This window comes from Paramormyrops kingsleyae, chromosome 4, assembly GCF_048594095.1.
Source record: "Paramormyrops kingsleyae isolate MSU_618 chromosome 4, PKINGS_0.4, whole genome shotgun sequence".
Classification (NCBI taxonomy): Eukaryota; Metazoa; Chordata; class Actinopteri; order Osteoglossiformes; family Mormyridae; genus Paramormyrops; species Paramormyrops kingsleyae.
The window spans coordinates 45,132,179-45,190,326 of NC_132800.1; the positions used below are offsets into that span (position 1 = coordinate 45,132,179).

Consider the following 58,148-nt stretch of genomic DNA (forward strand, 5'->3'; position numbering starts at 1 on the left):
CTGGGTTAGAAGGCTCGTCCACCGAGCTGCGTCACCAGGTAATGTAAACAATTGGTAGCGGAGCCCCCCCTCACGGCCGATGAGAGTCTCGCGATGTTTCAGGCGAGTTTGAGGTTCAGAGCGTGTAGCAAGATCGCACAGAGGCAGGAATTTCGTGTGAGTACTCAATGACGGAGGCTGAAGTTGTGTAAAAGACATGCATTTATTCCTAGCTAACACTACAACTAACATAAGACAGACATTATACCTAACACAAACAACAAACACGAAATAACGGAATAAAACAAACGATGTAATTATGAAAATGCAATGACCGGATTTAAATGAGTAACCTTAAATGGGAAATACTGTTCTGCAAAGCAAGCACAGTTTGTGGAAACACGACCCTAAAGTCTTATAGCAGGTTAACAGAACAGCTTAAGTTGTTAGAATGAAAGGAAGTTGGTTTACTTGGTTGAAGAGTGGGGGGGGGGTTCTTGGCAGTTGATGGCAGAGCTGCTGAGCTGATGGCACTCAGGAAGGTGCGGCGTTTGGAGCAGTGGAGTGGAGCCCCTTTGGATTCTCTCTCCTGGTGAAGCTTTGTCTTGGGTGCTGTTCTCTGTTCAGCTGGGCCTTCACCGGAGGGTTCTTGTGGGCTTCTCTTCTCCCCGGCTGATGTTCTCCTTCGGGCTGGCGGTTATTCTCTGCACCCCTTTGTTCTGAGGTGCAAGATTTTTATGGTCTAAAGTTCATGAATAGGGATGACCAGGAATTTGACTCCTGGCCCAATGGCTGGCCATCCATTTGGCGGGCTTTTGGAAGGGGGTCTGTATCAGTCCTTTTGGGATTTATGCCCCGACTGATTCTCCCTTTACTGATGATTTTCATTAAGCTGTTATAACTTTTGATACTCCTCCTTGGATTGCCACCTTATCGTGGTGGAGGGATTTGCGTGCCTCCGAGAACCTGGGGGCTAGGTTGTCGGGGGAAATAGCCCCTGGTAGGGTCTCCCAAGGCAAAAAGGTCCCAGGGGAGGGGCCAGACAAAGAGCAGTCCGAAAGAACCCCATGAAAAAGTTAAAAACCAAAGTCCCGTTTCCCTCGCCCGGACTAGGGTCACCGGGGCCCCACCCTGGAGCCAGGCCTGGGGGAGGGGCCCGTTGGCGAGCGCCTGGTGGCCGGGCCTTGGCCCGTGGGGCCCGGCCGGGCACAGCCCGAAAGAGGCACGCGGGACTGTCCCCAGGTGGGCTCACCACCCGCAAGGGGAATGTCAGGGGTTCGGTGCATTGTGGATCGGGTGGCGGCCAAGGGAGGCCCTGGTGGTCCGATCCCCGGCTGACAAAACTGGCTTTCGGGACATGGAATGTCACCTCTCTGGTGGGGAAGGAGCCTGAGCTTGTGCGTGAGGTTGAGAGGTATCGACTAGATATAGTCTGGCTCACCTCAAGACATAGCTTGGGTTCTGGAACCAATCTCCTGGAGAGGGGCTGGACGCTCTTTTACTCTGGAGTTGCGGCGGGTGAGCGACGCCGGGCTGGGTGCCAGACTCGGTGAACAGCTCGGTGCATTAACAACGGAGATTACCCCGGTGAACGAAAGGGCTGTTTCCCTGCGCCTTCGGGTCGGGGATAGGTTTCTGACTGTCATCTGCGCTTATGCGCCGAATGTCAGTTCGGAGTACCCGGCCTTCTTGGATTCCCTTAGCGGTATGCTATTTGGCGTGCCGCGGGGGGATTCCATCGTTTTGCTGGGGGACTTCAACGCTCATGTGGGCAATGACAGTGTGACCTGGAAGGGGGTGATTGGGAGGAACGGCCTCCCTGATATGAATCCGAGTGGTGTTCTGTTATTGGACTTCTGTGCAATGCATGGTTTGTCCATAACGAACACAATGTTCGAGCATAAGGGTGTCCATAAGTGGACATGGTACGAACATGCCCGGGGCTACAGGTCGATGAACGATTTCATAATCGTATCATCTGATCTGCGGCCCTCCGTCTTGGACACTCGGGTAAAGAGAGGGGCAGAGCTGTCAACTGATCACCACCTGGTGATGAGTTGGCTCAGGTGGCGGGGGAGGAAGCCGGTCAGACCTGGTAGGCCCAAGCGCATAGTGAGGGTCTGCTGGGAACGTCTGGCAGAGGCTCCTGTTCGCTGGAGCTTTAACTCGTGCCTCCGGCAGAATTCCGACTGCATGCCGGGGGAGGTAGGGGACATTGAGTCTGAATGGACACTGTTCCGGACCTCCATTGTGGAAGCGGCCGTACGGAGCTGTGGCTGCAGGGTGGTCGGTGCCTGTCGTGGCGGTAACCCCTGTACCCGATGGTGGACACCAGGGGTGAGGGGGGCCGTGAAGCTGAAGAAGGAGGCTTACCGGGAATTATTAGCCCGGGGGTCTCCGGAGGCAGCTGACGGGTACCGGCGGGCCAGGCGGAACGTGGCTCGGGCGGTCGCAGAAGCAAAAACCCGGGCGTGGGAGGAGTTCGGTGAGGCCATGGAAAATGACTTTCGGTCAGCCTCAAAAAGGTTCTAGCAAACCATAAAGAGTATCAGGAGGGGGAAGCAGCTCCTGGTTCCTACTATTTATAGTGGGGGGGGGGGGGGGGCTGTTGACCTCACCTGGGGACATCATCCGGAGGTGGAAGGAATACTTTGAGGACCACCTAAACCCTGCCTCAGATACATCTACGCATACTGCCTTTGAGATATCTGAGGGCACAGAGCCCGAGGGTGCTGGGGGGGGCTTGCCCATCACTGAGGCTGAGGTGGCCGGGGTGGTTAAACAACTCCGTGGTGGCCGGGCCCCGGGGGTGGACGAGATCCGCCCGGAGTACCTGAAGGCTCTAGATGTTGTGGGGCTGTCGTGGCTGACACGCCTTCTCAACAGTGCGTGGAGGTCAGGGACAGTGCCGCTGGATTGGCAGACCGGGGTGGTGGTCCCCTTATTTAAGAAAGGGGACCGGAGGGTGTGTTCCAACTACAGGGGGATCACACTTCTCAGCCTCCCTGGGAAAGTCTATTCCGGGGTACTGGAGAGGAGGGTGAGATCGAAAGTCGAATCTCGGATTCAGGAGGAACAATGCGGTTTTCGTCCTGGTCGTGGAACACTGGACCAGTTTTATACCCTTGCAAGGGTACTGGAGGGGGCCTGGGAGTTTGCCTATCCAGTCTACATGTGTTTTGTGGATTTGGAAAAGGCTTACGACCGGGTTCCCCGAGGTGCTCTGTGGGGGGTGCTTCGAGAGTATGGGGTCCGGGGTCCACTGTTGTGGGTGATCCGGTCCCTGTACGAATGGAGCAGAAGCTTGGTCCGCATTGCCAGCAATAAGTCGGACGTGTTCCACATGCGTGTTGGGCTCCGCCAGGGCTGCCCTTTGTCATCGGTCCTGTTTATCATATTTATGGACAGGATTTCTAGGCGCAGCCAAGGCGTCGAGGGTGTCCAGTTTGGTGACCTCAGGATTGCCTCGGCGCTTTTTGCGGACGGTGTCGTCCTGTTGGCTTCATCTGCTGGGGATCTCCAGCAGGCACTGGGGTGGTTTGCAGCCGAGTGCGAAGCGGCAGGGATGAGGATTAGCACCTCCAAGTCCGAGGCCATGGTTCTCAGCTGGAAACGGGTGGTTTGCCCTCTTCGGGTTGGGGAAGACGTACTGCCTCAAGTGGAGGAGTTTAAGTATCTCGGGGTCTTGTTCACGAGTGAGGGTAGGCGAGATCGGGAGCTGGATAGACGGATCGGAGCGGCGTCTGCAGTTCTGCAGGCGCTTAACCGGTCCGTCGTGGCTAAGAAAGAACTGAGCCAAAAAGCCAAGCTCTCGATCTATTGGTCCATCTTTGTCCCTACCCTCACCTATGGTCATGAGCTATGGGTAATGACCGAAAGAACGAGATCGCGAATACAAGCGGCCGAAATGAGGTTTCTCCGCAGGGTATCTGGGCTCTCCCTTAGGGATAGGGTGAGAAGTTCGGATATCCGGGAGGGCCTCAGAGTAGAACCGCTGCTTCTTCACGTCGAAAGGAGCCAGTTGAGGTGGTTTGGACATCTGGTGCGGATGCCTCCTGGGCGGCTACCCGGAGAGGTTTTCCGTGCATGTCCTACAGGGAGGAGGCCCCGAGGCAGGCCCAGGACTCGCTGGAGGGATTATATCTCTCGGCTGGCCTGGGAACGCCTCGGTGTCCCCCCCCGAGGAGCTGGTGGGGTTAGCTGGGGAGAGGGAGGTCTGGGTGCCTGTACTGAAGCTGCTACCACCGCGCCCCAACCCCCGGACAAGCGGCAGATGATGGATGGATGGATGGATGGAACTTTTGATACATCCACTTTTATGGTAATCACTAACCAGATTTGGAATCAGGGGTGATTAACAATCAGTTTGACACCAAACATGCCATACCAGCTTCACAGGTACATACGCCATACCATCTGTATTAATTGATTAAACAAATAATTATTTTATCTATGTGACTGATTCACATCAGTATAGGATACAGGTGTTTTGGGTTGCACCTCAACAGATGTTACAAAGTGAGCAATTGGATGCCCAAAAGCGCGCCAACCTGGCTGCACCCGCTGACTCATTAAGGGCAAGGCTGACAGGTACCTCAGGCGGTCATTACAACTTTTGAGCAGGACCTCGTCTAGGGTGAGTTCTGAGAGCGGCCCTAGCTTGGACTCTCACTAGGGTGGGTGACACCTGAAGGCTATTTTGCCAGCCTTGGTCGAGTCAGGTCTCAGGTAGTGCAGCCAATAAGTTGAGCCCCACCTGGGTTGTCTCAGTTGTGCGTACAGAACACCCCCTTCCAAGTTGACATTGCTGGGGATCGGGGCAGTGGGAGCTGGACTTGGGCCTGCTTGGCTGGGATTGAGCTTGTCGGACGTGCCCTACTCAGAAGGGACACCTGACAGCGTTCAAACCTCTCTAACTGCATGACTAGCTTAACACCGCAACACCTCATATAGGGACAAATAAAGCAGAACCTGCTAGAGTTGTACAACAGAGCCCAACCCAGGGATAATCTGATCTGCCACAGCAAGCTACGTTTGAATGCAGTCCCATTGGTTTGAAGCTGTTATTTCTCATTTCCTGTTCCCAACTTCTCCTGTGGTCTTCTGACACTGTCAGTAGCCACAGATCTGCAATTTCCAGGATAAGGCTTTATCCTCTCCCCCTCACTAGGGCATCTCTCAGACCCTAGAGTAACTCACACTGTTCTAACCTGCAACAACATCTCCCAGGGAACAATTTTTGTTTGTTTATTTTGTCGTGGGTAACTATTCCCGTGGTTCACTACACCCTTCCAGTTACCCAAAGTCAGGCCCCAGTTCTACTTTATTTTATTTTGTTGGTTTAATTTGTTTGCCCAGATTTAGGTGTTAGGCCTCCCACCTTGGCAAGACCCAGCCTGAGTATAACAGATTTCTGCGATCACCCTCCAGTTGACCGAGTCACCATGACCCACAGAGAAAGCCCCCTTGACCAATGGAAGGATTTGGGTACCTGACTGGATGTTGTGACTTCTGACTTCCTGCCCAGTCAGGCCGATCTCACACTGTCCAAAGGAGCTGACCAGCTTGAGGAGGACATCGCCGAACTGATGGCCAACACCACCCACTCAGAAATGTGGGAGTAAGGAGCTAACCAGAATACTCGGCTCCCTCGCACACAAATTCCTAGCCAGGCTGCAGATTAGCAAAGAGGAAACGTCCTGCCTCAAACAAAGGGTGCAATCACTCAAGCAGCAGGAGGAAAACACCCAACAACTACTGGCAGAGGCACAGAGAGATGCCGCCCAGGCCCAGCATCACATTGGGAATCTGGAGCAAGAACTTCAAAAGAGAAGCTCTCCACCCCATGAGGTGGAGGAGACGGAAGAAGGCGAAATGCCTCACACCAGCAAAAAGCTTCAACACGTCCTGGAAGAGCTCAGAGCTGAAGCTGACCAGCAAAAACAGCAAGCCAGAGCAACCAGGGAACACCTTGAAGCCAGACTGGACCAGGCTGACACCCTGCTGGACAGAGCCCACACGGAGCTCAAGAACAAGGATGGTCGGATCCAGGCCCTGGAAAACCATCTGGTCGAGGCACAGAGACGTCTGCACAAGATGAATCACCAGCTGATCAGCTCCCAGGAACAGCTCACCGATGCCAGAATGAAACATCGGGCTGACGCAGAACAGATTGACCGGGTGAGACAGAAATTGAAGCAAGCATATGAAGTTGGAATTCGAGGCACCCTACGAATCAGCGACGGGTCCGACGTCATCTCCAACAGTGTGGTCGCTCCCAAGGCACACGGGGATCTCTCATCGGGACGAGGTAACTCCCTGCGCCTCACCGGACCTTGAGGAACCAAGAACCCAGAAGGTCTCTCTCAGAGAAGACACCACAGATGGGACAGGCCTATCAAAGCGAACATTACACCAGCACCGGGCTACCACAAAGGAGCTTGATAAAGTAGCTCGGAATATCAACACGTTTACCCCGAATCCCAGAGGAGGCCACGACATTCATGCCTACCTCCAAGACATTGACTTCCACCTCCAAATACTGGACAATGTGACCAATGAGGACAGAATCTACCTCATCAGGATCACATCTAGCCTGGAGGTCCGCAGCTTCTTGGATCGACAACCTAGTCGAATCAAAGCCGACGGCATGCTACTGCACGAAGCACTGACTCGGGAGTTTGCTGATCCTGAGTCAGAACAAGGTATCGCCGTCGCCTTCGATGTTAAACAGAGCAGACAAGATGCTCCCCAAGGCTACTACAATCACCTTCGTCGGGCATATTTTGGGTCCAGAAATGAGCCAGACATGGAAGAAGATGCGAACTTCAAGGCTCTCTTCCTTCGGAACCTCCACCCAACCATCAACCTCTACCTGGGGCTCATGGCTTGTCCCCGCACCATGACAAGTCAATAACTGCGAGACCTGGCGATCAAGGCGTACCACAAACAAAGAACAGCAGCTGAGAAGGCAACCAAGGCTCCGGCAGTGCTGAACCATGGCACTACAGATCCCAACCTAGCGATGGAAGGTGGCCACCCTCCTCATCAACCAACAATCCACGACTGAGGTTGGAGAACAGCAAGCCATGGTGAGCATTACCCTGGTCCGCCTTCACAGCAGTCAAAGACCCAGCCGGACCGGTGGGAGACACAGCACTCTCTTAACAAAGGGAAATCAAGACCAATGGAGCCTTGGAACAAACGGGGAGACCAACAGGGAAACCGGTTCCCTAAGCCAAGCTCTCCCCCAAGTTCCTGACGGAATCCACCACGGAACTGGCAAGACAGAAGGAGAGGTCACGATCCCGACTCGAGGTCTGGACGAACCAAGGAAGAAGAAGAGTCTAATCTACTACAGTTACTGTGTGATTTCTTTGCTCAGCATCCACTTCAGGGCCCAGGAGACTTTCGGAAGAAAGATCCAAAATGACTAGGACGGAAGCACAAATCACGCAGGACCCCACAACCCTCACCTGAACCCACACCAGACAATGCCCACAAACTCCCTCAGATGTCAGCCCCAAATGACGCTCAACAGCCATCGGCCTTCCCTACCAGAGATATTGGAACAACTGAAGAAGTCCCACCTGAACCAGAATGAGCGGCTGACTCAAGCCTGGTAAGAGCACCTGATGTCGCCGTCACCAACACACAGCTTGATCAAGGGGATGAGCCCCTACCAGTGCCTGACAGCGCTGTCCTGGTTGTAGGCTGTGACTCAGAAGAGCAGCAACCCAACTGGGGTGATGCCTCACTAATTCCAGGCCAGGCCCCTGTGCCACAGCTTCTGGGTGAACTGATGGAAAGGGGGGTAGCCAAGAAATTCTACCTCTCCATCACCCTGGAAGATGTTCTCACCCTCGAGGCCCTCGTCGACACTGCAGCAGACATCACCCTCATGTCAGCCAGTCTCTTCTACCAGGTGCAGCACCTACCCGCCCAGAAGAACAAAACCCTCCAGCCGAGGAAATGCTCTTTGGACGTGCAGGCATATTCACCAGTGGGCACCAGGATGGATCACATGATCCCCCTCAATTTGTCCATTGGCCCCATGAATGTAATGCACCCTGTATACATTTCCCAACTTGAGTCCATTCCTTTCCTCATTGGGAAAGATTTGCTGAACCGGTTCGAGCCATTGTTAGACTTCCAACGTCTGAAAATTTGGGCTCAAGTTAAAGAACCGCTGCCACTGTGGACACCTGACACAGCCACATGGGAATGTCAAACCCTGGCTGTATCCTCGGACCTCACTACATACCATGGAGAGAACATAGCTGGAGATCAGTGTCTTGACACAAGAGACCAATACCAGCATCATGAGTCCTTCCTTTTCAGGATGGACCCTACCCCGGGATCCTTCTGCCCCAAGATCAGGAAATGCATGTGGCTCCAAAGCATGGAAGTCACAGATGTGGTCATGACCATGGAGGTAGAAGAGTCACCAGTGACAAAAGAGACTATGTCACGTAGAGCTTGCTTGACAACTAACACCTGACAATCCATGCCATAACTGCCCAGCCTGACGCAGTACAGCCACCCAGCTGCCACAACCATTTTCAGGAGGGACCAGCAGCACCCTGCATTTTGGACATGCCGACGCCAATGGAACTGTCGCGACAACACTACTTTGAGGAAAATGTCTGTCAAGACATGATCACCATTTATGTAGATGGGTGCGTATTCAAACATCAGGGGACCCTGAAAGCTAGAACTAGCATTCCGTGGCTCAATGACGACCTCGTCCCACCACAACGGCTCAAACTTGGTTCTAGAGTGTACAGAACTAGCTAGCTAACGTTACAAGCAACTAGCTAACGTTAGCTAGTCTAACACTGAAGCTCCAATTTAAATCTTGTGAAGATAACAGCGAAATATATAAAACACAAATATGGCTATTTGGCAGATTACACGTTTATAGAAATGTTATGAGACCGTACGTGAATGTCTGTTCTTTCGTATGGAAAGAGCTTGTTCTCCTTTCTAAAAACTTAACGTTACGTTACAGAGGACCGCGTTCCCGTTAAGCCCCTCATGCGGTAAATTGATTTGAAGCACTTTTTGTATCAACACAATGCTCGGTCATCATGACTTTCATTACGAATGTCTAACTTTCTTGTAACTAAGCTAAACAAAATGGGCACTTCGGTAATAGGCTTTTTTTTGTAATGCCTTAGTTTCAGTTGTTTCAATCCGTGTACATTCAGTTTCAAACCAGTGTATTGTGTATTATTAAGTCCAACATAGAAAGGACTCACATATAGGAAGGATGGTGTGCATGGGCCTTGTTTTTATGTCCACACATATAAACTACACCGTTTTAACAGATTGGTCACACAATCACAACAAAGATGATCTCATTAGCCATTTTCAAATTGTCTAAATCTTGTGTCTTTCAGAAAAGGGGAGTGCAAAATAATCCTGACTAGGACCACCAAGATTTTATACTTTGAGTCAGGTAAGCATTAAACTGTAAACATTTGTTGTTTTCTAAGCAAATGAAATAATAATAATAATAATAATATTTTTTTCTACTTTTGTCTTGCAGGGGGAGCCATACATTGAAGTCTAGGGAGAACGTAGATTTCTCAAAGGAGAAAATGTAGGCTTTTAAGATGAGGTGGTTATGCAAACTTTGCAGTTTTAGGGCAACAACACGTTTAGCACTTCTAAAGCATTACAGATTGACACATATATTAACTGGCCATGGTCGCTCTTTACCTTGCTTGTATTCAGACTGCCCAAGTGCATTCAAAAGTTTAAATTCACTTCATGCCCATTTGTCCAGAGAGCATTGCCAAACGAATAAGTCAGGGGAAACTGTTGCTTTCTTATGCCTTATCTGTAACGTATCTGCATTTCACACAGAGAAGCAGTATTTTGAACACATTGGATCTCACCTCAAAAGGCACGAAACTGTTCATTGTGTTTTTAAAAATTGTGACTACAGCACCAATATCTATTCAACTTTTGCATCTCATAAAAGTAGAAAACATACTCCTCACTGTCTTCAAGATTTTAAAAGTACATTATTGCAGACATCTTTAACTAACACAGAACAAGTTGAAGGAGATGTAACTTTAATTGTCAGAAGAAAATGAAGATGTTTGTTCAGAAACTGTAGTGGTAGAGGGAGATTCGGTGAAGGCCATTATTGATCATCTTAGTGCCTTGTTGCTTAAACTTGACTGCATCCATAATATCCCTAGTAGGTGCATATATGATATTGTTGAGGAGCTTCAGTTCATTAATTCTTCTGCTTCAGTACCTGTGATCAAAAATATTATCTTGGACACATTCAAAAATCACAACTGCAGTCCGGATCCAAAGTTGGTCACAGATTTGATGAACAATATCTGCCAACTAAGCCCCCTTAGTGTTGCATTCTGTAATGGTGGTCCCCTTGCTTCAGCATATCACAGAAAAGAGTATATAAAAAAACATTTCTCTGTTGTTCAGTCCGTCGAATATATACTTGATTCAAAAGATGGAAAAACCTATCAATATGTACCATTGTTGCAGTTATTGTCACAGATTTTACAAAACGGTGACATTGTCCAAAATATCTTAAATAATGGAGTATGTTCTACCACAGGACAATATTGTACGTTTCGTGATGGTTCCCACTTTAAGGAGAATGCATTTTTTGCTGATGAGGAGTTAAAACTTTCACTTCTACTGTACTGTGATGATTTCGAAATATGCAATCCCCTTGGAACATCTAGAAAGAAACATAAAGTAACTGCTATCTACTGGGTGCTGGCTGACATTCCTCCTTTCTTAAGATCTTCATTGTCTTCTATTTATTTGGCAGTGTTGTGCAAGGCAATCGATGTAAAGAAATATGGCTACTCTCGCGTTCTTGAGCCGTTATTGAATGATTTGAAAAAGTTGGAAGAAAATGGAGTTTTTGTGCCCAGTTTAGGGAAAACGGTAAAGGGAACTGTGTTTTCGGTGATTGCAGACAATCTCGGTGCTCACTCCCTGGCGGGGTTTGTTGAAAGTTTCAGTGGGTCCTATGTTTGTCGATTTTGTGTGGGACAGAGATCACAGTTTGAGGAGGTTGAGGTCAGATCAGGAGTTTTCCCTCCTAGAACAAAGCAGCAACACGAGCTGGACATCCAGGAAGCTTTGACAAGTAGGAGCCATTGTCATGGTGTCAAGATGCATTGCACAGTTACTCAGAGATTAGGTCATTTTCATGCCACAACAGGATACCCTCCTGATGTCTTACATGATTTGCTCGAGGGTATTATACCTCTAGAGTTGGCCTTGAGCATAGACATTTTCATTAAGAAAAAATATTTAAATCTCAATGAGCTTAACCAAATCATCAAACAGTTTCCATACAAATGGAAAGACAAGACCAACAGCCCACAAGGTATCCCGCTAAACTTTGCAGCACGTAAGAGTATTGGCGGTAACGCCCATGAGAATTGGTGCCTTTTGAGGTTGCTTCCATTCATGATTGGAACTAGAGTTCCTGAACAGGAAGAGGCATGGCAGTTAATAATGACATTAAAAGATGTTGTTGAGTTGGCTATGTCTCCCACCCACACTGATGAAAGCATAGGTTACTTAGATAGCCTTATTGCTGAACATAGATCTCGATTCAAAAATGTCTTTTCGGACGAAAAGCTCATTCCAAAACATCACTTTGTGGAACACTACCCACAACTCATCAAAGCTTTCGGCCCTCTTGTGTCCTTATGGACAATGAGATTTGAAGCAAAGCATCACTTTTTTAAGAAGGTTGTGAGGCAGACCTGCTGTTTCCGCAATGTTTTGAAATCTATGGCAAACAAACACCAGTCCATGATTTCATACACACTCTATGGCCCAGATGATCGGAAATGTGCAATTACTGTAACAAAAACGAGCCGCATTCCAATAGACATTGTAAATAAGGACATACAGAAATACATGTATCAAGAATTTCCTGCTGAGAAAGTCGTTCATTTGGCATTGAATGCAGAATATCTTGGCACTCTCTATAGTGCTGGCATGATGTTGGCATATGGCTCCACCATTGGTTTCCCTGACTTTGCTGAAATAGTACAAATGATTGTTGCACAAGACAGCTTAGCCTTTGTAGTGAAACTACAAACTGCATGGTACTTTGAACATTTCCGAGGTTTCATGCTGGAGTCCACTGGTATAGTCAGAGTAGTAAAGCACTCAGAACTCATTGACAGATACCCACTGGCTGCTTATGTGGTGCATGGAAAGCGAATGGTTTCTCTTAAACATCACATCTCATTGTACAACTAGGTACAGTATTATAGTATTTATTTTAAACTTCAGCTTTTATTGCAACTTATTACTTGGCATAGGTTTATTAGAACACACATTTTACACATTTAGGAAGGATAACTGTTAAAAATGGTCATAGAACATATCTATAGTATACCATAATAATTTGTGCTGTTTTTTTTTTTCTTTTCAGTTCTGCGTTTGAAAGGCCTTTAAGATGTCCACCATGATTGTTCTGCGTGTTGTTATTGGAGATACACAAGTTCACAAATTGGTACTACCAGAGGGTGTACCTAGCACTGTAGAGGACCTTTCAGCTGTCATCCAGGAGCAGTATCAACTTACTGGAAGTCACGCTGTTATGTATATGGACAAAGATTTTGATAATCAGTACTTTACTCTGACATCCACGGATGTAATTAAGGACAAAGATACAATTAAACTCATTCCAAATGAAGATCCCACTTTGACTTTGATGCTGACTCCTGTAGCTGAGACTGTAGAAAGTTCATCTTCCTTCTCCCTGGATCAGTCCAGTCAGGATCCTGATGCTGCGTCTGTTAGCTCTGCTGACATAATGATATTACCAAAATCGCCAGAGTGTCGCTCTAAACAATGGCCTGCATATTTTGAGATCCCCACTTTTTCTCACAATGTGGAGATGCTCCTTCAAGCTGGAAATGATACTTACGAACGTGATGGAACCGTCCTGCAAAATCCGGCAATGACCTCCGACATACTTGAGACAATTGCAGATTCCATTTTTTCCTACACAGCTTACCCCACAGGTCTCCAAATACTGTCTGTTGTTGAAGCCCTGGTTAAAAAACATCCATGCTTAAAGGAGCCTGCAACATCTTTGTCTGGATTATATGGATGGCAACAGCGTCTCAAATATAAGATGAATAATTATCGTTCTAAACTCAGAAAGCGTGAAGTGCCTTGTCCAGAGCTAGAAATCAACTCCATGAAAAGGAAGAGACCTGGTGACACAAATCCAGCTAAAAACTGTAAGAAACCAAAAAGAGCGGAAGTCAACTATCTTCCTCCACACCCACAAGGAGAGACAACTGAAAATTTAGAGAAGATACGACTAGAGCTACTTGAAGACATTAAAAAGAAAAACAATTACGGGGTGATTTATCCAAAAATGGCCCAAACCTTCTCTTATCGAAGACTGGAGGTGGTGACTGGTAGTCCAGCTGCTGATGAATTCAAAGAAAGATGGCCAGCTCTCTTTACTGAAGCAGGGGTAGGTTAATTACAATTTCTAAAACAGTTTTAACAGTTGTGTATAATATTTAGTTATTTTGTTTTGTTGTTTTTTGTCTTGACAGATAAAAGAAGAGTTTCGGAGAATAACCACCATTCCCCTTGAGCAGACCTTCATGTTCAATCTGGATAGTTACACTCCAAAACTGCTTTCTGTACTTGAGAAGAAGGGTGGCGCTATTGGTGCAAAACTGAGACCTATTTTGGATAAACACAGACAGGTGTGTTTACTTGGTCACAATTGTTGAGCGCATTAAAGATATTTACCATTAATAAATCCCTGTCTCTTTCCAGAACGAAACAGTTGAGATGAGACGTGGCGATGTGATTCGTGGATTAATGCTCTACCTTGGTGAAAAAGAGGAAGAACTCTTTCTAGACTGTCAGGTAAAACTTGAAATTTCTGTGACTGTCTTTATGATTTATATATATTATAAATTAAAGCTGATATCCCTCGTCTTGCAACAAAACAAGGTCTCTCAGATTTTAAAATGGTTACTCCTGGTCCAAACTTATCACTTTTTTCCTAATGGATTTATAACATCCAAAATCTTCATAGGAGTGGGTTTAAAACAACTTTTGGGAAGGAACACTGTCACGATAACTTCTTTTCCTGTTTACAATCAATTAAAAGGTGTAAAAAAATAAAGTATTTTGAGGAGCAAATGTCTCTTTTTACAATATATTGAAGGAGAGGACTTTTTTTCCCCTGCCAATGGATGTGTAAAAATCAGGTATAGCTCCCTTACTCATACTGTTCCAGACAAAACACATTCACCTTTAGTTACTTATTTTAATTCATTGTAATATTTATTACAATGAAATAATAAATAAAGTCATATCTATCTATCGATCGATCGATCGATCATATAATTTCTTACTTTAAACTTGGTAACTTTTGAGTATTGGATAAGTAATTCTTCCTCCTTCCTACACTATTTATGTAGGTGGACAACTTTGATGATGTTTGGCAGCACAACATGAAGATCCTGCTTGTTGGTGCTTCCTATGCTGAAGATCCTGTGGATGTCTCTATTGTTCTTGATGGCAAGGAGATTGTGAATGGATGTGGAAATCCTGCAAAGGCTTGTATACTGCTAATGGGTCTAATATATTCCCTCAATCTTGCTTATCCTCCAACACTGCGTTACACTTTTGAAGTGTTTCAAAAACTTTTTTTTGATTTAGATGCAATAAAGCTATCCCCCAAAGTACAAACCCTGAAAATGAAGTTGCTGGCCAAAACCTAAGCTGAACAAAATGTCATATGTTAAGTTGTGTTCCATTGCCATTATAGCATTTTATGCTAGTTAGCAGTATTATTATGGTGTAACACCTGCACATTTTTCAGAGTGTTTTATTTTATTTGCCATTCAGCTTTGGAAGTCAATTTTCATGCAGACCCCAGACTGTTTTTTTTTTTTTTTTGTTCTTCTATCAATATGTACCAGTGTTATTTTGGTCAATGTCACTATTTTGTAAAATCTGTGACAATAATTATATCTTACAGAATGAGGTATGTTCTACCTCAGGACAATATGGTATGTTCTGTGATGGTCCCACTTTAAGAAGAATGCCTCTAGGTAGGGCATGGACTTTGTAATAGTATGATAATACTATCATTGTTTCATTATTCTTTATTTCATTATTTCACTATTGTATTAGGATAAATTCACAGACAATTACGTCACCCACGTGATATGGAATTAATCCTTTTTACTATAATATTAAGTTATAATTATGGATTAATTCTGATCGCGTGTGGACTAATCATCCTGAAATTTGGATCAATCGTCCATGATTCACCCCAAATGTCACTACACTGCACGAACAAGTTATTTACCGATCCCCTGTAAAACCTAATTTTGCCGTAAATAACTTGGGCTCATAAAAGAAGCCAGGATGCTTATCTTGGTTTCGGGAGATAGGGTGGGGGGTCGGTATACAGCACCCTATATTGCCTTTAGGGGGGAACAGGGAGGTGTTGCGCAAAGACACCTGGCGCCAGGACGCCCATTGAAGTATGTTATCGCAAGCAGAATCACTCGGACAAAAGGGGGAATTGGAACACCATATATTGCCTGGGGGGAAGGGGTGAGCCTGGCCAGCTTACCCCCTGCCCACACGCAACTCTAAATTTAGTATAAAGGAAGGGGGAGAACCCAGTACTGACCGGAGTTCAGCCGTGGGATAGAGCGCGCATCGCCCGGCACTTTCTCGGAACTCACGTGTTGGTCTCCTGCCAGGACTGAAAGGGCTCCCCAGTCCATGTGTGAAGGTGGGTGATGATAGCACGTCCGAGTGTAAATAGCTTTGCAACTGCTTCTGCTTTCCATTGATTGTTGCGAGTAAATTATCGCCGCTTGTGATATTTCGTAACTTTCTATGTTTCCTTGCTTCTTTTATGTATTATTGCTTCTTTTCTATATATATTCAAACCTTTGCACCTAATGTTATTAGCTATAAGATATATATTATTTGATATCCGTTGTAGTACGAGTTATTTTGCATTGCCTTCAATATGATAGCTCAGTATTGGTGTTAATGTGAGATTATTTTGTATTACTTATTAAAGTGTATTTGAGTGAACCTAAGCGTGCCTGTTTGTTCCTTCGAGAGCCCTATATCCCTCTCTCATCCATTTTAAGAAACTATCCTTACATACTATTCATGTGTAAAAAAAAAACATACTATTCAAGTGTAAAACTTGGACAAAAAAGTTGTGAATTAAAAAGGTTGTTAAATATTGTCATTTTGATATTTATTTTTTCGTATTAATCCAATAACATTTCAGAAATGTAGTAATTATTACACAAATAGAATACTTAATTCTTTTTACAATATAATGATTAATATACTGATACAACAGATAAAATATAAATAACATTTAATAAAGTAATCTATTATTGTAAATGATCAGCACACATAATAGTTACTCGGTGTCTTTATGAACCACCCACAGGAAGAAATAAGAAAAATCACATCATTATATCACATAACCATGTTTTAAAAAAATTCATTCTGTAGTGTAAGATTTATTTACAAAACCCATTTAGATTTTACTTGATAAATGCAAGAGAGTTTTACTAGATTAATAGTAGTACATTTTAATTAGAAACTCATTGTGCAAAAACTTACGAGGATTTTTCTAAGTAAATGTTAATAGTTTTTTTTTTTCAGTGCAGAATGTGTTTCTGCGCACTATTCATCAGGGTCTCCTCCCCAAGTACAGTGACATTCGTAATGAACTCAAGCCCCTGCTTGCTGACTACTCAGTATCAGATGAAGCACTGATAAGACAGGTGAATAAAGTATCCAGCGAGGAGAGCGAGCGACAGCGGAGACTTGGATATTCTGCTCGCCAAAAGGTAACCCATGCTCACAGTGCTCAACTTGAAACTGATAAAGACACCGTAAAACCATCAGACTCCAAAACAAAGTGTAAAAATAAAGAGATTGAAGAACTAAGTTCAAAGGTCGATGCTCTGACCAGAATGGTAGAAGCCCTCACAGCCGCGAAAACTGTAGAACAACCCTTTCGTTGTAGCCACCCTGAACCTAGAGACAGACAGAAGGCAAAGAGATACAGCTGTCCCAAGTGTGTTGAAAATGGCACAGATGCATGTAACCACTGCTTCATCTGTGGAGATGAGGGACACAGAGCAGCTGGATGTCTTAAAAGGTGGTGAGCAAAGAATTTAAGTCAACCCTCCGCTGATGTACATGCATTGAGCGATAGAGAGTGGCAGTGCACCACAAAGATAGGGCTACCACTGGGAACCCAGACTGATGTACAAACCCATTGTGTCACTTGTCCAGGAACCGACCAAGAGGCCGAAACACAGGTAAAAGTGGCGCGGTTAGTGGGGAGGAAATGTGAAATCAAGTGCTACATTAACAGTTATAAGGTAGACTGTTTAATGGACACCGGTGCTCAAGTGAGCCTTCTCGACCCTCAGTGGGTGAAGACATACCTCCCAGACCATGAGCTGTGGCCATTGGCTGAACTGATCGGGCAGAAGGATCTCAGTGTGCTGATTGCCAATGGTACTGTTTTGCCATATGAGGGTTGGGTGGGAGCGATGGTGAGCCTCCCAAATAGCAGTGATCCAAACATGGTGATACAAGTGCCCTTCCTGGTGAGTAGCGTGCCCTTGAACCGCCCTCTGATTGGTTTCAATGTGGTCGAGTGACTGATCTTGGGATCAGAAGATGATGTCGATCTCATCCCCACCCTTGTGAGCCTCATTCGCAGTGCGATGGGCCTACAACAGGACAAAGCCACCACACTAGTCAGCCTCATACAAACCAAATCCACCAATCAGGTTGACCTTAGTCAGGGTGTGCTGAAGGTTGGGTCACATGATGTGGTCATTCCAGCTGGCCAGGTCAGGTATGTTAAGTGTAGAATACCACCCACATTTAACACATCAAAGGCACTCGTGCTCTTTGAACCCAGTGAGATTAACCCTCAGTTGCAACAGCTCGATATGGGTAACAGCCTCATAGAGATTTGCCAAGCAAAAGTCCCCTATGTGCGAGTCCCCATCGGTAACCACATGAAACATGATGTGACTCTGCCCTGCAAAACCCCACTAGGGAGCATCGAATCGGTAGTCCGAGTGGTGCAAACTGGTGAGCTCGGCCCTGCCATGATAAGTGTCACTCCCAGAGCTGATGGTGATGATGGCCCCAGAGTTCAGCTGAACAAAGGTGGCAGGAGAGACGGGGTGGAACCATGGGACCCACCTGTTGACATTAGCCACTTAAACGAGGACCAGCAGGGAATGGTGAAGGAAATGTTGCGAGAGGAGTCAGGAGCATTCGCACGATACGACAATGATATGGGGTGTATAAAGAACTTGGAAATGTCTATCACACTTAATGACAATACTCCCATTCAGAAATCCTATACCTCCATCCCCAAGCCCCTTTATAAGGAGGTAAAAGAATATATTGAAGACCTCTTGGCAAGAGGGTGGATTGTGAAGTCTAGATCCCCTTACTCAGCACCTGTCGTCTGCGTGCGTAAGAAAGATGGTACGCTCAGACTCTGTATCGATTACCGTCTCCTGAACCAGCGCACCATCCCAGACCGCCACCCTTTACCGAGAATCCAAGACCTCACAGACACCCTGGGCTGGTACAGTTGGTTTTCCATTCTTGACCAAGGGAAGGTGTACCACCAGGGGTTTATAGTAGAGGGGTCACGCCACCTTACTGCATTCATTACCCCCTGGGGTCTTTATGAGTGGGTGCGTATTCCGTTTGGGCTGACAAACGCACCTGCTGCATTTCAACGCAGCATGGAAGAGATGCTCTCCCCCCTGCGAGATGAATGTTGCATTCCATATTTGGATGACATTCTGTGCTATGCTCGTACATTCGAGGAGCATGTGGATGGACTCAGGAAGGTCCTGAGAGCTCTGCAGGACCATGGGGTTAAACTCAGGCCCACAAAATGCGACCTGTTCAGGCGGGAGGTTCGATATGTAGGTCGTTTGGTCTCGGCCGAGGGCGTGCGCATCGATCCAAAGGACCTGGGGGCAGTGTATGCACTGACAAAGGAAAAACCCGTTACTGTCGGAGAAGTGAGGAGAATTGTTGGGTTTTTGAGCTATTATCGCTCATATATCCAAGATTTCTCAAGACTGGCGAAACCCATCTATGACCTGTTGCAGTCGAAAACTATCCCAGAGCAGTCCCAGGGGAGGGGTGGGGGACGGAAGGGAAAGGGCACCCAACTACCCTCCAAGACCCCAGTCCGCTGGACTGAGACACACCACGAGACACTGTGCAAGCTAATTGACATGTTGGTTAACCCCCCGGTTCTTGCTTATCCAGACTTCGAGCTACCATTCGTACTCCATACGGATGCCTCTGATAAAGGACTGGGAGCAGTCCTTTACCAGTACCAAGGCGGTAAGCTCCGAGTAATCGGATACGGCTCAAGGACACTCACACCAGCCGAAAGAAATTACAAGCTTCACTCAGGAAAACTTGAATTTCTCGCTCTCAAGTGGGCCGTCTGCGATAAATTCAGGGATTACTTGTTCGACGCCCCACATTTCACCATCTTCACAGACAATAATCCCTTGACGTATTTCATGCGGACTGCCAAGTTGAATGCTGTAGGCTTTCGGTGGGTGGGTGAACTGTCCGATTTCCGGTTTGACATACGCTACCGACCTGGCAAAGTAAATGTCGACGCAGACACCCTGTCTCGATGCCCACTCGACATTTACGCATTTGTCTCAAAGTGTACAGAAGAGCTGCCTAGAGAAACTGTCACTGCCACATGGGAAGGCTGTAAGGTGGACAAGGACGGAGACATTGCATGGGTTGCTGCCATAGCCCTGTCACAAAGCACACAGGCTGAATTAAGCAGTGTGGAACCCATACAACCCATTGACCCTGCTGAGCTGCAAAAGGCCCAAAGGACAGATCCAGTGATTGGTGAGATCCTAAAAATGAAAGGTTCTAGTCAAATTCTCACAGATGACATGAAACGTGGTGCAGCAGGTACAGTCAGAAAAATGATGCATGAATGGACCAAGCTCCATGTTGAGGACGGAATTCTGTATCGTAAGACTGGAGAGAGACGTCAGTTAGTCCTACCTACCAGCCTTAAACCACTGGTACTCAGACACTTACACAACGACATGGGCCATGTCGGGACTGAAAGGGTCCTCAACTTGGCAAGGCAAAGATTTTACTGGCCATACATGAGGCGTGAAATTGAAGCTTATGTTACCAGACAGTGCCCATGTATAAAGCAAAAGAAGCCAGTCACTCACATAAGAGCCCCAATGTCCAGCATTAGCACAAGCTCCCCGATGGAGCTTGTCTCCATTGACTATCTCCACCTGGAACCTAGCAGAGGAGGTTACCAATACATCCTGGTTGTTGTAGACCACTTTACTAGATATGCACAGGCTTATCCGACCCATGCATATAAGATGGCGGCCGTACTGATGAAGTTTTTGTTTGTTTGTATATAGCTCCTGGATATTTCTATTTCACTTCAATCATGTGATTTTGTTCTTTAATTAAATCATTGTAAAGTGTTAATGAGATTAAAAGGTTAAATGTTAAGTTGTGTTTGGTTAAAAAGACTGACTGTTGAAACAGTAATCACTTTAAGTGTTCAGGCAGTAATAAGAGAGAAGCTGTGCCAAGCTAGCTTAAAAGAAACAGAGGGGGCTGATTAAAAACATGAGTCGCCTGTATACAGAGTATGTGTCCTGTTTCATACAGGAAACAGCCCACAAGAAGTCCTCCGGTGAAGGCCCAGCTGAACAGAGAACAGCACCCAAGACAAAGCTTCACCAGGAGAGAGAATCCAAAGGGGCTCCACTCCACTGCTCCAAACGCCGCGCCTTTCTGAGTGCCATCAGCTCAGCAGCTCTGCCATCAACTGCCAACTGCCAACTGCCCCCCCCCCCCCTTCAACCAAGTAAACCAACTTCCTTTCATTCTAACTACTTAAGCTGTTCTGTTAACATGCTATAAGCCTTTAGGGTCGTGTTTCCACAAACTGTGCTTGCTTGTGTTACAGACCTCAAACATGAGTCGCCTGTATACAGAGTATGTGTCCTGTTTCATACAGGAAAGAACAGACAAAAGTTATCTGTTCACTCAGCGGGCTATCCTCTATCTGAGGGCTTTTTTTATTTCTCTCCACCATGCAACATATAACATCCAATACACATCAATACTCCACAGTTAACTTACTGCTACTATCAATTGCATTTAACACACATACATTCCCATATAGGTCATTCCCATCAGTGGATAAACTCTTACTGTGTACTCACACACACTTTACTCATGCTGCTTTAATCAGCCCCCTCTGTTTCTTTTAAGCTAGCTTGGCACAGCTTCTCTCTTATTACTGCCTGAACACTTAAAGTGATTACTGTTTCAACAGTCAGTCTTTTTAACCAAACACAACTTAACATTTAACCTTTTAATCTCATTAACACTTTACAATGAATTAATTAAAGAACAAGATCACATGAATGAAGTGAAATAGAAATATCCAGGAGCTATATACAAACAAAAAAAAACTTCATCAGTACATCTTATCTCCCCACGGCAAAATAAACTTTAGCGCTGTGCCCCATAAAGTTCCCAACAAACCGTTTCTATTTCTAACTTTTCTCTTACAATCTCCCGAAGATATTAGAAGTCATTTCATCCACATTGCGGTGAATTCAAACACAATACTAACCTGTTTCATACAGGAAAGAACAGACAAAAGTCATCTGTTGTGTTCACTCAGCGGGCTATCCTCTATCTGAGGGACGGAAGCCCAGCTTTGTTCACCACAACTACTGCTAAGTTTCGAGGATACTCCCTCTTGTGGTGGAATTGGGGGACTGCAGCACATCAAATCCCACAAAGAAAATACATTGAAATAGTCAATTTACCCCAAAAGAAACACATAATACATAACAAATTGTGACTCTATATTTGTAGGCGTCACACTTGCAGAACAGTATTTCCCATTTAAGGTTACTCATTTAAATCCGGTCATTGCATTTTCATAATTACATCGTTTGTTTTATTCCCTTATTTCGTGTTTGTTGTTTGTGTTAGGTGTAATGTCTGTCTTATGTTTGTTGTAGTGTTAGCTAGGAATAAATGCATGTCTTTTACACAACTTCAGCCTCCGTCATTGAGTGTTCACAATAGTCCCTGCCTCTATGCGATCTTGCTACACGCTCTGAACCTCAAACTCGCCTGAAACATCGCGAGACTCTCTCTCATCGGCCGTGAGGGGAGCTTCGCTACCAATCGTTTACATTACCTGGTGATGCAGCTCGCTGGACGAGCCTTCTAACCCAGGTTACTTAGCGATACTGGTAATTAGTGAATCCCATTTAAGTCTCACATTAACAGACTCACAGGGATACCGCAATTGAGTTTGGAGGAGCCGACCATTCGGCATAACGATTGGTTAATAATCAGCATTAAATAATAATTAATTAAACTTTAATTAATTTCAAACATATTGGTGGAGATATTAAAAATTACCTGAGCTAATAATTCCTACACAAGTGACCTATAGCCTATGTTAGTCATGAATAAATGATGTTAAAAAATGTATAAATGACTCATTCTTGACAAAAGGCAAACGAGCTGTGTGTGTGCGCACATTTGAATAATGTCGGGCTGTAAACAGGTTCAGGCTTTTAAAACGCTGTCAATCAAAATGTACTTGTCGGGATCTGGCCAAATTCTGTTGGGCTTGGGCCTTGTTGGGTGTAACTTTTAAGGCCCGATTACAGCTACAGTATAATAGATGGATCCAGTAAAGGACCAGAGAAAGGCTGAGGGTTTGGGGACATGAAGGAGTCTGTGCAGCACAATACAGGGTCCATCAAAATGACCATTTATATGTAATTATGTGACAGAATTATTCCTGTGATCAGGCGTGTGGATCACGGGGTGGAAATGGGGTGATTCTGTCAGTGTTCTGCAGCATGAAACAGGCACCTTAAACTCCCAGGATGACTTAGTAAAAACCATGTTTCTCCCTGTTCTCAGGTCACTGTGCATGTTTGGTGGGCAAAACATTTCAAAACAACATTTTGACTTTAATTTATTTACAATTCCGGTTAGTCAGCACTGAATCTCAGAAAAGCCCCAGAATCAAGCACTTAAAGCACATATTCTTAATTTTATTTATTTATTGTTCTTTATTTTACAAGTGTAATGGCTGGTGTGTGATTTAAAAAATAAACACTATAATGTTCTCCCCTGTTGTTGTTTTTTACAGTGATTCTGTCTTTACAGGTACATAGTTGACCTCAGTTTTGTCCTGTAAAAAAAGAAAAACAGGTTTAAGTTCACAATCAAAGTACTCCAGTCTATGTAAAACATTCAGCAGAGTTAATTTTGCTACATAAACATGTCTGATTAAGCAGAGACACTTTCCCACTGTGGCCTGAAGGCCACAGAAAGCCCTGTCAGTGACAGTACCTGATCATGTCGGCTGGTCCTGCTTCCCCTCTGCTGTGAGTCAGAGCTCTTCCTCAGTGGCGCTGAAACAGTTAAGAGTGACGTCATTCACAGAGTGCACAGGGTGCTCTACCAGCCCTGTTGATAAGGGCTGCTACTCTCACACTGTCTCACTTTGCCATGCATGCTGGACATGCTTGTGTTAGAAAGAGATTGGCTGCTGGTTTGAGGTTTTAAAACAGGAAACACACAAAACAATGGTCAGACATAAAGATTTCCAGCTACAGCTGATTTATGCCTGAATATTTATAAATTACTAATATTTAATGTAAAGATTAACACCAAGGCAGCTGATACTGTGTGTAACTTTGGCACTTTAACTGCTTAGCAGTCCTGGAGGTGTGACCCACTGAGCCGCAGTGGTCTTTAGCTAGGGAAGAAAGTCAGAGTTACACTGTATCACAGTGTATTAACACACAGCCCACAGGAAGTGTATAGTGTCTGTACCTGACAGACTGCATATATGCTACAGCCCAGTCTGGGGCTGAATGAGACGCAAAAGGACCAGACAGGGAACACAAAACACAATGACATCAAACATGTCTGACCTTTGTTATGACAGAAATAGCAGCAGAGTGATGAGATGGAACCAGTGAGCAGAGAGACACAAGGCAGGAGAATCCAAGGCAGGAAGTAAGGGTCATAGGACTGAGGGGTCGGGCACTGGAGAGGGCAGGGAGTGGACTGGCCCCCAGGATGGTCTGTAAACAGAATATAAACATCATCACTGTTAGGTTGATAAACAGTGATCTCTGTTATAAACATGCATTACCTATAGTTCAAATACCTACTTTTTGATAACTTATGTATTATGCATATGACTTTGTTCTCATATATACTCTAAGAATTTCATATTGGCAACAGTGAAATCTTAATATTTGGTATATAAGTAAGTAATAAAGTCACACACAATCCACAGTGACCTTAATCTGAATCATTTACTGTTAAATTACCTGTGAATTTCAGCTTTGTACAGTTTCCAAACTTTAGCTTTACGTTTTGGGCACAGCAGTAGATCAGCAAATCTGACTCATTTATGTTAATCAGCTGCAGACTGTGTGTCCCAGAGCCATTAACAGGAAACAGCCTCCCTTTATATTCATCTCTGGTGTAAATAGGGTTCGTCTTCCCTCTAGATTTGGGTTCCAGGTCCATGACTTTGACTGGTATGTGGTCTGATTGCAGGGAAAACCAGGAAACCTCCGTATTTACAGGGATCCCACAATGCAGAGTGACTGTTTCTCCATACTGGACCTTTATTACCTCCACCTCCTCAGCCTGGGTCACCAGAGAAGCACTGCAACCTGGAGACAGAAAACAGTAAATATTAGAGCTGCACAATATCACATCGTGATGTACTCACGCTCCTCCTTGGATTGCCACCTTATCGTGGTGGAGGGGTTTGCGTGCCTCCGTGAACCTGGGGGCTATGTTTGTCGGGGGAAATAGCCCCTGGTAGGGTCTCCCAAGGCAAAAAGGTCCCAGGGGAGGGGCCAGACAAAGAGCAATCCAAAAGAACCCCATGAAAAAGCTTAAAACCAAAGTCCTGTTTCCCTCGCCCAGACTAGGGTCACCGGGGCCCCACCCTGGAGCCAGGCCTGGGGGAGGGGCCCGTTGGCGAGCGCCTGGTGGCCGGGCCTTGGCCCGTGGGGCCCGGCCGGGCATAGCCCGAAAGAGGCACGCGGGACTGTCCCCAGGTGGGCCCACCACCCGCAGGGGGAATGTCAGGGGTTCGGTGCTTTGTGGATCGGGTGGCGGCCAAGGGAGGCCCTGGCGGTCCGATCCCCAGCTGACAAAACTGGCTTTCGGGACATGGAATGTCACCTCTCTGCTGGGGAAGGAGCCTGAGCTTGTGCGTGAGGTTGAGAGGTATTGACTAGATATAGTCGGGCTCACCTCAACACATAGCTTGGGTTCTGGAACCGATCTCCTGGAGAGGGGCTGGACGCTCTTTTACTCTGGAGTTTCGGCAGGTGAGCGACGCCGGGCTGGGGTGGGGCTATTGGTGGCCCCACAGCTCGGTGCATTAACAACGGAGTTTACCCCGGTGAACGAGAGGGCTGTTTCCCTGCACCTTCGGGTCGGGGATAGGTCTCTGACTGTCATCTGCGCTTATGCGCCGAATGTCAGTTCGGAGTACCTGGCCTTCTTGGATTCCCTTAGCGGTATGCTATTTGGCGTGCCACGGGGGGATTCCATCGTTTTGCTGGGGGACTTCAACGCTCACGTGGGCAATGACAGTGTGACCTGGAAGGGGGTGATTGGGAGGAACGGCCTCCCTGATCTGAACCCGAGTGGTGTTCTGTTATTGGACTTCTGTGCAATGCATGGTTTGTCCATAACGAACACCATGTTCGAGCATAAGGGTGTCCATAAGTGGACATGGTACGAACATGCTTGGGGCTACAGGTCGATTATCGATTTTATAATCGTATCATCTGATCTGCGGCCTTCCGTCTTGGACACTCGGGTAAAGAGAGGGGCAGAGCTGTCAACTGATCACCACCTGGTGATGAGTTGGCTCAGGTGGCGGGGGAGGAAGCCGGTCAGACCTGGTAGGCCCAAGCGCATAGTGAGGGTCTGCTGGGAACGTCTGGCAGAGGCTCCTGTTCGCTGGAGCTTTAACTCGTGCCTCCGGGAGAATTCCAACTGCATGCCGGGGGAGGTTGGGGATATTGAGTCTGAATGGACACTGTTCCGGACCTCCATTGTGGAAGCGGCCGTACGGAGCTGTGGCTGCAGGGTGGTCGGTGCCAGTCGTGGCGGTAACCCCTGTACCCGATGGTGGACACCAGAGGTGAGGGGGGTGTAGGAATTTAACAGCTCAAATGGGGGTGGTTTTCCACCAATGTTCAGGGAAATTGATTATGAATTAATTAATGATTCATTCATACACAATTAAATATGGAATATTAGGTCTGAGTTGTTGTTCCGATATCACAGTCTTTATATTAGTCCCACTTGGTAAAGAGCTGGATGATTTAAGTCCAGAATGTGAATGGAATTAATTCGTTGGTATCACTACTCAGTCTAAGATAGCTGCCCGTCCACCGGGTCAGCTTCTCTCTGTAACCTAGTGACTCAGCTCTTGGCCAAAGAGAGAGTCTCGCGATACTTGAGGACGCGAGTGGGACTTCAAAGCTCAGTAACGGGATTCAGACCAATAAAGTGACTTATGGTAAGCACAGAGAGGGAGATTTAAAATGTGAACAGCATGTGTTTATTCTAATGCTACACTAAAACAGGACAAACATTACACATAACATAATGCATACAAACACAATAACGAAATTACGGAAAATGGATTTACAGTAGGAAACAGTGATCAGCTTTGATTAAATACTGTTCTGCAATGGCAAGCCTAGGATCTAAACAGGCAACCCAGATTTCAGTGTAGATCAGCCGGTACCAGTTGCCTATGAGAGAGTTGACGGTGAGTTTACGTGATTGCAGCGGGGATCAGCTTTGTCTTTTGTTAAAACTCGCGGCGAAGAGGCTTCGTAGTTTTGATGGTAGATTTATCTTCTCCGCGCGTAGTTTCTCCCGCAGTCTTGGATTGGAGGCTTCGTGTTTTTTTCTTCTTTTTTTTTTCTTCACCCTTCCTCTGGGTGTGAGGCTTTTATGCCCCATGGGCTCCATGAATATTCATCCATGACCCAACCTTAGCTAATTTTTATTGATTAATTTATAATTCCTTTTATGAGGTGCATACTTTTTATTGCCATCAATGTACAGAATACCTGGTTAGGCGGTATATCTCACAGCTGTGACAAGTTTAGGTGAGTTTTACTGAAGCTGTACCCCATTGCACACGGTGTGTCCTAATTAAGGATGGCTCAGGTAACTGTCTTTACTCCAGTAAAAGAACAATATTGATTATGCATTGACAAATTATAAAATGGAGCAAACCTGACTATTAAAAAGGGGTTCAGTATACAAGTTTTAACATACATTGCATAGTCTCTCTCAGACAAAGGGAGGTAGAAAAAGAGCGCGAATCTCCGATTTACGGCTGTAAGGTATAGATAAGCGACCGCTTTTCTACCCCTCCCCCCCTTTGGTAAGGGGTGGGGGCTTTCCTTAGTTCTATTAAATGAATAACTATGTGCTCAAACATTTCTACCTACTTGGTTACACCACTTAAACTCATTCCCCAATCTCTGAGAGAGGTGTGAGCGCGTGGTTGGATAACCCCAGTGTTTACCTATCTGTGCATATTCTATAATATATATATATGTATATAATTGTCCAAATGGTGAAGATACAATGGGACATTCATAAGAGAAATAGAAGACAATTGTGACTGACACGTACACATCCACCAAGTTTACAGTAATGATGCCAAATAATAGTGAGGACAATATACAGTCAAATACACATAGGTGGCATATGATTTTAGCTTTGTCCCACTCCAGAGGTATGCAGGATCTTCCCCCCCTCTCCACACTATTTGGGTCCTTTGTTTGAGGGCCATAAACATTGGAATGCGGGCTTCAGCTTCCCTGGAGAGGGGCCCCTCTGTGTATGGGTACGGAGGTAGATCTTAGCATGGCCGACTCACTCCCTCAGCGGCCATAAAATGCTGTCTGTGGGGCCTGCGTGATCCTACAGGGGCCATGAAGCTGAAGAAGGAGGCTTACCGGGAATTATTAGCCCGGGGATCTCCGGAGGCAGCTGACGGGTACCGGCAGGCCAGGCGGAACGCAGCTCGGGCGGTTGCAGATGCAAAAACCCGGGCGTGGGAGGAGTTCGGTGAGGCCATGGAAAGTGACTTTCGGTCGGCCTCAAAAAGGTTCTGGCAAACCATCCGGAGTATCAGGAGGAGGAAGCAGCTCCTGGTTCCTACTATTTATAGTGGGGGGGGGGTGCTGTTGACCTCAACTGGGGACATCACCCGGAGGTGGAAGGAATACTTTGAGGACCTCCTCAACCCTGCCTCAGATACATCTACGCACACTGCCTTTGAGACATCTGAGGGCACAGAGCCCGAGGGTGCTGGGGGGGGCTTGCACATCACTGGGGCTGAGGTGGCCAGGGTGCTTAAAGAGCTCCGTGGTGGCCGGGCCCCGGGGGTGGACGAGATCCGCCCGGAGTACCTGAAGGCTCTGGATGTTGTGGGGCTGTCGTGGCTGACACGCCTTCTCAACAGTGCGTGGAGGTCAGGGACCGTGCCGCTGGATTGGCAGACCGGGGTGGTGGTCCCCTTATTTAAGAAAGGGGACCGGAGGGTGTGTTCCAACTACAGGGGGATCACACTTCTCAGCCTCCCTGGGAAAGTCTATTCCGGGGTACTGGAGAGGAGGGTGAGATCGATAGTCGAATCTCGGATTCAGGAGGAACAATGCGGTTTTCGTCCTGGCCGTGGAACACTGGATCAGCTTTATACCCTTGCAAGGGTACTGGAGGGGGCCTGGGAGTTTGCCTATCCAATCTACGTGTGTTTTGTGGATTTGGAAAAGGCTTACGACCGGGTTCCCCGAGGTGCTCTGTGGGGGGTGCTTCGAGAGTATGGGGTCCGGTCCCTGTACGAACGGGGCAGAAGCTTGGTCCGCATTGCCGGTAATAAGTCGGACGTGTTCCCGGTGCGTGTTGGGCTCCGCCAGGGCTGCCCTTTGTCATCGGTCCTGTCTATAATATTTATGGACAGGATTTCTAGGCGCAGCCAGGGTATTGAGGGTGTCCAGTTTGGTGGCCTCAGGATTGCCTTGCTACTTTTTGCAGACGATGTCGTCCTGTTGGCTTCATCTGCTGGGGATCTCCAGCATGCACTGGGGCGGTTCGCAGCCGAGTGCGAAGCGGCGGGGATGAGGATTAGCACCTCCAAGTCCGAGACTATGGTTCTCAGCCGGAAACGGGTGGTTTGCCCTCTTCGGGTTGGGGAAGACGTACTGCCTGAAGTGGAGGAGTTTAAGTATCTCGGGGTCTTGTTCACGAGTGAGGGTAGACGAGATCGGGAGCTGGCTAGACGAATCGGAGTGGCGTCTACAGTTTTGCAGGCACTTAAATGGTCCGTCGTGGCTAAGAAAGAACTGAGCCAAAAAGCAAAGCTCTCGATCTATTGGTCCATCTTTGTCCCTACCCTCACCTATGGTCATGAGCTATGGGTAATGACCGAAAGAATGAGATCGCGATTACAGGCGGCCGAAATGAGGTTTCTCCGCAGGGTGTCTGGGCTCTCCCTTAGGGATAGGGTGAGAAGTTCGGATATCCGGGAGGGTCTCAGAGTAGAACCGCTGCTTCTTCACGTCGAAAGGAGCCAGTTGAGGTGGTTTGGACATCTGGTGCGGATGCCTCCTGGGCGGCTACCCGGAGAGGTTTTCCGTGCATGTCCTACAGGGAGGAGGCCCCGGGGCAGGCCCAGGACTCGCTGGAGGGATTATATCTCTCAGCTGGCCTGGAAATGCCTCGGTGTCCCCCCCGAGGAGCTGGTGGAGGTAGCTGGGGAGAGGGAGGTCTGGGTGCCTCTCCTGAAGCTGCTGCCCCCGCGACCCGAACCCCAGACAAGCGGCAGATGATGGATGGATGGATGGATGGATGGATGTACTCACGATTATATGGTGCACGCGCAATAATCACCAGGGCTTCAGATGACGGGCTATATGGTCCTATATGGACTTTTAGTTACGGCCACAATTTGGTAAGTAGTATGCCCGTTTGACAGATTTTTTTTTTTTTTACAGTGTAAGGTTCCAGTCTGACTCTTTTAGAAGGATTAGCGAGGACCTTTCATCAACTCAAAGGTTCAGGACCTCACTTTCATGTCTCATCTGGAGGATGGCAGAGTTTTTACACCAGTGTCCCGCCACTACTCTGGACAGTAGTGGGGAAGATGGTGGCGCAGGAGGTAGTGCTATCGTTCGGCAACCAGAGGGTTGCAGATTCAAGCCCCGGGTCCTCCTGACCCCATCGAAGTGTCCTTGAGCGAGACACTGAACCCCAAATTGCTCCCGGTGTGCAGGTTGGTGCCTTGCATGGCAGCCTCCACCACTGGTGTGTGAATGTGAGGCATGTATTATAAAGCGCTTTGAGTACTCGTAAGAGTAGAAAAGCACTATATAAATGCTGTCCATTTTACCATTTACTCTGGAGGATTGTGGCATCCACACAGAGACCAGAATACTGCCCACACTGGAGACACCAATGGAAGCAGCCACCAAATAACCTAGTTTTCCTCCAAGTACTGACCAAGGCCTACACCTGCCTAATTCCAGAACCTGCAGGTACAGTGGTGTGCAAAAGTCTGGAACCACTTGTGAATTTTGTGCTTTGTCAACGTTTTGACCTTTTATTTTAATTTCCTCATTCACCCAGTAGATTAGTTTGTGTACCACTTTACTGTATAAGGGATACATTTAGCTATATAGAATCAACTTTTTAAGATCACTTGTTTCTAACTTTACAATTTTGTTGATACTGGAAAATAGCTACTATGACTTTTATGGATCCTGCACCAAAACTGGTTTGAGACTGACCAGAAATAACACGTGCTAATTGGACAATCGTTGACGGAATGGTCAGTGGGACCAAGTACATCACAGTACTGCAAAAGTGTATGGTGCCATCAGTGCAGCCGCTGTTTGCAGGCCGGATCTTGTTCCAAGATGATAATGCACCGTGCCATTGCTCCAAACAGGTGATCAACTGGAAGCGTCAGAACAACATCGATCAATTGAGTTGCTTGCCCAATCTCCCGATCTGAATCTGATTGAGAACTTGTGGCACAAGATGGCTTTGGAGATATCCACGAGACATCCAAAATCAAAACATGAGTTGATTGAGTCACTCATTGCAGCCTAGAACCATGTTATCACCCATGATCACCTCATCAAACTGCTTCACTCAATGCCGACATGGTGCAGGCAGGTGATCAAGAACAAAGTGTGGCCCACCAGATACTGAGCCATCACTGAGACACAAAAAGTCCTTTTTCAAAACCACCTACACGAACATGAAGAAAACTTGACGCATGTCTGTTCTACTATATAGTATACTCATTTATTTTGCACCTTTGGCCAGAGAAGTACATTACGCATATTACTGAAAAAGATGACTGACATGGGAACTTTAGCAAACAAACTCAGAAAAGTAAATCCAAGCTAGAATAAAAACTGGATTTTAATAGCCAACTGTGTCACCTGTAACACTGTTTTTCAAATAAATGTATTGGCTCAACGAAGGGGTTAAAATAAAAGGTCAAAAGTTGGAAAAAATACAAAATCAACAAGTGGTTGCAGACTTTTGCATACCACTGTAGTGTGGCTGCGTTTTTATAACGAAGACTCCTCTTCACAAGCTGTGCAATACCATTTAACAGTGGTTATGTGTTTGAATTGGCTCTTGGTCATGCCAGTACAGACACGGTGTTGCCACCTCTGGCATCCATCACAGAGTATCTACAGTGGGATTAACAACATACAGTATAAGACAAGTATCATGGATTTGATCAACTGGTCTCTCAATGCAATTGACACCATCTTCTCACAGAGAAGCGCAGGTTCGGGGGAACCTGACTGTCCTGCAGGAACGTACGCAGCTGGCTACACGATGGACGGATGGGAGAAGTGTCACGGATTCAGATGGCTCGGGAACGCGAACGAGGCATGGTGCAGGCACAGAAAGAATGGACGACTCACTTGCGGCTCAAAGAACAAAAACGGGGTTTATTTAACTGAACTAAATAAAAACACAAGGGAGGGCTAGCAAAAACAAAGGACCACGAGGGGTCAAAACTAAAGGAGATTAAACAAGACTAAATAACAAACATCAAACACTGAAACTATCAAAATCATCAAACATCGCACACAATCACAATCAACGAACCACTAGAGAACAGAACAGAAGCAGGGACTTAAATACAGAAACCAAAACTGGGTAATAAGACTAACACAGGACAGGTGAGACTAATTAACAGACCAGGACAACAGGGCACAGGTGAAACTAATAAACTCAAAGGAACAAAACAGGGAAACTAAGAACTAACCAAGGAAACAGGGAAACAGAAACCAATACTAGGGACTTTAAACAGGTAAAGACACAAGCAGGGGCACAAGGAACAAAACCAAAAACCATATACAAAATCACCAAATACAAATAACTAGACAAACTCAACTGAAACACTAGGGAGCAAAATAAAACAGGAGGTGGGATTCAAACACAGGACAGAAGGTACAAAGACAACCGGATGCTCAAGACATTGAGCCACATGACCAGACAGGTAACAGGGGAGAACAAAGACTAACATAAAGAACGGGATGACCAGCGATGCCTGTTGGCCAAACGGGGAAGGGACACGGTAGGACCACAGCAGGGGCTGACCCCGACAAGAAGTGGAGGGTCGTGTGTCTGGCAGCTCTTTCCGTGGAGGACATCGAAGATAGAAAACGGTGACAGCCGCTCATAGCCCCACTAGGCTGGCCGGGATGATTGACGGACTTGGCAGAGCTGTCGGCACTCAGACTTTGGCTCTAGATCGCAAATTGGATACCATCATTGTGACTATGGACCGCAGACTTGATAACATCACGGAGAAGCTTTCGGCTCTGCAAAGGATGAATGGCGGAGACCAGTGTGGACATTAGAGGAGCTACAAAATTTCAGCTTCTCACCCGAAAACCCAAACAACCTAACCTAGATAGCATCAACAAGGCATTTTCGCCCACAGGACTGCCGCATACTGGATGTTTTTCCCTTTGCACACCATTCTTTGTAAACCCTAGAAATGGTTGTGCGTGAAAATCCCAGTAACTGAGCAGATTGTGAAATACTCAGACCAGCCCGTCTGGCACCAACAACCATGCCACGCTCAAAATTGCTTAAAAATGCCTTGTTGATGCTAGAGGTCAGAGGAGAATGGGCCGACTGATTCAAGCTGATAGAAGAGCAACTTTGACTGAAATAACCACTCATTACAACCGAGGTATGCAGCAAAGCATTTGTGAAGCCACAACACGCACAACCTTGAGGCGGATGGGCTACAACAGCAGAAGACCCCACTGGGTACCACTCATCTCCACTACAAATAGGAAAAAGAGGCTACAATTTGCACGAGCTCACCAAAATTGGACAGTTGAAGACTGGAAAAATGTTGCCTGGTCTGATGAGTCTCTATTTCTGTTGAGACATTCAAATGGTAGAGTCAGAATTTGGCGTAAACAGAATGAGAACATGGATCCATCATGCCTTGTTACCACTGTGCAGGCTGGTGGTGGTGGTGTAATGGTGTGGGGGATGTTTTCTTGGCACACTTTTGGCCCCTTAGTGCCAATTGGGCATCGTTTAAATGCCACGGCCTACCTGAGCATTGTTTCTGACCATGTCCATCCCTTTATGACCACCATGTACAAATCCTCTGATGGCTACTTCCAGCAGGATAATGCACCATGTCACAAAGCTCGAATAATTTCAAATTGGTTTCTTGAACATGACAATGAGTTCACTGTACTAAAATGGCCCCCACAGTCACCAGATCTCAACCCAATAGAGCATCTTTGGGATGTGGTGGAACGGGAGCCTCGTGCCCTGGATGTGCATCCCATAAATCTCCATCAACAGCAAGATGCTATCCTATCAATATGGGCCAACATTTCTAAAGAATGCTTTCAGCACCTTGTTGAATCAATGCCACGTAGAATTAAGGCAGTTCTGAAGGCGAAAGGGGGTCAAACACCGTATTAGTATGGTGTTCCTAATAATCCTTTAGGTGAGTGTATATACAGTAAATCTGGTCTAAGTCACCGTCTTGTAACTCGTCAATGTGCACAAGTCGACGCTCAAGCAAAAGTCCCGATTTTTCCTAATGATGTTTCCTTTAAAATTCCTTGTGTAAGTCGCCGCTTGTAAGTCGTCAAATTCACTTAGTCGTCACCTAAATCCCGGTCCCGAACAACACAAATGAATGGATTTTCCTACCTGTAAGTCGACACCCCAATCGCTGCATTCCCGCCGCCTGCTTGTCACCATGGCAATGTAGAAACAATCCCCACCTATCGCACTAGTCGCTCCCTGGATGCCAAGGCCGTGATGTAGAGACCTGCACTCCCGAGTGTGGCGCGGGACAAGATTTGATCGGTGAATGCGGGTGCGAGTGGTAAGGTCCTCATGTATGTGCAGGTTGCGGGAGAATAGAATTAATTGCGGGACTCCCGCAAAATGTAATTATCTTAAAATTAATTTATTAAAAACAAATACTCATTTATCTACTGCACAAAAGCAACAAGAACGACTAAATTAAAATAATTTACAGGCGAATCGTGTACAGAAACTACAATTGCCGCGCTCTGTGTGCCGGGGGACATAACCGGACATCCCAAGAAGTAATCAGCATGGGGCTTGGACGGGATGGCATGTTCTGAAAAGCTCCTCGTTCGTGTCTGTTGGGTTGAAATTGTATATATATTATCACTCACGTGTATTCTGAAGAATGCATAACTTGTTTTATGAAACCACTGTGTAAGTGTTTACCAGTAATTTTCCATCACGTGCAGCAGATGAGCCCACCTCTGCTGTACGTTCTGTTGTTCCTGTTCCCACTCCCACTTTCCCATTGCATCCTATCCCATTCCAAATGTTGTTCACACCCACAATGTAATCTGATCAGTATGCTAACCTTATAGTATAAATAAACTCTGTCAGGGGCCACACCTTGGAAGCCATCACTGTAACTCACTGTAGAAGGTGTGGCTCCCCTTGTACAAGTAAAACAGCGCGTGTCTCATACTCTGTGGGCCAGCAGCCGGGGGGGGCTGATCACTCTCTCCGACATAAAAACTTGGTCCTTCGAGCCGGATCACAAACCAGTGATCCGTGCGGATCGGGGAATCCTGAGGACATCACCGGAGCGCCGAAAGGAGCGACACCGAAGTCTGTCGACAGCCGCTCGTCTAAGACGGGTCGAGAAAGTCCTGGAACGTGAGAATTCGTGACCAGGCTGGTGGTTAGGACTGCGCTCGACGCCTGGTGATGCCTGACGGACCCCGACCGTCGTGACTGACCCCAGAGGTGAGACGTTTGGTTATATTTCGCCGAAAGGAAATAGTTTGGTTATATTTCGCCGAAAGGAAATAGTCTAAATTTGGTTATATTTCGCCGAAAGGAAATAATCTAAATTGGTTATATTTCACTGAAAGGAAATAGTTGAATTAGAATTTAATTGACCTGTTAATTGACAAAGGCTAGAGTTGGCCGTAATCAACTGGGTATGAATGTTTGTGTGAATGTGGAGGACTAAGTGATTTATAGAATCCTAGGCTGATTCTACCAGTCCTGTTGTTTCTTTGCCTGAGAAGAAAGATGTACTGGTGATTGGGAGATCAAGGACGGGTTCCATCCCTGAAAACTGACACCGCTGCACAGATAGTGTGCAGTAGAAGGCCGTGTTAGTGTCCTCTCCCTAATCTCGTGCCAGAGAATTTCTGCTCAGGACCCTTGTAGTAATAACAATAGACAAGTAAAAGGATGGGAAAGGGGCAAAGTAAACAGCCATCCTTAGAGGGAGATGAAAAGTTTATGGAAGGATATGTAGAAGGAGCATGGACTATAAGTAATCAAAGGTGGAGAAGAAAGCATGGGTTTGGAGGAAGCCTCCATACGACAGACCTTCTCAAGTTACAGAGCGATTTAAAACTAGAAATGTTGCGCACTAAAAATAGCGGAAAGTTGGACAGACGGAAGAAGGAGTACAAGCTGTCAGAAAAATGGTTGGAACAAAGTAAATTAAGAGAAGCAACTAGACAGGAAAAGAAAGGTAAAAGGAAAGAAAAACTTGCAGCCGTAGCACTAGTCACTCCTGATGAGGAAAGTGCAGCAAAGACCCCACGTAGATAGAAAACACCTACCGCTCCTCCGCTGTCGCAGCTGACATCGGAAGCAGCACTAAAAGACAAGCCGACAGCAGCGCCTAGAACGCTGACACCACATTCTGCTCCATTAGCGTCATTGGCACCAGAATCTCCTTTCCATCCAATGGTGACCCGAAGCAGGGATCCTTCACTGTATCCAGTGAAAGATTTAGAGTCATGCAAAACTAAATTCCACCCCAGTAGCGGAGATGGGGCATCAACCCCAGAGTTCCAATGCCCCATGGTGGAAGTCGCGAATCCTGATAGGGGGCAGGACGGAACAGGTCCCGAAACAATGTTAGTGTACAGACCCTGGACAGCAGAGGATAGGTCAGCAGCTTTAAAAGGGATACCCCCTGTTGAGGAAGGTGTAGGAGAATTTTGGGAAGCGGTGTTAGAACTTCAAAGCAGCTTCCACCTAAACGGGAGAGAAATGTTCCAATGCCTGAGGCAACTGTTTACTCACAAATGGGTCAGAGTTGCAGGAGATTTCACAGGGCATGCGTACGACGGAACACCCCTCCCGCATGATTCATCCGCCCTGAGACACAGCCTAAGGCAGCTAGAAGAAAGAGTCAGATAAAGATTTTCAAAGAGAGCAGATTACGGTAAAATCTCACTATGCAGACAGAAAGAAGGGGAAGAGCCAGAAGACTTCCTAGACAGATTGAGACCAGTTTTCAGAAGTAATTCAGGCATTCCCCCAGATAGTGATGAGGCCGGAGTATACCAACAACAATTAAAAAGGGCATTCCTTGCCGGCCTAAACCCTGAACTTAAACGGTATATAGATAAACATTGGGTCCATCAGAATACAGGCTCAGTGCAGCAAGCTATAGAGTACGCCCAGCACGCACAAGAACAAAAGGGAGAAGCGACCTTCGCAGCCTCTGGCGATACAATCGCAGTAGTCTATTCAGGCCCCCAGAGCAGGGGAAGTTACAGAGGCCGAGGAGGTAGAGGTCGAGGAAGAGGTGGTAGGCCAGAAAACTCGCCTCAGTATGATAACTGTGATGGCCAAACACCAGGCCACACTTAAGTAAAGTGGGTAAACACACACACACATCTTCATTCATCCTTTCATTTTAACACTTTGCAATAACTTTATTCATTGGTTTAAATACATTCGTTCTATTTGTAAGCGCGCACATTTAGTTTACTGATGTATTTGTATCAATTCATTTTTATCTTTTGTTGTGATTAGTGTGACTAACTCTTGTTTCTTTTACCGGTTTATTTACCTGCTGTGATCCCAGGGAGTGGCCTGGCAAAAGATGGTGGCCAGGGCTCAGAGCACTTAAATGCCTGAAGTTAATTGGACTGTACCACCAGTTCCTGTTGGAGAGGGGGAAATTTGTGTTTAGTTTAAACTAGTGTTTATTTCGCTAGATATTTGTAATTAAAGTTTCGTTATTTTGATTTCTTCTTTAATGTTTAGTTTATCAACAAACTGGACTGCGATGTTGTGTCTTATAGTTAGTGTTGTGTTGTGTTTAGGTACCCCTATTGTTTCTATTGGTCTGATCAGCCATTATATATATATATATATATACCTTTGTGTCATGTCCAGAGAGGTTAGTTATGTTTGTTGTGCAGCCAGGTGGTTTATTCACATTCCTGAGTTTAGTTTTGTTACTTTGATTTTTTTCCCGGGCTCAACATGTAATATTTGTTAAATTAAGTTTGGGTCAGAATAAAAAAAAACATATTTTTTCTAATTATTCCTGTGACTCCTCCTGCTTTTAGCGCTTGGTCCCTCACAATAACAAATGCTGGAATTGTGGAAAACCAGGTCATATAGCTAAACAGTGTAGAACTAAACGCGTAAATAACCCAAACTCGACAGAAAATGATCAGTGACGCCAAGCTGAGAAGTTGCAGGCACCACTTTCCCCACCCCCGCTAGGGCCCCCACTAGATAGGGAGGAGGAGGAGGTTGACCTTCAAGCGGTGTGCCAACTGATAGCGCTTAAACAGCCTGCAGAACTGCCTAGGCGGCGGTTTATTATAAATGGACAGACATATGATTGTTTATGTGACACGGGAGCCTGTAGAACAGTATTAACTACAACTCCGCCAAAAGCAACGTTCTCTACCTAAACAGTATATGTGAGAACGGCCGGAGGGCAATCTGAGACCCATCAATTAACTAATCCCATAACGGTAAAAGATGAAGAGACAGGGACAGAGTGTGAGGTCCAAGTTCTGCTGAGCCCGTCATGCCCAGTAAACTTACTAGGAAGAGACCTTATGGTCCGGATGGGCATAAGCATTGTTGCCACGACCACAGGCATGAAAGCAATAATAGACAGGCAAGCTCTAGTGGTCCATGGATCGTCAGTTCCGCAGTATTACTGGTCTCTGGACCTAGGCCAAACACCACAAGCTCGGGAGTTGCTAAGGAAAACTAGAGTAAAGCAGGGAGTAGATAAGGTCCAATTTATGCCCGACGATGGCCTTCATGTGCCCATGTGGTACAAACCCACACCTGGCCCCGACTACCGATATGATCGGCAGTTTCACGCTATGGGACCACCCCAGGTCACATTGCAGTATCTGTATGTTAATCCCACATAAGAACATAAGAACATAAGAAATTTACAAACGAGAGGAGGCCATTCGGCCCATCAAGCTCGTTTGGGGAGAACTTAGCTAATAGCTCAGAGTTGTTAAAATCTTATCTAGCTCTGATTTAAAGGAACCCATGGTTTTAGCTTCCACTACAATAGCAGGAAGACTATTCCATACTCTGACTACACGCTGTGTAAAGAAGTGCTTCCTCAAATTTGTTTTAAAATGTTCTCCCGCTAATTTCCACTTATGGCCACGAGTTCTAGTATTTAGACTAATATTGAAATAGTAATTTGGCTGAACAGCATCCAGACCCGGATGAATCTTATAGACCTGAATCATATCCCCCCTTAGTCTCCTTTGCTCAAGGCTGAACAGATTCAGTTCCACTAACCTCTCCTCGTAAGACATTCCTCTAAGACCAGGAATCATTCTCGTAGCTCTTCGTTGCACCTTTTCTAAGGCAGCAATGTCCTTCTTGAGGTATGGTGACCAAACCTGCACACAGTATTCTAGGTGGGGTCTTACCAAGGAATTATATAAGTGTAACATCACCTCCCTTGACTTAAACTCCACACATCTAGAGATATAACCCAACATTCTGTTCGCCTTTTTTATTGCTTCCCCACATTGGCGAGAGTGGGACATGGAAGCATCAACATACATACCGAGATCTTTCTCGTAATCAGCTACCTTTATTTCAGTGGAACCCATAAAATATCTGTACTGTATATTTCTGCTCCCTGCATGGATTACCTTACATTTATCTGTGTTAAATTTCATCTGCCAAGTATCAGCCCATTCGCTAATTAAATCCAGATCCCGTTGAAGTCTCTCTGCTGCTAGATTAGTATCTGCTACCCCGCCCACCTTGGTGTCGTCTGCAAATTTAACCAGTTTACTGTATGTATTCGTGTCAATATCATTAATGTAAATTAGGAACAATAGTGGTCCTAAAATTGAACCCTGCGGTACCCCACTATAAACGGAGGCCCACTGTGACATAGTGCCTCTAATAACTACTCGCTGCTTCCTATCAGTTAGCCAGTTTTTGATCCAAGCTGCCACAGTTCCTAAAATTCCTGCAGCTTTAAGCTTTAACAAGAGCCGTTTGTGGGGGACAACATCAAAGGCTTTCTGGAAATCTAAGTAAATCACATCATAGGCCTTTTTGTGATCAATTTCACTTGTAGCTTCCTCAAAGAACTCAAGCAGATTCGTTAAGCAGGATCTACCTCTCCTAAATCCATGTTGGCTATCCTTTATAATGTTATTTGCATCTAGGTAATCTACCATTTTCACTTGAATTATAGCTTCCATTATTTTTCCAGTAATGCTAGTTAAACTGATTGGCCTATAGTTTGCTGAATTACTTCTATCCCCTTTTTTGAATATGGGTGTTATATTAGCATGCTTCCAATCTGATGGTACCACACCCGCAGATAATGATTTCTGGAATATTAAAGTTAAAGGTTGGCTAATAATATCCCTCATCTCTTTAAGACTAAAGGTAAGATGCCATCAGGCCCCTGCAATTTATTTATTTTGAGTTTAGCTAGGCTTAGTATCACATCAACCTCAGTTATACATATATTGGTCATAGACGATGCTGTATTCGTATTAATTGGTGGTAAGTTACTTGTGTTCTCTATTGTGAATACCCTTGAAAAATAATCATTAAACTCGTTTACCATATCAATTTCGTTATCAATTATAAGGCCCTTACTATCCTGCAAATTAGTGATTTCAGCTTTTAGTGCTCTCTTGGAGTTAAAATATTGGAAGAAACCTTTACTGTCATGCTTAGCCTCCAATGCAATTTTTCTTTCTACATCCCTCTTTGATCGCCTAATGTCATTTTTTAACTTTGCCTGTAGACTCAGATACTCCTGCTTGATTTTGAAATCATTAGTTATTTTCCAGTTGTGGAACAGAGCCCTTTTCCTCCTGACTTTATTCTTAATTTCCTTAGTAAACCACCTTGGTTGTCGTTTCCTAGATTTAGTTTTGCTGGAAACAGGTATGAAGTCCTCTTGCACTTGCAACAATGTGCTTTTGAAAAATTCCCATGCCTCTTCAACTGTTTTGCTATTTAACTCTGTCCAGTTTACAGTTTCTAATTTCCGTCTCATACCATTAAAGTTAGCCTTCCTAACATTGTATACTTTTAATTTAGACTTTGCTCTTCGGACACTAAAATTAACCTCGAATTTAACCATGTTATGATCACTACCGTACAATGGGTCTAAAACCTCTAATTTTCCAATCCTATCCTGGTTATTACAAAAAATGAGATCAAGAAGGGCTTCTCCCCTGGTAGGAGTATTAACAACCTGAGTAAAAAAACAATCCTGTACTAATTCCAGCATCTCAAGTTCATTTACAGAAGAGCCAGAGACTGTGTCCCACTGTATCCCAGGTAAATTAAAATCACCCATAACCACCACATCATTTTTATTACTCATAATCCTGATATCATCATATAATATTCTGCTTTCCTCTACAGCTACATTAGGTGCTCTATAACAAACCCCGACAATTAGGCCATTTGAATCTTTAGCATCAAGTTTTATCCATACAGCTTCTGAATTTTTATTTTTATCAGTGAGATCCCTTGCCTGCAAGTTTTCTTTTACGTATACTGCAACACCACCTCCCTTCTTGCCTATCCGGTCTCTACGGAACAACGTATAACCATCCATATTATATTTATCACCATCATTGTCACTCATCCATGTTTCAGTTATTCCTATAATGTCGTAATTGTCTGAAGAAATTAAAGCCTCTAAGTCATTAATTTTGTTTTTAATACTCCTAGCATTCAAATACAGACCACTAATGGTAGGCCTTTTACAGTGTCTACTTTTAATATTTATTTGGGCTTTCCGTCTCTCCCCACATAAATTCTTAACTGACCTCCCTGCCCCCCCAGTCCCTAGTTTAAACATTCCTCAACTATTCTGCACATACGCCTCCCCAATACACTGGTTCCCCTATGGTTCAGATGCAACCCGTCCGGCTTGAACAGGTCCCACCTGTTCCAGAAGGTCTTCCAGTGCCCCATACACCTGAACCCCTCTTTCCTACACCACCATTTTAGCCACGCATTTAATCCCCTTATCTCAGCTAATTTTGCCTGACTTGCACATGGCACGGGAAGTATTCCAGAGAATACCACCGTGGATGTTCTGCTTCTAAGCTTATCCGCGACTTCTATAAATTTATCTTGCAGAACAGCCCTTCTGCCCTTTCCTATGTCATTGGTGCCAACATGCACCACGACCACTGGATCCACCCCGGCTGGGGCCAAAAGCCTGTCCACTCGATCTGGAAGGTCCCCTACCTGGGCACCAGGCAGGCAAGACACCGTACGGGACCCTCTATCACGGGTGCACACATAACTATCTACACCTCTTATAATTGAATCCCCTACTACCACAACCTCCCTCCTACTGGGGTTAGGTGCTCCTTGGACTCACTATGTCCCCGTCCTTTACTCCCAGCCCAGTATATTAATAGAGAATATTTAAACTTTTAGTTGATCTAATTAACGTATAGTTAAAACAAAGTGCCGAGTACACTAAAACACTAAATTAACACTTGCGTTAAATCGGTACTTTATTATAAATTATCCGGCAGCGTCAGCGATAACAACCTTTAAATTTAACTTTTAAAATAACCAAATTTACAATTACTTACCCGAGATTAACTTCCTGCTGAACCACGTTTAGCTAAACTAAAGCGAAGTTGCTCTAGGGAGGCCAAAAAACCACAAAAACCCTCTCAAAACAGGCTACTGCCGAAGCGGGAAAAAAAGTGGAAAATGTCCTCCCGGCCCCGACCGGCGACCGAGCAAAGCTCCGGAGCAACTGACCTTTTAGAGTTAATGTTACCGATGTTCGATAATATTACCCGCGGGTGTTTGATGCGAAGGACGCAGACAGAAACGCCACTCGCGCCCGCAGCTGTCGGTAACACTCACAAGGACAGACAAGTACACACGTAAAAGTAAGAGTAAAAAATGAAACAACAACAACAACCACCCACGTAACCGTGCTGGCACACAAACACTCAAATATACTTTACAGATAATTCAAATCAAATCAACCGCTTCAACAGGCGCACAACACAACACAAGTGCACACAGCGACTACACCACTCCCGAACAGTACAGCAATCCCAGCAGCCTCTACAGCAATCCCAGCAGCCTCTACAGCAATCCCAGCAGCCTCTACCAAGCTGAGGTGGAAACCTGTGTTTACAGAAAATGTTTAGACAAGATGTGGATGGCGGATGTAAAATACACGGTTCATGATAAACAGGAGGGACTGTTGGGTTGAAATTGTATATATATTATCACTCACGTGTATTCTGAAAAATGCATAACTTGTTTCATGAAACCACTGTGTAAGTGTTTACCAGTAATTTTCCATCACGTGCAGCAGATGAGCCCACCTCTGCTGTACGTTCTGTTGTTCCTGTTCCCACTCCCACTTTCCCATTGCATCCTATCCCATTCCAAATGTTGTTCACACCCACAATGTAACCTGATCAGTATGTTTACCTTATAGTATAAATAAACTCTGTCAGGGGCCACACCTTGAAAGCCATCACTGTAACTCACTGTAGAAGGCGTGGCTCCCCTTGTACAAGTAAAACAGCGCGTGTCTCATACTCTGTGGGCCAGCAGCCGGGGGGGGCTGATCACTCTCTCCGACATAAAAACTTGATCCTTCGAGCCGGATCACAAACCAGTGCGGATCGGGGAATCCTGAGGACATCACCGGGGCGCCGAGAGGAGCGACACCGAAGTCTGTCGACAGCCGCTCGTCTAAGACGGGTCGAGAAAGTCCTGGAACGTGAGAATTCGTGACCAGGCCGGTGGTTAGGACTGCGCTCGATGCCTGGTGATGCCTGACGGACCCCGACCGTCGTGACTGACCCCAGAGGTGAGACGTTTGGTTATGTTCATCATGTTCATCATTCCATTTAATTAAACTAAAATAAAACGAAACATATTTGTTTATTTTCCGGGACAAAACTTGAATACTGCGGGTGGGAGCGGGAAATAATAATATATATTTTTTGCGGGAGTGGGACAGAATGTTGCGGGAGCGGGCAGGAGCGGGACTGAAAAATCTGTCCCGCGCAGGTCTCTACCGTGATGAGTAGAGGTATGGTGTTATATTTACTAGTCGGCAAAACGGCGAGATAGACACAAGTCGCTGAAGTGTCGACTTTATAAGTCGGCAAAACGGCGAGTTATATTTACTAGTCGACAAAACGACGAGATAGACTTAAGTCGCCAAAGTGTCGACTTAGGTGTATCTCGTCAATTCTCTAAGTCGTCACTTTTAAGCTGGTCCCACGAGTGTCGACTTAGACCGGTTTTACTGTATATGATGTTAATAGAACTGCTTGCGCAATTAAAAACAGAATTGACCACAGCAAGGCAGAAACTGCAAGTTACTCTCAATGTGACATTTAAGACATTAACAACTGGTGTAGAGCATATATACAGTATGTGTGTGTGTGTGTGTGTATAATGTGCACACCTGTGATGTGATTAATAGAACTGCTTGTGCAATTTCAGATAATCGCTGGCAATGTCACACTTGGAGCTGATAAATATCACAAACATAGGAAATAAACCATGAAATGAAAAATTAATCAGTACTTACCAATGAGTATGAGCCTGAAAAACATTTCGCCGGCGTAATGGATTTCTAAGTTTTACGAAGTTGTCTTCTTTCAAACATAAGACAAGAAAAAAAAATTGCAATAAGTTTGGGAAATACTCAGTGCAGCCTGATGTTCACTAATGACAATAGAAAATACTGATACAGAAGCCTGTTAGTTAAAAGTCTGAACTAAACGACGTCTCACACTTACAGCTCTGCTCTGATATAAACCAGACATTAAAGCAAGAGGCATTTACACTGAACTGCCTGCTGGTCCTTTAATGCTGGACTCTGTTCACCACAGAGATTCACACTAAATACAGAAATAAACAGCAGGTCATAGAGGAAGTGAGTGAACACAGCACAGCACTGACAGTTTAGCAACACACAAGAGCTGCTAACTTAGGCTCTCTGAACACAATCTCTGTGGGTCCAGTGGACTCTCTCGTACCAGTGTTTGTAGGGTTCTGGGGGCGGGCTGATCCAGAGGGCTGTGGATACAGGGAGGTTTGTGCCTGAGAAAGTTCCGGTCTGTTTAAATGAGATGAAACAGTATAATTCAGATTACAGCTCTGTTCATTCTACAGACAGTATAGTGTGGGGCTCATCTGCACGTTGGGTAAGATCCACACCTGCTACAGCCTCTGATGTAAAATCTCTGATAGAATCACAGGCTTCTCTAAATAAGGAAACCCCACCTCTGGCCCTCTGGAGCTGCTTAGAAACTAACCAGGGCCTTTTAAATCATCTGCTTACTGATTTAGGAGCAAACTGTGGCCTGTGTCTCTGGTGCACTGTCAGGTCTCTCAGAGACTGACGTTAATAACGGCTGACGGAAAGTATGTCACACGCAAGTGGTGTTTCAGCAGCTTTTCTCTGCAGTGTGTGGTTGTGGCTCTTGTTTCCATGGTGACGCTGGGGCCACAGGCCTCTTGGTCAAAGCTACACTAAAATATCTGCTCTCTCCTATGTAGTTGTAATAAAACAGACAAGTTCTTCAGATGAATCCCAGAGAGGAGCTGATTTCTACCAGCAGGACACCAGTAAAGCTGTTTGAGCAGGACCCAAGTTCTGAACTACAGGCCCCAGGATACAAATGAGATCTGATCCTCAAGTCAGTCTTTAAGTCAAATTTGTAGGTGAGCTGGAATAATACAGGCCAGAATAATACAGTAATAATAAATTCACCGACTTCCTCTGTGACCTGCTGTTTATTTCTGTATTTAGTGTGATTCTCTGTGGTGAACAGAGTCCAGCTGCCCCTGAAACCCGGAATCAGATAAACTGAGGAAAATGGATGGATGGATGGATAGATGGATGGACGGAAGGATGGATGTCTACTGTCCACCAATAAGGACATAGCAGGATTCCAGCACAGTGATAAGAATGGACAGAGTGCACACACTTACAATGTATGATCAATGTATGATTACAGAGCTGCCACCTATGCTGTATATTACAGGATCACTCCATATTCGAAAATAAAATGCTTTGTCTTATTTTGAACCATCATTGGGATACACCTCCCCGGCAATTTTTTTCCATCAGGGACCTGGGTGGGGAGGGTCGCATTGTCCCTCATTTCTTCAGATTGAAAGTGGCAATCCAATATTATTAGAATTCCAACTAACCAATCAGAAAAAAAGAGAGACACTGACCGATCAGACCATTTACATATATTTATATAGCAGAGACATTTATGTAAAGTGACACATATTGCAGAAATCAAGGTTAGTCTGGGGTTTAGGGTCTTACTCAGGCACCCATCAGTGAGATCACTCTGCTGACCATGAGACCTGAACTTTCTGATCTTGGTTCAGTTTGCTCACATTCTTGTTTGTGAATGTGGTCAGGGGCTCCCTAATCCCCCAGCAGGACATTTCCAGAGCACAGTTTGGAAAGCTCCATACAAACATCGAGAGACCCTGAGCTTCCATCAGAACCAGATCAGAATCATAATGTGATTCTCTGTAAGATCATTGTTTGGGGTGGAGGTCTCTTACTCTGTATCAGAGTGTTAAATCTGGCTCTTGAGGACCACAGAAGCCTGTTAATTGTCTTTCAGAGCCACTTCCTTCCATATTCTTCTGAAGAACCAAAAAGCAGCAGCCTAAGGCTAAAAATACCAGCCCACCCCCCCCACCGATCGTTCCTGACCAAGTGGGTGCAGTAGCCAGTATCTGCAGGCTGTTTGTTCCAGTGCACAGGAAGACAGGAAGTCAGGCTCCTTTTTAAGGCTCCAGGCCCAGATTCCCCCAGCACTCTGCATTGTGGGAGAAGCTGCATTTCTGATGCATCACTGAGGTCAGTGTTACCCCTGTGTCTGGCTTGAGAGGCTGCTGCTTTCACAGCTTTAAGAAATAAGCATGTGGTTTTCACACATCGTGATGAAGTAGAATTGTATAAAAAGGAACAAAGAAACATCATACATCAGCAGAAATGGTGCAGAAAGATGCTGGACATTCCAGCAATGTTTAATCTCATTGCCAGTCTCTGAGTTAAACATCAGCGAGTCTGTGTGCAAACTCAGCTCTCCCTAGCGAACATGTGCTTTGGGCTCCTATTTCACAATCAGGAGATGCAGGTTATTTACTTTATTTACTTAGCAGACACTTTAATTCAAAGAAAAGTGCATTTGCAGTTGGTGTTAAGGGCCTTGCTCAGGGCCCCATGGTGACATCACTCTGCTGAGGGACTTTCCGATGACAGGTGCAGCGTCCGAACCCACTGAGTCACCACAGGGCTCTTAAAAATTAGCCTAAAAATCACCTTAATAAAATAAAAACAGGGAGGAGCTGAGCCACCATGGGGGGGGGGGGGGGGGCAGAGTCTGTCTTTAGCCTCCAGACCCCGCTGACTGAGCTCAGCCATGGGTCACATGGTCCAAGTTGCCACCACCTGCAGAGATGGTCCTGCATAGATACAGCAGCTTTTAGTGATGGATTGGCTCCAGGCTTCAGGCTCCCCATGATATGCCACAGGCTAAGCGGGTTTGGAAGATGGTCATGTGGAGAGAATTCGGTACCAAGAATTTTTAATTTTCAAAAATGACCCACAACCAGCATCTGCACCCAAAAAGCAGGAGAGGTGAGGCTTTCACACATCCGGGGTGCTGTGATGAACCAGCAGGAGGTGTGAAGGTGGGACCATATCACAACAGACATGGGGGGGGGGCATGAAATCATAAACAGCAATGACTCGAAAAAGAACAGAGAGGAAACTGCAATGATAGAGACTCTGAGAACTTTTTCAAAGTCAGACAGTTAATACAAGAAAGGCACATGTGATTCATCCTGGGTAACGAAGGGTGGAAGTACGTTGATCTGTCCACTAGGTGGTGCCGTCCAGGGAGGCCCCTCCCCGACCACAGAAATATGGCCTCCTTATGAAGTCATTTGGTTCCACAGTGAACTTGTTTGTGCTGACCTCATGTAAGCCGCCCCTCCACTCTGCAGAGGAGCAGCCGATGGGCGTGACTTTAAGAAGGAAGAGAGGACATGGAATGCTAGGGTTCAGCTCCCCCTTCTGGCTCCTGAGAGTAGCACATCCTAACAGCGGCGTAACTTTATGATTTTTACCGGAACAAAGTATAATGTATTAAAAATTGCATACAGTGTCAGAGCTGCCAAACTCCAATTTCTTCCCTTCTGCAGAGGTTCCATCAAGAAGCTCACAGCAGAAACTCACAGACTTAATCCTGTGAGTTTAACAGAGCTGACAGTGTGTGTCCATGTGTGTACATAAAGCTGCTGCACTCCTGTGTGTGTGGGAGTGTCTGGCTTTTTGGTCCACAGTCCTGCAGGGGGCGCTGTTGCATGTGGGCCATTCAGCTCAGCCATCCGTCACTTCCCTGGCCATCAGCTGCTTCCTCTGCTCCCGCCTACAGTCCCTCTGGATGGCCCTCCAGATCCGGCAGAGGACTCCCTGCTCCACCCAGACCCCCCATGGGCCACAGATGCAGGTTCATAACAGTCTGCACTGGAGATCAGGCTCCTGAGACACAGACACAGCACGGACCCACACGCAAACTCACTGTATCCGTGGAAACCGCAGGTCCTCCTTGGTGATGTCATTGAGGATGTCATTCAGAGTGTAGTCCTCCATCACAAACTGCAGCAGAGATCTGACAGGGCAGGCAGTCTGAGCTCTGCTCTTTTGGGATGGACGCAGAACAGCCAGAGAGAGAGGTGCAGGTCTCAGACCAAACAAGCAGCGGTCTACTTTTCCTGCCAAATAAACCCTTTTCTCCTGCTCTATACAGTCACACACTCCAGTGTTGCCAGGTTAAGCATGTAGCCCAGCCTTGTAGTAGCCGTCATGGATAGAGACCTGACCTTCTGAGCTGTGAACCTTATCCTTCTGACTGTAGATCCAGTGCACTAATCACTGCACCACCTGCTGCCCACTGGCCCACTGTGTGAGTAGCGCTCCAGGTCCTCCAGAAGGCTTCCCATGCTGCCTCACGCCCAGGCTGCATCCCAGCAGGTCGCTCTAGCATACTTGCCTTCTCTATGGTGTCTGTATCCACACCCAGCTCTTTCAGCTAATCAGTCAGCTCCTTGTTAGGCTCCACATTAGCTGGGATGTGAAATATGGAGGGTGGGTGCAAGACTGTGGTGGGGAGGAGAGGCTCATGTGCTAGAGGGTTTGGTTACATCAGTGTTGGTGTCAGTTTGGACGTTCTGGGAGGTTCTGGCTACATGGGTGTCTTGTGTGTCACGTTTCAGCCTGTGGGTCATGTTGCTCTGCCTATTTGTGTGGGTCTACCGAAGTGCCACCTCTTCTCTGGCATCAGTTCCAGGTCGTGCGCTCTCTGCTGGAGACTCTGCCTCACCACATGCTGGTACTCTTTCTCCTTCTGCACCAGGTCCTCCAACAACTTGCAAGACTTGAATTGAATTGAATTCCTTTATTGTCATTGTACACAATACATGAGATTCAATGTGCAACTCCTCCGCATAAGACACTTCCTATAAAATTACAAGAAAATATGAGTCCAGAGAGGCAGGGATTTTTTAATGTAAGACGGAATCAGCCTTTCAAATCACTTCATTATTATCAGTGTCAGAGCAATTGGACGATAGTCCTTCATGCTACTGATGTTTGTTTTATTTGGTACTGACACAATGATGACTGATTTAAGGCAGACAGGGACCATTTCCAACGTCAGGGAGTTATTAGAGGGTACCACTTTACAATAAGACTCCCTTTTGCCACGTATAAATGGTAGTAACTCATTAATAAGAACAAAACTGTGGTATAACTTGTTTATAATATTCTATTAATGAAGTGTAACAACCTAATTAATAACTTGCTTATAGACCATTCATAATCCCTTCATAAGGGTAGCCTTATTGTAAAGTGGTACCGATTAGAGATATTGTTAAACACCTCAGCTCAGCACAGTCCCTGTGGCACTCCGTCTGGTCCAGCAGCTTTGCGTGGATGTGGATGTGGATTTTTATAACTTTTTTCAAGTTTGACCTGACAACATTGTAGGCCAGGGTTCTTCAAATCTGGACCTCGATTCCAAATCCAGGCCTTTTTTTCAGTTCTCCCAGATAGTTAGTTTAATAATTACTGATTCTGATTGGTCAGAGGCTTCACACCTGGCTCACAGGTAAAGGAAGGCTGAAAAACCAGCAGTGCTTGGACCTCGAGGACCGTGATTTGAATAATAGGGCTGTAGGCTATGGGATCCACAGATTTAAATGCCCCGTTAAATGCTTTTAAAAGGTGTTTCACTTCTTTGTTCATCCATGGTTTCACATTTGGAAACATTTCTTATCTTCTTGTCCATAGTGACATCATCCACACAGCTATAGATGATATAGCTATAGAAAAAAGTATTTTCCTCCAGGTCCGTCTCTGTGCCCCATACAGCCAGCTGAGCAAAGAGTTTCCCTGTGTGCATTCAGAGCAGCCCTGGAGATGTGATACGGCGGCCTGCTCAGGCCATATTGTCACTGTCTTTGTGACGGCTTTGTTTCTGTGGATGAGAGGTCCATATGCAGGCATCAGAAATGATGAAGAATGGTCAGAGTGACCAAGGGGTGGCTGATGATTGAGGGCTTTGTAAGAATCTTTAATATATAATGTGACGGCTTTGATATACAATCTATCAAGGGTGTTTCACCCCCTGGTGGGGCACTGCACATGTTGGTAAAATTTCTGGAGCACAGTTTGATCTGCATGGTTAAAGTATCCCTGCAATAATGCGGCGGTGTCTGGCTGAGCATCCTGCTATTTACTGATAGCCTGTGTCTGAAAGTATTTCAAATCTGCGGAACAGTAACAGTCATTACCTATATAGACGCAGAGCTCCCCGCTCTTGCTCTTATCGGAGTTCACTGTCCTGTAAGCTCAGCACACTGACTGGCTAGTTAGCTCCACAGCTCAACAACCTGGTTCCTGACAGAGCAGTGGAGCTAACTAGCCGGTCAGTGTTCCGAGCCGACAGGACACTGACTTCTGGTAAGAGCAAGGGTTGGGGGCACTTAAAGATGGGACGAGCCATCCCACAATCCCACTCACACCATATACATGCTGCAGATTTCATCACTGGCAGCTTCTTTGTTGAGAACAACCCTAAAAACATACAAGAACCCTTCAGTGTTCAGATGCTATGAGGTTCGATCAAGTTACATTTGTAAACAGTACAGCTTTTGCTTTACCCACAATTCTCATGGTGGAGAACAAAGATGTCAGTATATATTTGTCTCCTGGACTAAAAGCAGGTTTAGCTGAACCCCCTGTCCTCAAGCTGCCATAGCCCACAGTGTTCCTGTATGTAATGCTAATTCAAAGATGCAGCTTTCTGGCAGATTAGCAGCCCCTGCTGGTGTGGTGGAAAAACAGCCAAAGACTGGGTATGAAAGCAGAAAATTCTTTATTAGGTTATTTGATGTACACAGGTGCCCACAGTTATTTTCTTGTGCAGCTCCTTTATGCTTCTGCTTAATGTTTATCATTTTACATGATAAGAAAGTAGGTTCTCAGTTACTGTCTCTGTGTGCAACTAAAGAGTTCCAGTCAGAACTAGCTCTCCAACTGTTGGTTTGACTTTCCTCCTGCTCAGCTGCTAAGTGCCCCCCGCCCTCCACACAGACAGACAGTATTTTGTAAAATAGATTTTGTACTTAGTAATCATAGCAAATATTTTCTAAGTAAGCATAAAATTTTCGACTACGTCTAAATGCACAATTTCCACTTCACCAGTCACTGTACACAGTGACCAAGGAGCCAGGGGCTCATGTCTCATTATAAAGCCTGTATGAGAGATGAAGGTGTATTCAGACCTCAAGCTCACAGGACCACCAGAACAGGTCATGTGACTCATTTCTGATATGTCCAAACCTGGCATGAATGCAGAATTAAGGAAATTACATTGATCTACGGCTATAATGCTTATAGAAGTGTTTTTTATTGACTGTTCCTTATTGTATATACTGTACATACATATAAATATACAAATAAATATATATAATATATTTAAATATTTGTGTGCATTATATATAAACACATACATACACACATACAAATATAAAAGTATACAACATTTTTAAACAAAGGCTAAATATATACATCAATCTGTAATAGCGGAAAATATGTTCAGTTGATATGTCCAGTATGATCTAGGTCTGTGTGGTCAGACACTGTGCAATAAACAGAATTTTTAGGAACATGGCAAATGTTCACATTGCAGCATGGAAGTAGGTTCACTGTCACAACGCTGACCGGGGAAGCAGAGGCGAGGAGACATAGGATCGGGGAAATGCGGGGTTTAATGAGCAAAAGGAACACACACTAGCGGTAAAGCAGAATTACAATACAATGACAGGACTGGAGAAACAAACGAAAACACGGACTAAATACAATGGACTAATGACAAGTTTGACAACAATCAGGAACAGCTGGTAAACACGGGGAATCCACACAGGGTTAACGAGGGCCCAGCAAACATTTGGACGTTTGATGACCGTTGAAATGACGTCCCTCCGACACGTCCCGTCATGGTTGAAAAATAGTTCCGAAATGAAAGTTGAACGGACGTCTTTGACGTCAACTTGCCATGTATTCGACGTCTTTTCGGCGTCTTTTCTGGACGTCTAATGTGTCGTCGTCTGGATGTTTTTAAGATGTGTTTCTGCGTTATGTCAGTGTACTTATTAGCCTGAATATAAACGTCCTTATTGTGAAACGCACATCAGAATATAAATGGTTCAAAAAACGTCCAAAATCAGTCCAGTCAGACCTCAACGTCTATACGTTTAATCGACGTTTACATTACAAAACATTTCTTATTTGTATTAAATAAGAAAAAAATACATATTTATATAACATATACATACATATAAATACAAATAAATATATATAATACATTTAAATATTTGTGTGCATTATATATAAACACATACATACACACATACAAATATAAAAGTATACAACATTTTTAAACAAAGGCTAAATATATAGTAGAACTGTAAATAGTAACAATTAAACATTAGTTAAACAAGAACGAAAAGAACAAGAACATGAACACACACATGAATTATTTCTGTCAACAGGCTCATTTCCTATATCCCCCACCCCCAGCTCTTCCTGGAGCATGTTTTAGGTGTTCAGCCATTGCTGCCTCAATCTCGGAGTCTGTTGCATTTGCGCTCCATCTTTTTACTGCATCTGAGGGAATTGAATATAAAAAAAAAAAATTTTTACAAAAGGGCAAAATTGTCTTTATGATCCTACAACGACATTAAAAATACATCTTGGAACAATATTATCAGTTTCATTAACGAAACATTTGAAAAAAGTAATCAACATGTATTACACGACATTTTTCTGTTGAATAATCTTTGGTTAATAAAAGATGTTCTGCATTAAATGTGTGCTAGGTGAAAGAAAAAATAGCATGTCCCCTTCCCCTTCAAAACCACTGTGGTTGAGCAAGTTCCATAAGTAGGTGTGTAACTGTGTGAAAGTAAACAGGACATTTCTGTGGTCTTTAAGACAATATTCCTTCAATAGATAGGTACCAATACATTTTTTTTTAAAAAGTACAAAATTTCACGTCATAAGGCCAAAATTACTTTGAATTATATTGAATATGATTGTATCTCTAAATGGCTTCTTTTGCAGTTGGCCACCACCCCTCATGTTGAATTTTGCCATTAAGGCATTCGACATGATTCTGTGAAAGAAATTACTCAGGATTACTTCACCATCAGGAAAATTTACATGTAAGGTCAATATAACAATTATTGTAGTTGTAATATTATCAGCATGTTACTTGCATGCAATGTTAAATCATACACTTTAACAACCACTCATCTGTCAGGTAACAAGTTCCCTGAACTATGTTCTTATCCATATCCACATTTTTTGAGACAACTAATTAGTCATTAATGGCTTACACTGAAATTATGTTTTGATTTTTTGGTTTTCAGTCTGGCAGACTAAGTCAGTAGACATCTAAAACCTTCTGAACTAGAAAATAGGCATGTATGTGAGGAGATATAATGTGTCAAAGATTAAATCTGTAATAAAAAAAAATAATACCCAAAGCTGGGTTTCTTATTTTGGCCAGAATATACATTTACATATACATTTTATTTCTGAATTATGCAGCAATACAAACAATGCAAGGTAAAATACATACCTGTTCATGACTTTATTGACACAGTCCCTGAGAGAAGATCCCCCAACTCTGGACAGTTGCTGAACCTAAATGTGACATCACAATCTGTAATATGATATTAAAGCACAGTTCAACTTTCCCTGGCAGTGTCTCTTTTGAAAAGTGTTCAAGAACATAACGCTCAATACCATAATAAATATACTGTCCATTGCATTTATTTTGAACTGGCACTCCTTGTGGAGTTTCAAGAAGAGTTCTAGCGTCTTTGGGAAGTCTATGGCCATGACGTCTGAGCACATCCAGAAGCTCATTTAATGCCTTGTGGGTCTGGTTTGTAGCAGTAGCCCAACTAGCCAAGTCCTTGTGAAGCGATGGTGTTTCAACAATTGAACGTGAAGCCTCATCCAACTGCTCAGACTCAGTTTCAGTAGAATCAGTATCATAATTGTATTCTTCTTCATGTCTAATTGACACCACTGCTGTGTTAACAGAAGAACTACAGGCCACCATAGGATGTATTTCGTCGTGTGTTGATCCCTCCGTGAGGGGACTGCACTCTCCCGCCAAGGCTGACTCCACTGACCCCTCAGAATCAGAGCTGCTATCATATTCCACTAAGGAATCAACCTTTGCCCTTCGTCGTCTCCACTTCCTCTGGTAGGACAAATTACAAAATTATTTTAAAGTAGTTACTGAAAACATCCATGTTAAAATTAATTTACAGACGCCAGCCCATGTTATTCTTGAGCTCTTCCTACATTTTGCTCAACATTTCACAGTCTCTTTCAGGTAATTTACTTTTTGAAAAATCTCAAAAGGCTACATTGAACAGTAAAACTTACTGGATCATTAAAACATACTGGTATGCTATTATCGACTGAATTTCATAGCTACTACAATATTTACCATTTGCTTGGGTTTTAACAATTTTTTTTTTTTTTACTTTATTTAAAAGATCTTTCACTAAACATCTCGCTTTAAAGTCAATTTAAGCAGTTACAACAGCACTTCTTGCCCTACCAAACGCACTACTGATTTGCCCTCCCCCACTCCAATCTTATCTGAAATTATATCTTCCAGCTTCTGATTGACTGAACACACCTGATCCAGGTAACCAGCAGTGGGTAGGGCAGGGATAATTAGATAACAAATAGGCCAGGTGTCCTTGAGGACCAGGGTTGGGAACCCCATATCCATTACACCATGTTCCTGCAGTAGCATGAAACTGCTCTGCTCATTTGTACAGCAGCGGTTACAGCACAAAGTGTACTGTACTGTTACGTTTTACATGACAGTGTTACGCACGTAAAGGCAGTGTCCCGTGACTACGCCGGCACTGTCACGGGACAGTGTACTGTACCGTTACGTTTTACATGGCAGTGTCACGCACGTAAAGGCAGTGTCTCGTGACTACGCCGGCATTGTCACGGGACAGCGCTGCACTGTCACGGGACAGCGCAGAACTGTACTGTTACGTCTGGCATGCACGTATTGGCAGTGTCTCGTAGTACAGTCTGACTTGTCTGATTATCCCGTGGCAGAACGTTGAGTGCCACTGAAGGTATATTCGTCCAAAACAAACCAATATTCAATCATTAGCAGTTCTGTTTTTAATCACCACTTAGTCTTGTCGTATTTATTAGGCTATATTAATGGAAACATAATACGTGGGAAGATGTGAACGTGATTTCTACTGTTACTTAATGACAAAACAAAGAAGTTATGGCAATGATATGCTATTGTTTTTCATCCAAAGACGCGCCCCTAGTGGTACATGACAGTTACTTCAGATTGTCACGCTGCGGGGGAAATACAATTTCTGGCAGCGCACTCATAATCCAACGCTTTGTATAAGCATATTTTTTCACATCGCTGTAAGCATTACACTGCTGAGAGAACGTGAATGCAATATCTACCATTTATTAATAAAAAAAAACATTGAAAACCTGATGTGTAACGAAAGCTATCGTAGCTATTCCAAAGACGCGCCCCTAGTGGCACATGCCAGTTACTTCAGATTGTCACGCTGCGGGGGAAATACGATTTCTGGCAGCGCACTCATAATCCAACGCTTTGTATAAGCATATTTTTCACAACGCTGTAAGCATTACACTGCTCTACCATTCATTGATTAAAAAAACGATTGAAAACCTGATGTGTAACGAATGCTATCATAGCTATTCCAAAGACGCTACCCCTAGTGGTACATGCCAGTTACTTCAGATTGTCACGCTGCGGGGGAAATACGATTTCTGGCAGCGCACTCATAATCCAACGCTTTGTATAAGCGTATTTTTTCACATCGCTGTAAGCATTACACTGCCTTGAGAGCGTGAATGCAATATCTACCATTTATTAATAAAAAAAACATTGAAAACCTGATGTGTAACGAAAGCTATCATAGCTATTCCAAAGACGCGCCCCTAGTGGCACATGCCAGTTACTTCAGATTGTCACGCTGCGGGGGAAATACGATTTCTGGCAGCGCACTCATAATCCAACGCTTTGTATAAGCATATTTTTCACAACGCTGTAAGCATTACACTGCTCTACCATTCATTGATTAAAAAAACGATTGAAAACCTGATGTGTAACGAATGCTATCATAGCTATTCCAAAGACGCTACCCCTAGTGGTACATGCCAGTTACTTCAGATTGTCACGCTGCGGGGGAAATACGATGTCTGGAAGCGCAGTCATAATCCAGCGCTTTGAATAAGCGTATTTTTCACAACGCTGTAAGCATTACACTGCTCTACCATTCATTGATTAAAAAAACGATTGAAAACCTGATGTGTAACGAATGCTATCATAGCTATTCCAAAAACGCTCCCCCTAGTGGTACATGCCAGTTACTTCAGATTGTCACGCTGCGGGGGAAATACGATGTCTGGAAGCGCAGTCATAATCCAGCGCTTTGAATAAGCGTATTTTTCACAACGCTGTAAGCATTACACTGCTCTACCATTCATTGATTAAAAAAACGATTGAAAACCTGATGTGTAACGAATGCTATCATAGCTATTCCAAAAACGCTCCCCCTAGTGGTACATGCCAGTTACTTCAGATTGTCACGCTGCGGGGGAAATACGATGTCTGGAAGCGCAGTCATAATCCAGCGCTTTGAATAAGCGTATTTTTCACAACGCTGTAAGCATTACACTGCTCTACCATTCATTGATTAAAAAAACAATTGAAAACCTGATGTGTAACGAAAGCTATCATAGCTATTCCAAAGACGCTCCCCCTAGTGGTACATGCCAGTTACTTCAGATTGTCACGTTAGATGGGTTTAAAAGGGTAATTACAATGCAATCAATATGTTGCATGCACAAATTAATTACAGAGGCGTTTTTATTACAGCATTTACTAAAATGCCATGCGTATATGGCAGGCCAAATTGTCTTTCAATAGCTTAAGGCTTAGTCGAAATAACTTGATTCCTACTAGAAGAAACTGCAAAAGAGAAATTGCAGTTTTGCCTCACATTTCCTACATTAAATTTTTACTAGTAAAAAGTTATGGTGTAAAGCTCTATATTTTTAAAATTATTATTAAGAACTGTAATTTTACTTTACATTTTTACTAGTTAGAATTCCAGGTCCATATATCCATAATAGAGTCCTTACCAGAGAGATCTGAAAATACACATATCCGAAATGTGAATTTAAGATTAACTCACTTGTAGGCTAATAAAATTTGTAATTTTTTTCTCTCTGTGGCTCTGAGGCTAGGGTTCTGTGCCAGCAATCAGAAATTTGCTGGTTTTAATGCCAGTAGTGATTATTATTATTATTATTATTATTATTATTATTATTAATGACAATAATAATATTCTATAATTTAGCCCAGTGTTCCTGAAGTTTGCCTAACGTCATATGCGGCCCCACA

At 44.9% G+C, this 58,148-nt stretch overlaps 1 protein-coding gene and 4 long non-coding RNA genes across 7 annotated transcripts; 3 read left to right on the plus strand and 2 right to left on the minus strand.

Annotated features, from left to right (window-relative positions):
* Nucleotides 1-9,391: 9,391 nt before the first annotated feature.
* LOC140588884 (uncharacterized) lies at nt 9,392-13,299 on the plus strand. The gene is made up of 3 exons (XR_011990127.1): nt 9,392-9,439; nt 9,530-9,583; nt 12,428-13,299. It is a non-coding gene; the product is annotated as an uncharacterized lncRNA (long non-coding RNA).
* Nucleotides 13,300-13,332: 33 nt separating this feature from the next.
* LOC140588883 (uncharacterized) lies at nt 13,333-15,120 on the plus strand. Its single transcript, XR_011990126.1, has 4 exons — nt 13,333-13,486; nt 13,572-13,727; nt 13,801-13,893; nt 14,454-15,120. It is a non-coding gene; the product is annotated as an uncharacterized lncRNA (long non-coding RNA).
* Nucleotides 15,121-23,228: 8,108 nt separating this feature from the next.
* LOC111844912 (uncharacterized) lies at nt 23,229-44,988 on the minus strand. 3 transcript variants are annotated; one of them, XR_011990128.1, is made up of 6 exons: nt 44,832-44,988; nt 44,621-44,687; nt 24,796-24,836; nt 24,081-24,233; nt 23,494-23,555; nt 23,229-23,332 (listed from the first exon to the last, which is right to left on the minus strand). XR_011990128.1 is itself a non-coding variant. In XM_072711483.1 (6 exons), the coding sequence occupies exons 2-6, from the start codon at nt 44,643-44,645 to the stop codon at nt 23,285-23,287; spliced, it is 639 nt and encodes a 212-aa protein (XP_072567584.1). In that variant the 5' UTR covers nt 44,646-44,684; nt 44,832-44,988; the 3' UTR covers nt 23,229-23,284. The 3 variants fall into 3 exon arrangements, 2 of the variants coding, with proteins under 2 accessions (XP_072567584.1, XP_072567583.1); XM_072711483.1 differs by having other exon boundaries at nt 24,486-24,836; nt 44,621-44,684; XM_072711482.1 differs by having other exon boundaries at nt 24,486-24,836.
* LOC140588885 (uncharacterized) lies at nt 43,700-46,132 on the plus strand. The gene is made up of 3 exons (XR_011990129.1): nt 43,700-43,888; nt 45,595-45,759; nt 45,848-46,132. It is a non-coding gene; the product is annotated as an uncharacterized lncRNA (long non-coding RNA).
* Nucleotides 46,133-53,106: 6,974 nt separating this feature from the next.
* Nucleotides 53,107-54,618, minus strand: LOC140589068 (uncharacterized). Its single transcript, XR_011990262.1, has 3 exons — nt 54,279-54,618; nt 53,710-53,810; nt 53,107-53,302 (listed from the first exon to the last, which is right to left on the minus strand). It is a non-coding gene; the product is annotated as an uncharacterized lncRNA (long non-coding RNA).
* Between the last annotated feature and the right edge of the window lie 3,530 nt (nt 54,619-58,148).

Coding starts and splice junctions, on each gene's coding strand:
- LOC111844912 (XM_072711483.1), bottom strand. CDS start 44,645: ATGTTTTTCAGGCTCATACTCATTG. Junction 24,234..24,485: donor TACAAAGCTGAAATTCACAG/GTAATTTAACAG, acceptor TTCTGTTTACAG/ACCATCCTGGGGGCCAGTCC. Junction 23,556..24,080: donor CTATTTCTGTCATAACAAAG/GTCAGACATGTT, acceptor TAACTGTTTCAG/CGCCACTGAGGAAGAGCTCT.